Source organism: Taurulus bubalis, assembly GCF_910589615.1.
Source record: "Taurulus bubalis genome assembly, chromosome: 19".
NCBI classification, from domain to species: Eukaryota; Metazoa; Chordata; class Actinopteri; order Perciformes; family Cottidae; genus Taurulus; species Taurulus bubalis.
This window is the reverse complement of record NC_136607.1, coordinates 12,747,931-12,820,019: the sequence shown is the minus strand read 5'-3', so window position 1 is coordinate 12,820,019 and position 72,089 is coordinate 12,747,931. Positions and strand designations below refer to the sequence as shown.

At 41.0% G+C, this 72,089-nt stretch overlaps 2 protein-coding genes across 2 annotated transcripts; both read left to right on the top strand.

Moving 5' to 3' along the window:
* The first annotated feature begins 26,061 nt into the window (after positions 1-26,061).
* Positions 26,062-34,402, top strand: tbx3a (T-box transcription factor 3a). The gene is made up of 7 exons (XM_079235426.1): positions 26,062-26,620; positions 27,861-28,128; positions 28,650-28,796; positions 29,777-29,853; positions 30,379-30,536; positions 30,943-31,580; positions 32,546-34,402. The coding sequence occupies exons 1-7, from the start codon at positions 26,232-26,234 to the stop codon at positions 32,984-32,986; spliced, it is 2,118 nt and encodes a 705-aa protein (XP_079091552.1). The 5' UTR covers positions 26,062-26,231; the 3' UTR covers positions 32,987-34,402.
* A 20,083-nt stretch (positions 34,403-54,485) lies between these two features.
* On the top strand, positions 54,486-69,983 carry tbx5a (T-box transcription factor 5a; the record flags this gene model as incomplete). The annotated part of the gene is made up of 8 exons (XM_079235439.1): positions 54,486-54,629; positions 55,405-55,499; positions 56,889-57,008; positions 57,907-58,054; positions 63,689-63,841; positions 67,021-67,112; positions 68,580-68,812; positions 69,391-69,983. The coding sequence occupies 8 exons, from the start codon at positions 54,486-54,488 to the stop codon at positions 69,981-69,983; spliced, it is 1,578 nt and encodes a 525-aa protein (XP_079091565.1).
* Positions 69,984-72,089: the final 2,106 nt, after the last annotated feature.

Genomic DNA, 72,089 nt, shown 5'->3' with positions numbered 1-72,089 from the left:
GGTGGTTCCTGAAAATGCAACAGTGATTTAGAGTCATATCTTCTTACATAGCAGTGGACCTGAGCTTCAGGGATATGTAACTGAAACTCTGTTGGGTTGGCAAAATGTGCACACCCAATCTCTGCTGGGTGCGCATGCACCCATACACATGTCAGGGAATGATTACAGAAGGCACAACAGAATACAAAGAAATCTCAACTCAAACCTTATGCTGTATACTGTTCAGGTACCTACAACCCATTCTCCATTAGCATTTGTGGCAATAAGCACAGCAACATATCCAATATGCATGTTCATTTTTCTCTCTCTAATCAAATAGAAAGCCTGTGAAGTAAATATCTATTTTCTTACAGCCTAGCTGTTTACAACATGTGGGAGCGGCTATATAAACAGTGTGTGGCGAATGAAGAATTTATTTTAACGTATCGGCCTGACCAGCATATGCTAGATATAGGAAACCCATAGCGTCAGTGGCTCCATATTGGCTGCAGAGGTCAAAGGCTAGAGAAGGTCAAAGTGTCATCCTCCTTTCTCATCATGAAGTGCATTAACATCTTCTCCCCGTCCCGTCTTATCCAGATGGCTGACCAGGCCACAGGACAGATGCCCCATTTTAAAATATCTCAGGGATCCAAAATGCACCATCGAGAATAAATATGGCTCCATCTTCAGGACATCATATTTCAAAGGAATATGGATATGGATACGGGTGGATGTAGGGCGCAGAAGTAAAGGCTGTTTTAAGCATGCCTTAATTGATTCTTGGTCCGATTGTGACAGCTTGCTCCATTCAGTTTGTGTTTTAACCAATAAATTCAAAATCATTCACTGAAAGTATTAGGAAAAAACATGCTAAGTGTTTTGTGTTGATTCGAGAGGATGTGTAATCATTAGTTGATTACGTGGATACCTAGTCAAACATACTAAACATCTCACATTTTACAAACAAGTCAGAAATAAATGTGACATGTATTTTTTTCAAAGAATAAACCAAAAATAAACCTCCAAGAACATAACATTAAAGATCATTACATTGTGAGCAAATGCTGATACTGCCCCCCTGTTGAAATCTGCAGACTAATTAGGCCATGTTGTTGCTATTGGCAGTAGACCATGATCCCTGTTCAGAAAAAGGCAGGGACCTTACCTGGAGGAAGTGACCTCACTTGTGTATCTAAGTAATTCAATCGCAGGGTCTTGGAGTGCTGCATGCATGGCATTCTTCCACTTTTTGCATGAGTGTGTCCTATGATTACCAAACCCTCATGAGTATTGTTGTAGAGAAGTTGACCAATTGGCAGCTTTACAAACTGCAAGAAAATAAATATCGAGATATCTAAAAGCAAGTCCATCATCAAAAACTCATCACTCAGTGTCCCTCTTCAACCAATGAGCACGGCTTATGAAGAGATGACCCCACCTCTCAGAGCCGTTATTCTAACAGCACCAAAACTCTTCCAGGCATGCTCGCTGTCAAATGAATGAAGTCTCTCCAAGCCAAATAGATCAAGGCACCCTGCCTGGAGCTTTGGGTTAGCCCTCATGCGGCTTCTTAGACATTCACACACGTTTATGTTTGCAGAGAGCAACAGTGACTCATACACACATCCAAGCACACACACAAACATGTACTGCACACTAGCCTGCCCGGAGACCTCTGACTTGAACCTGCTGCTCTCACTCAGCAATACATAAATCACCGGCCTCTCAGCAGCACTGCTGGCCCTCAGTGCCATGCTGAACTTGACTCCACGGGAATAAAAGTCTGTAACTGGATACAAAACTAATCCAGGCAGAGACAATTGCTGGCATACAGAGGTCCTAGAGGTGCTGATACACCCCCCCACCACCCTGTGACGATATGCCATCTCTGTTATGAGACCTCTGACCTTCTGCACTCCGGCTCGCTAGGTGCTACTGGTCAGAGAACAGAGAGGCAGTGAGAATGAGTGAAGACATGAGGGAATGGCGGTGATGAAAACGTAACCTGTCAAGTCAGCCTCATGTTTGCTCCACCATCTGTTTCTCTAAATATGCTTCCACCCAACCCTCACTCAGTCAGGTATAATGGATAAGTTACAGAGCTAAAATTCACTCTTCGTAGCTCTTTTTCTCTCTCTCGCTCTCTTTCATATCCTTGAGTATTTTATGCTACTTTGTACCTCTCCTCTGCTACATTTTAGAGACAGACATTCTACTTTTTACTACTATTTATTTTCTATATATGATCATCTTCTAACATATGCAACATGTTCTCATTACAACTCGTCACATATACTGTGGAAACACTTTCTAACGCACTGGGTAGCACACTGCGCGCGAGTAAACTTCTGATTCACTTTGTGAATTTACACAAAAACAAAACTGTTTAGTTAGGTTTAGGAAAAAGATCATAGTTGGGCTTATAATAACTATGTAAAGTAAAACGTAGACAATGTAAGTATATAAAACATGTGCCAAACACCACAAACAAAATGTCTAAATATGAAAAACAGTCTTAAACTAGTGAAAGGTTCTGTATTTGTTTGACCCATCCACCACTCTCCCTCTATCCCGCCCGTTTATTTGTTCATTATACAACGTCATCACACTCCTGGTGCCTTTTCTCTGAGCGTCTAATAATGACGGACACAAAGAGTTGATATTTGAAGCCCTGGGATTTAAAACGACACATGATAATGTTGTATATTAAACTACCTAAGCAGTCCATCAGTTGTTACGATTATTACAGGAAAACTCATAAATAACTGCTGCATATGCACCTGGTATTGAAAATGGCAACTTCAGTGCATTGTTCGTTCTGGTGAGATTTGTGAAAGAGGAGTTTCTGGGACACTGAAATACACAGTTGAGCATTCTGGTGGCGTTGCCTAATGTGTTCATCAAATGTGTCCATTTGATAAACGCAGTTTCTTAGTATCCCATTGTTGCCCTGTTAGTCTAGTTAAGCTGTTAACAAGCCAGCACAGCAAAGCCCTAATAACACCCTGCTGTAAATAATTCAACAGCATTTCCTGTAAGTGGCCACCTCCCACACCACTCCCTAACTGTCTAAATGCGCTCCTGCAGCACGAGCAGGACTCCATCCAAGCCCCCAGTCACAGCTACAGGCCTGCCACCAGCTCCTAGTAATACAGGAATGCCTCTGTACTCTTCTCTCCTGATAGAGTGGCCACTGTGATAACATCAGGCACCAGTGCCTGCACAGCCACAGGGCTCCGAGACACACTTTTATGGCTTAAGTATCTGGGACTGATATCTGCAGCCATCAGCTCAGTACACCCTCATCACATACTACCGCAGACATTCTCCCTCTGTCTCACAGACACACACAAACACATGCCTGCGAACGTGCATGTGTACACACAACCTCACGCTACATACCTCCCATCATTCATTGCACACACACACACACACACACACACACACACAACTTCTATATTCTGTGGACCAAATGTAATCTTCAGTCAACTCATAGTCAATTAAGCACAAACTGCGAGTTTAGCGCATTAGTTAAACTTAACCACTCAGACATAACTTAAATGTAATAATAAACTTGACGCTAACTAATGCCTGTCATACTAAACCAAATGCTAAATAAACCCAGTAACCCTAAACCTAACTCAAAGATAGCTTTATGAAAAAATAAAACAAAACATTTGGCCCTCACATAACGTATAAAAGCAGGCACAAGATGATCAGTCTAAATAAAGCAGACTTCAAACGGAGTGCCGTATCACTGGGAGACAGAGGAAGACAGCAGGGTTCCTCCTGATAACGCCGACTGCTTAACAATGTCCACCTGATTGGGAGTCATGCTTACTGACAGTCATATAATGAAGTTTTTCTTTCACTATTACTGTCATGTTTGAACAACGTTTATCTCAAGTAGCACAACCAGTACCATTGTGTTTGAATTCCATTGCAGTAATAATTCATTCAAAAGTACCTGTGTGGATCTATTCAACGTTAAGTTTATTAAGAAGGATTCGGCTGTATCACAAAGTACTTTTGGGGGGATATTTGTTTTCAGACATTCTGAACTCACATTCTTCTTACTATCTTTTTCAAGATCTTCAGTCAGTGTCTGCCATGGTCTTCAACAAACAACACACAATAACACAATACAACAGTGCAGTGGTGAGGAGATGATGAAAACAATGCATTACCCCAATGTCAGAGCCTTTTTTAGGTACACACACACACACACACACACACACACACACACACACACACACACACACACACACACACACACTTGGTTAATGTTGCACACATGATGGGATTTCCAGATGCATCCAAAAGGGGCCAAAGATTTAGGTCAGAATCTGGAGATTGATAGCTTGATTTGGGGGGAAACTGACTTCATACAAACAGCTGCCATAAGACAAGTCTCAGTTGCGAATACTTCTCCTCAAGTTCTGACAAGTTTCTTGCATGAACGTAATTTTTAAACAAGCTTGGCATTTCGCAACATAGATAATAATAAATAAGATCAAAAACAACAAACAATAACACGTTCTTCATCATAAACTAAGCGTCAGCTACTACAACTTGTCTTATAAAACTGATGCATCAAGTTAATGTAAAATGGCGCCTAAAGCAGCACCCTCAAGCTGTCAGTATGGAGCGACACCGCAGATACCCTTTACTCCTCTTTGACCTAAAAAAAAAGGCAGTGTGTGCCTATTTGACGGACAGCACCACTTCACTCTTTCACATTGATGGTCAGTCACACAAACAAAAAGACGGATGAGATGAGTTTCTCAGGGGAGTGAGGATAATAAAATCAGGGTGTCTGTGTGTCCTGAGTGGGGGCCATATTTGATGCTCTAACAGAATGAAGGTCTTTGCGGCCCGGCCTTACAGTCTTTTAGCTAAAGCAAGCAGATTTCTTTGAAGCCTGGCCACCTTGGCTGAAGAGCCATTACTCCCGTGGTTTTCTATACATTAACCATGCTAGAGCAGCACAAGTGCATTACAGGCTGCCGCCCCAGAAGGGCCCAATTGTACTTCCCCTTGTTAAATATTGCCCCAACAGAGCTTTTGATTTTATTGTCATTTTTTTTTCTTCCCATAGCGCTTATCCTCCTCTCCTCCCCCGATCAGATTAGGATCGATTGCTTCATGGCAGAGCTGGCCCAGACATGAGGACCAGAACAACGCTACAGCGCGATTGTGCTCCTCAGGCCCCGCCTTGGAGACTATTCAGGCGACTAAATAGAATGATTTGCCCTTAGATGTCAAATTTCCTCCGAGACAAGGATGTCAATACCAATTAGATTGTCTGCAGTTGCCTTAGTTACGCCAGCCTGCCCCCCGCCGCCACCACCGCCACCCAAGCCTCTTTTCCTCTAAAGATACACTTGCTCTCTTTTAACATCTCACTCACATCTCTCTTTTTTTGTAGGCAGAGTGGTGGTCTCGGCACCAAGCCTTTAGCCTCAAATCAGTTTTATGGCTGGCGCTGTGCAGACATTAGGCTAACTCCATTAGCCTCTCTGAAGGAGATGGCCTGAGGGGATACTAAGGGGCCAAGATGTGACTGGGCAGGGGTGTGTGTGCGTCTGTGTGTCTGTGTGTGTGTATGTCCATGCTGAAAGGGTGAAGGGGTAGCATTGTCTTACAGAGTCTTTTGGCATCTCCTTAAAGGTCACTGTCTGCTGGTCTGAGGAGGCAGAAGCCCACTGGAGCACGAACATAAACAAGAAAGAGAAGTGGGCAGAAAATGGATTAATGAACAAATGTAATTAGGAGAAAGGGAATATGGAGAGAGTGGGAGAGAGGACTCTGTCTCCACTTAGTATCGTGGCTCCTGCAGGCGCTTAAGTGCTAACATGACAAACAGATGTGGCCACGGCTGGCCAGACATAGGGCTGCACACACAAACACACCTACACATACACAAATGCACATATTGTCGTGTCGTTTCTTTCTCAGCTTCCTAAAAATGGACTTCAAGATCACTGTGCACAAAATGCAAAAAGAAAATTGGCTTATATAACTCAAAATGATGGAGACAAGCTCAAACCCAACAAGACAACAATGTGTACGCAAGAAATTCAGCAGCAGATGAAAGGTTAATGAAGCCATAACTGCTACAGAGGAGAAAACACACATTCCTTACAGATACGTTTAGGAACTAACTTTCTGTTTTGGGAAAAAAAAAACACAGCCTCATCTTTGTGAGCTTATAACAGGAATAAGTAAGCAGTCAGAGCAACAAGTTGCTATAAGTGTTCAAGGTAAAAAAAAAGAACTGTCAGAAATTATGAAAGGACAATCACCAATAGATTCAGAAACAGATGCTTTACACTATAATATACTGCTATACACCTGAACCTGTGACCTCATATTTTTCAGCCTTTGATCCATCACGTCCCTCCAGTGATCAGAGCTCTGTGCTCTTTACTCAGCTGTCCACCACTTATAGCGTATGTGTCACCTTGTCTGGACTTCAACATTAAACTGCTGTCGGTGTGAAGAGTATAAAGGGCATATTGCTTCAACTGACATTCATTCAGAGGAAAGTTTTCTCACAGCGATACTTAGAATAAATATTTGTGTTATAGGCCACAGTGTATAACTTCCGTCTGTATATTTTACAGCATTATTACAGGAACATGAAACCTTATACTTTCTTTGACAGGTTTCAATTACTACCTAAAAGACACCATTAACTACTGCAATTGACGAAATCAATACCTTCCCAGAAAGCATCAAAATCAGCATAAGATGTAATCAGGTCGGTTTTCAGTTCTCTGCCGGTATAGTTAACCATAAACACAAGGGGAATTTCCTGAGAGCATCATATTTTACAATGATTTGAAAATGAAATCCTATTATAAGGTTTCAGGCAATATACTTCAACTTAAAGCACTAGTTGAAATATTTGAAATAAAGGCACAAAAAAAAGACCATTTGTAATGCAACCCAGTGCAACGCACATTCTTTCCCTCCGTTTCATGTCAAAGGCCCACTGTGCACAACAGCAGACACTAATGTGAGCCATGACCAGGGCTGCGAAGTTCCTTCTCTCAAACCCGTTTCCCCTCCTCTTTTCTCGGGCGCACAACTCTACAAAAACCAATTCAGCAGTGCGGAATGGAAACAGGACTTGCATTTTGAAGTTGGTTTAACCTTGCAGTGACACCTATTGCAGATGCTTTGAAATGGTTGAGAAGAATAGTTTCCGCATGGTGGGATCTGTAATTAGGCGGCACATCTGCACCAGCAGCAGCACCCCAGCATCCCCTCAACCTCCAAATCTGGCATGCTCTGAGCCCGCCGCTGGTTGGCAGCCAACACAAACAGTTCCCACTGCATAAATGTGAATAATTTTGTTAGATGAATTTTAACTGAGCAATTAGATGGATTTCAACTGAATATTTCAAGAGCGCTGCGCATTTGACTTCCCGATTGATAAGGACAGATCAAGGGAGACGCAGAAACAAGCGGTAGTACACGGTGAGCGAAGAGCAGAGACAAAGAAGGATAAACAGAGAGAACGATGAAAGAAGGGGAGGAGAGATAGTGACAGCCATGAGACAGAAATTTACAACCAGATCATCAATTAACCACTCCAATCACAATGGATCAAGCCATTAAATGTGCATTTCTTCTAAACGACCTCCTGGCTGACAACGACGACAGATCATGAGCTAGTATTGATGGCTGTTGGAACACTGTGCAGTCCCAAAGTCTGAGAAGTTCACTGTTTGTCAGTTAATTCGGCACATGCGGTCAGGAACAAAACAAATGTCTGCCCTCTCAACTTACGTCTCATTAAATGCAATCCAGTTATTTCAAGCTACAAGACTAATGTCTTGTGCTCTCAGGTTGGCATGTTTACCTTGCCCTCGTTTTTCTTGTGCTGAATAACCACAGAATGTGACCATTAAATATATTGCTGATGGAGAGACAAGGGGATGGAGACATCAATATTAAAGTGAACTGGGGTTACTGCCGGCTGTTAGGTTATCCCTGAGTGACGTCATCTGCAAGTTGGATGAAGAATATATCATGAATTTAAACACACGCTTTAAGTTATGACTTTTTTCTCTGATTTAATGTTTACTTGAATATCAGAATTCCACTAATGCTATGTGAGATCAAATGTTGTGATTTTAATTGTTCAACATAATAAAAAGTTCTTCCGCAGTATCATTGCAAAGAGCCTCTGTCTAGTGAAAAAAAGCATGTTGAACAAAAGGGCCCGGGGACATGGCATACTCTATAAAATCCTACTTTCAGCACCTCTGAAATTAGACCTAAAGTCGCCCCAGAGGGGCTGTTGGACGCCACTGACCAGATTCTGCCCTCCGCTTGCTCATGAATGACGTCCCCACCTCTTTGAAGTCCCTCGCCACAACAACACCAGCACCACTTCCTATCCTAGAAAGACCAAGTGTGAGTTTCCCCTAGTAGGACACCAGAAAAAAAGCAGGTTTGAGGGAGGAAAGGGGACCCACAACACTCAAAATAATCCAGATGTTTGCATGCCATGTTAACATGTGGAGACATGCGCTTGCCGTGGCCCTGCATTAATGACGGTATAGATCCATCTGGGGGGGGGAGCCTGATAGGCAACGGGGAAGTTGTGACAGGCCGTGGCACATACACACACTCACCCGGTCACATGTGCTAGCAATAAGTTAGCCTCGCTGCCACTCCGGTCTGCGCTGAGGCTCTGTTGCCGAGACTGGAATCATTCTCATTATAGCAAGAAAAAGAAGAAAACGTCTGAGAAAGAACTTGTATGCTGCTGTTTTGGTTATATCGAGGAACTTCTGGCAAATCATTCAGCAACAGAGATTTTTTTAATTCTGGTTAAATAAAAAGATATTAAACTTAAACACATTTATAGGTTGCAGATGAAATGTTGTAGCTGGTGTGAGACACATTTTATAGTATGCATATGTTTACTTACACAATCCAGCATTGATAGTTTCAAGGAGAAAAAACACTACTTGAACCAGAGGATTACACTAACTATCTTCTTAAAGTCTGTTGATTATGTTTTTAATAATTCATGGTATTGTTTAATACATTCATGTTTTCATTCCAGGGGCAACATTTGAATAAAATACTAATACTATATTAATACTAATTAATTAATTACAATTCTAACTTCTTTTGACAATAACAATTTTTAAAATAGAATTACATTTTGTTTTTAAACCTTGTTGTAGAATAGCTACAGCATGAACATTGTACAGTTGTTAATGTATCCTAATATTATTCAGAGACACATTTCATTGGTACTGTGTGCTATCAAGTATTATTACCACGATGTTCATGATTGACAATCGTATTCATTTTTTTCTAGTGAAGTACTTACAGGTTAATATTTAACTCACTCATATATCTTTAAAATGCTCTGCCTATTAAATCATAATGCAATTTCTATGGACTTTTATTATGCTATTTAAAATGTATTATTCTATTTGACCAAAAGGTGCGTACAAAGGAATTATTAAATATTTAGCAACCAATTAAAGAGTTGTTTGTCAACTAACAACTGACTTTCTAGGTGGCATAAATAAATACTTTCCCACCTTCAAGCTTGCCTGTTTGTCTGTCTGACTCATTCTCTTCTTTGTTAGACTTCTTATGTTAAGCGTTAAGAAGAGGATTAGCCACTCTGGTTTTCCATTGGCTGAACGCGTTTGTGTGTTTGTATGTGTTTGTATGTGTTTGTATGTGTTTTGATTATATCATAGTGTAGACCACAGGACATTTCAAAGACACTAAAGAGTAACCAGGAATCCGTTTACAGAAGATACAGTACGTACGGGTGTTGTGTGACTCACAACACATATATGGAAATATCGCTCCTTGGCATTTAGCAAAGCAGAATACATATACTGTAAAGCCGTCTACAATTTGAACTGAAAAGTGAATTTTGTCAGCAGTGAAGTAGTAACCTTTCTAAGATATTAGCATTTCAAAAGGAGAGAAGAAAGAAGCGTGCGATAAGCGAGGAAGCGAAGAGAGAGGGGGGGTAAATGTAAAGATTGCATGGAATGCTCTTGCATGAACTGCAAATGAACCCCTAAACCTCACTATCCACCTGACAAAATCTGTTCTTTGCACTGACACACAACCGCAGAGAGCTTACAGCCCGCATGCAGGAATGCAATGTTAAGATCACAATTGCCTCTCTGTAGTCCTGAGAAATTAATATTTTCATCCCAGGAGAGGCTGCGGAAATATTAGACAATCCAATAATTGAGTATCTTTAAACACTCAATATCCTATATCATCTTGCTTTCTATGATTGTTTTGGGGCACAGCGGGATTAGTTGCAACCATGATACCTAAAACGTTCACTAAGGTCTCAGAGGGGACATGTTTGAGATGAGGGGTTCTTACTTTAGAAAAAAAAATATGACTCATTAGGGAGATAAAAATGACTGACAATTACATGGTTTTTTTTTCCCCATTCCTCGTTTAATGATCCGGACACACCGCCTTAAAATACCTTTTGGGAGAGTCATGAAGTGTAACACCTCTCTGGTATGCAACACTACTGGCTTTCCGATCTCTCCTCAGCTGTCATCAGTGACACACTTCGCATTGAAACTGTTACTGAACTGACGTAACGATAACCACAGTTGCATGGTTAGAATGGTATTTAAGCAGCCTAATGCCCTGTTTGTTTTCCAATGTGCTCTCCCAGTGGTGCTCTCAATCCACTGAGGGTGTGTTGAGTGCTGTGATTGGTGTGTTTTTGTCTGTGTGTGTTCAGAGACACTCCCTCTCCTCAGCTGGGCAGGTCTTTTTCGGTGTGTGTGTGTGTGTGTGCGTGTGTGTGTGTGTGTGTGTGGTGTGTGTGTGGTGTGTGTGTGCGTGCGCGCGCGCGTGTGTGTCTCCCTCCTTCATTCAGTCACTCACTTTCCCTCACTCGTTCTTTTCTTTCCCCTTTTACTTCCCCTCATAATGTCTGCTTGTTTCCTCCTCCTTTCTTCTCCCTCTCTCCTCCCACAGGGGCTGTATGCATTCCTGCCAGGAGGGGCGGAGGTGTCTGTGATCTGGGCTCGATAAGGACCAGGCCTCCCCTCCACGCTGTACCCTCCCTCGTGTTCACCCTCACCCTCACCCTCACCCCCTCCCTGGGAAAATGGATGCACCCTCCTCCCTGGCAGGGCACCGGCTCCCCTTTGAGTGTGCTGCCAGCCGTGGTAGCAGAGACTTAACATGATTTGTTTGTCTGCTGCTGCGTGTTTGCACCAAACTTCAGCGCCAACCCCCATTACTTCTGCCGTAGATCCAGGGGGCTGGTTAGCTGGTACAAATCTGGCGTGAGGCTCCTGGAGGCCGGGGGCGGCGGGTTAAAGGGGTGTTAAAGAGGGTGAGGTAGGAAAGGTGGGGGATGTAGGGAGAGATCAGGGTCAAAATGAGTTTGGAATATGATCCACGGGCTGGAAACATTCAACATTTCTTAAAAATAGGCTGCAGTTGGGCTGAACGTAGCATATGTGAGAGATAACAGGAAAACATTCGCATACACACACACACACACACACACACACACACACACACACACACACACACACACACAAAACTATTTCACTAATCACTCAGTTCCCATTCTTCCTTTTTTTCCTGGTATTTTGTAATTGGCTTGCTTCCTGGTGCAGTGGCGGACAGCAGGCACAGCAGCGGCTGCCCAGTCGGCCCATTGATCTTTCATCAGCCCATAGAGTTAAAGCTGAAGGCATGAGGGAGAGGCTTGAGAGGCAGCCCCTCTTTTTATGGCAGCCCGCTGGAGCCTGCCTCGGATTGTTCCCTGTTTCCTCAGATTGTTTTTCATTTAGGGTGCAGCGCTGTGCCGCTCTGAGGAGGTGAGGTTAAGTGTGGCACACGTTTAGGAGAGCACACAGCGGCTACGAGCTAGATAGCTGGATACAGTGGTATAGCAGGGCTAGTTTGCTAAAAACATTGTAGTTTCTCTGGGTGAGTGTTTTGGTTTTTGGCTTTATGGGTTTATGGGGTATATCTGTATATTTCTCCCTGTTCCAAAGCACGGATTAAATGGCTTATAGAAAGGCAGCTGATCTGGAGCCTAAGAAGTAATTAGTCTAAACACATATGAATGTGTATTTTAGAGTGGGAGGAATAAGAATTTCTTGCCTAAAACACTGGCAGGGAACTCGGATGACAAACAGGAGCAGCACTAATTTAGTGGAGGAGATATACATTTAACTGTTGCACTTGATAATATTTCTCCATAGACTCTCAGCCTATTAATCAAAACCATTTTACATTAAGAAGAAAGTAGCAAGAGCTCTTAACGCAAATCAAATTTCACTTAAGGGGCTAAAATTACCTTCATCAATTTGCATGAAAGCCATGGCAGTGGTCAAGACATCCATGTGATATCCAATCAGAGGGTCTGATCAGTGTGTGGGTGTGGTCCGTTGTATCCCCAACAGTATTCCATTGATCTGAGCTCCGGCGCTGAGCTGAAGCAGTCAAGCAGCAGGCCCTGAACTTGGTCATCTAACTGATATATGATATTAGGATCCTTCTTCGAGGCAGCTCCACGGGGATCTGGTCAGAGAGAGAGAGAGAGCAGAAACAGACTTCAGATCAGCAGATCAATTTTCACTGGACCTTGAATATTTCATGTGGGGAGCCTTGCAACATACACACAGATGGGCTAAATAAACTGGCCGACAACCATGTCCAGTCACCAACACACACACACACACACACACACACACACACACACACACACACACACACACACACACACACACACACATGATCATACACTTGATTGTGCTTGCTAACAAACACACACACACACACACACACACACACACACACACACACACACACACACACACACATGAAGCCTGATCACACTGGAAATTGTAGAAAATGGAGTAGACAACGTTGGCTCTTTACTGCTCAAATTTAGCGTCATCGTGTGGCCTTAACATTATGGGAAAATACAAATGTATTGTTATGCTACAAAAATATTTTGCAGTGTATGACAAGTACATTTCTGTGAGAAGATGTCGCAGAGGCACACACACACACACACACACACACACACACACACACACACACACACACACACACACACACACACACATTTCACCGTGAGGAACGGGTTAGGAGAATCATGTCTGGATCATGTTTCTAGTCCCAGCGAACATGTGGTCGATATGAGGCTGTGATACTAACTCAGCTCTGGTCCGAGCAGTGGACACCGAGGACAACACGCTCAAACAGACAGCTTATACGCACACTAGAGATATACTTTTGCTCATATGTGAAATTATTTGTAATTTGCATATTTTATGCATCCTTCTGATCATTGATCTTTTGACATTTAATTCCCACTAAATGGGGCAAGATCGTAAAATGTTGGAACATAAATATCAGATTATTTCAAAGAAAAACTTAAATTACGCCGTGTGTAAAATGGACAGTAAATCTAAGCAGAGTATCAGCGGCAACAGTGCAACGGGACCTCGCTCTCGCAGCAATAACCCACACCTGACCCCTAAACCTTCACCCACAGAAAGGATGTTGTTTCACCGACTGTCTTCAAATACTTTCCTCTCGGAAAGACATCAGTGAAACCAGAGCTTGTCAGGCCCTGTATTTGTTTATTAAGTACGCTCTTGGACTGGCTTACTCCCAAGATGGCTGTAACTGAGAGATTTGTTCATGTAGACATTAGGGCTGGCTATCAGTGGTGAATTATTTATTGAAAAAAATCTTCTCTTCCTTGACGGATGAGGGAATATGTAGGGCTGCTCACAGACTCCACGGTACATTAGAGGAATGATGAAAACACTAGTAGGTGTCCACTGAATTCATGTATTTAGAAAACAATTGACAAAATCTCTATTTCTGGAAAATAATTTAAGAATATTGATAGTATTTCTATAGTCACACTTTCATAGCCTCGAGGAAAAACTGCCAATACGTCTGCCACAGCACACCAGCTTAGCATTTGAATAGGCAAAATAATCAGATTTAAAACAATTTTCATGGCTAATATATTGAAATTAAGTTCACTCTTTATAGGTCCCGTGCTGTGCCTTTCCAAACAGCTCGTAATTCCGTAACTCTTCCAAAGCTGTGTCCGCCTGTCAGTGTCCCCTCAAATGTCTGAATGGTGTATTTTTATAAATGCTATCTTCTAGAAGAAATACGATAAACTTCAGTGAACATATTCCCACTGACAGGAACGGCAGGGACTCAAGCAGTGGTTGCAAAATATGTGCAGATACCACAGGACCCCCCAACCCCAACCCCGGTTTTGGGACAATGATAAAATAAAATACAACAAACAAAAGGACACAAGTCACACTAAATCGGACAACTACAAATTCAGTTACCATGGACAATTTTCCTGCCAGATTTAAATCACAAAGATTTGTTCTCATCATAATAAATCACATTCAGTCTTTCCCTCTGCCCGCTTTATTATGTTAGTTTTTGTAGTCTGCAGCAATGAAAGAAAGAGAGACAAGCAGAGGGGCCTGGCTATTGTCATTCAATAGCCGGGCCATTTTGGAAATCACCGCTCTTGATTTGCTCCCTCTATGTATTCCCTTATGGCCGCACTAGATGGAAGGCTTCCTTTTATAATTTTCCAAGTTGCACATTCGCTACAGACCCCCCTCCCCATCCTTCTCAGAATAACATACACATGTCAAAGACTGAGTTGAATGTTTGAATGAGCCGATGATAGAAGTAAAAAAAAAATGATGAGGGACCGTTAACTTTCAATAGAATCTGCAACAACAGGATGCAGCTATATTGATAAAACTATTCAACCCTCATTCCAAATTTCACAACAAAACACTAGTTGGGCTCTCTGTGTAATTTACCGCTAGAGACGTCTATATATTGGTTAAAGATAAAAGCTGCTCCATTACCAGAGGGGACTAATAATTGTGATCTATGCCTGCTCACTCAGCAAATAATCAATCATGCTTATTTAGTGCGTTTAAACTGGGATTTTGCTTTAAACAAACCAATGTCATACATATTGAGGGGAACCTTTTAAGCCAATATTATATCATACATAATGTTCGGGTGATAAATAAACTATTTTGTGGGATTAAATGTTATAATGGCAACATATGGGAGCTTTTAAACTTCAGACCTAATTTGAATGAACTCACTCTGTGACCCATGCAGGCTCATCTAAACACTCTCACATTGTCTCACAAAGAGCCAGTAAAACGGTGCCCATGACCCATTTTTTGTCTTGGCCCATATTTCAAGAATATAGTATTAGGCACAAGTTCCTGCTATCAGTGAGTCAGTGATAACTCACTGCCAAAAACACCAAAGATCAGAGAGGAAAAAAGAGTGCAGCGCACAGCAGTCGAACAGATTGGCAACACAAGACAACAAGGAAAACTGAATCCAGGATACATTCATGGAGGAGCTCAGATGCTGACAGCCGGAAGACTTGAGTAATTGAAGAGCTGATTTAGAACAACAAGCATGTTCAGACTTTAATTTGCAGAAATCAGGCAGGATCTCCACGCCGCCGCAACCACACCAAGGGTGATTATTCTAATCAATATGGCATGAAATTCACTCTCAGAGCGAGAGAGAGAGAGAGAGAGAGAGAGAGAGAGAGAGAGAGAGAGAGAGAGAGAGAGCTGTGTGCATGTGCCTGTGAGATAAAAAAAAAAAAGATGTTAAGATGTTTTTCTCATTGGTGTCCTGCTGATTATTTATCCACACATTTTTTCTTCATTTCAACACTTGAATGAAAGTGTATTATCTGGCATAACACATGTGTTAATATGTAGAAAAAGAAGGAGGAACTAAAGTGTAACCTGTGGAAATCTAGCCTTCAATAACAGTTGTTACCTGCATGTGAACAACCAGCAGGTGACTTGACACACGTGACAAAGGAGAAAGTAAAGACATATCAATCTTGTGACCCAGAATGCTGGAGGACGGGGCTGAAAATTGAGTTCTTCAGGCTGATTACCAAAGGTCTAATGCACTCATGACACTGCATGTGCTCTAATGTGATGAATGGATTTCAAAAGGTCTGAGAGGTTGTGGAGCAGAACTGTACAAGCGCCTTACTTCAGGAAAGAGTATTTGTAGGTTATTTCGACATTTTGTAACACTCACATGTCTAGTTATGAGAAAGAACACTGCAACAGGTAAAACAGGGGTCAAAAAAAGTTGGTATAGTCCTTGTGTGTATTTATGATGTCGGTCATGAAGAGGGATCACATTTATGTGACATGTTAGATATTTCCAATTAAGATCCTGAAAACATCAGAGCTCAAGCTGCATCCTTAAATAGATTAAGATAGATTAAACAAGCTGTCATGTTGAATCTTCTGAGGGGAGCTCTGTGGAGACTCTTCATCTTGGGACAAACGTCCCCGAAGCAGCCTCCCAAGAGGCCACGACATCAAACGCTCGCAAGTATTTACCGGGAAGCGTCCAGAGAAGTGTGCGTAAATGGCTGGAAAAAAAAAAGGATGACCAAGCAGCTTCGCCCTAGCTTGCTTGCAACACGTGGCTGCTGGACGCGTCTTGCCTTTAGCGTGCCGGGTTCGTGCGCCAGGCGCCGAGCAGAGTAATCTGTTTACAGTGTGCGCGTTGATGGTCATTTTTTATGATGTTGTTTAATCCACGGTGGGAGAGAGGAAGAGAGGAGGGGTGGGTGTCTAGCAGAGCTCCAGACAAGCTGGCTCCACTGGCCATCTCTGTAGGCTATAGGCTTCTCTATTTGAGCAGAGAGACAGGTGTAAATCTTTGCTGCGATCTTTACTCTGCACTCTCCGCGACACTCACCTGAAGGTAAATAAATGGTTTATGGCCGAGTAAATGAACCACTTCTCTGGTTGTGTGTGCTTTGTGCACTGAAAGAGAGAAAACAACCCCCGGGCCTGCAGTTGTCATTGTCATGCGCTGGGAAAAGACAGTATAGAGTTGTGAATGAAATAAGAAATGATTATCTGAGAAATGAGAATATTAAAAGAACATGCGTAATAATGAGGGAATTGATTCGTAGGTTGAGTTTAATGAAAATGTGCACGTATGAGCTTATCTCCAGAATTAAAAAAATAGAGACGGTTTCATTTAAAAAACTTGTTTTGCACTTTTGTGGGTTTTATGCACTCATATGTATATATACAGCCGAGAGTTTAATTGAATATAATTTATAATACGATCAATGTGTTAATTAAAGAGATGAGGCATTTAGAATTTAAATAATTGCCTATACCTGACGGAGGTGTTTGAATATGTGAATACTTGCGCGTGCAATTAATGTAAATGTTTTTTTGACATGGTCATGCGGCACCACAAGTCACGCAAAGTGTGTCCATGTGAGTGCGCAAGTGTGTGTTTTTGCAGAGAGAGAGCGAGAGAGAGAGTTGCGGCTATTATACCAAAGTTCTGCAAAGTAGGTCTGTGCCACTTTTGATTAGGGGCTGTTCCCAAAAGATGGTTGCAGACATGAGATAATGAGGTCCTGTGATAACGCGGGTCTCCTTTAAGTTTTCCCATGAATCGAGACTGTCGCCAGTCCACAAAACGACACTGTGCATCGGCACCACGCTACTCACTTCTCATTTGTCGAGCACAAAAGCTGATCCACCCCAAATCCGCACTAACAAACCAGGGGCCGGGAGCAAATCATATAATGTTCAGTCGTATTCACTTCTCCACTAATTAACTGGAATCCCACCTTATTCTTAAATACAGTGACCAATTAAACCGCCATGTATGCCAAAGGTCTCAGGGGCCACCGCCGGTCGCCAGGAGCATTTGTGAAGGTCTGCGGCTTCACTATAGGCAATGGATCTTATTAGGTGGGTGACCTCGGCGAGGAAAGGTCACAGACTTTTTCACTGCCCTCGGTTGGAAAACTAAGATGTTTCCTAATCGGATTTTAATTGGTCGGTTGGGTGGTTGGTGCTTGTGTGCTCACGGTGAGCGCAGTGGGATGTTTGTATTTCTACGCGGATCCACAGAAATTAAAACAGGCTGAAAGACGGAGTGATTATATCTAAATACAATCTGAACGTTTTTATAAATAGTTGTATCAATATGAGTGGCTTGATATACGAAATCAAATCAACAGGTGTTGACGTCTATCGTGTTTTCTTCACTTTGCTAGATCAACATTTTTTTTAGGCTACTTCATATGTCCAGGAAACCCTCTTTTTTGGGATAGCCTCTTTGTTTTAGTTTCCCTTGTTACAACAGGCTGAAATAACTTCAGTTCAACACTCACATATTTCATGTAGGCTACTTTTTTACAAACGTTGCACAGATTCCGCCTCTCCCGTGTTTATTCGAGGTTACTGTAGAATCCTATATATAAGTTAAGCCAACCAGGTCCAGCTTACGTTCAAATACTCCCCCTCATTACCCCAAAAAACGTCTTTATGCAAAACATATGTACGGACTTCAATAAATGAAAGCACAGCTCCTAACCGCATCCTACTTATTTTGATTTTCATGTGGTTTTCGTGTATTGTCCAACTTAGTAAATACGGCCAGTTTCATATTTCAAATGTCACAAGTCTCTGGCGACTTGCAATTTGAACATGAAAAAGAAGCCGAGGCAAACAGCTAGTAAAAGAAAGAGACAAAAAGGTGGCTCCGAAACGGCCTGACTTGGTTCACATTAAACTCATAATAGATCAAAAGAAAGAAAAGGCTGTTTTACTCCACGTCGGCGGATATAGCTCCATGCAGACTATAAGATGGTGAACTATAGTATTTTAGACCATTAGGTGAACTTCATTCATTTTAAGCTTTTCAATTCTCATATCCAATACAAGCTGCAGTACACGCTCGCATTCAGTGTGGACGCAGCAGATAAACCTGTTGACGCTCAACATCTTATATACACCAAAAAGCAACGAGACAACTTGGTAAACAAATATAGGTTTAATCATGATTAAAATCACTGGAGGAATTAGATCCGAAAATGTTTTATTCCAGAGTAGCAAATTAAAACGTAAATAGTTGCACTTCGCATATAACAAAACGTTCGCTATAAACAATTTTACGCCGAAGAAATACAGCATTTCTTAACATGAATATATAAGTATGTCATGAATATATATATATATACATATATATATATATATATATATATATATATATATATACATATACATATATATATATTAATCATATTGTAATGTTCTGATTTAGTGAAGAATTATCTGATAAAGAAAAAGACAACAGATCTGAGCGCCATAATCAGAGGAGTTTTACGCAAACATTTGACGAGGCATTATGGCTTCAACGCTGAACAGAGGGATCCATCCAGCGCACAGAGAAGCATGTGGGAGATTCAATTGACCGCACTCAACTTTGCCGCCGCTTGAGCCTGCCGCACAGACTTCAAATTGTTGTTCTCGCTACTGACAAAACCGTTAATTCACCCAGAAACGGGAGGTCAAGTTTCAGCAGGAGCAGGGGGGGGGAGAAGGGTTTGTGTCAGACCGCAACGCTGTGTCCTCACAAAGAGCCACAATCTCTCCTGCAAGGTATCAGAAACATTTAACACCTGTTGCTTTATTTTTATCAGTGTCCTTGAAATAGTTGCCGAGTCAAACGCAACAGGTAAGTTAGACATTTCCAAATGCAACAATTCCTTCAAAAACGTGTCGAACAGAAGTAGTTCAACTGTGAGGAATCTGACAACAAATTCCACAATTGCCATTTTGGAAGAGCCTATATTTTTGACTGAAATATAAAACATGCTTACTTGTATTTAAGAGTGCAAACCTAAATTCTAAACTGGATTTTTCATTAAATGAAACGTGATAACAGATGTTCTCTACATGGAAAGTGGGGTTCTCTGAGAACTGTCTGAAATTATTGCTTACCTCTTACTAAACTTTCATTTATGTTTTACCACTTAATTGCAAGGTGACAAAACATGCTGCATGGTTACATGTATGTTGTTTCAATTCGTTAGCTGCTGCTTCACCTGAACAGGGTAAAACAAACAAGTGGGCTCGAGGTGCAGCAAAATCCACACTGAAAAGGTTGGATTATGGGCTCAGGCCTGCACACAGCACCTGTGGGGAGTGGCTGGAGAATCTTTCCCAAAATAACCCAGAAAACTCCTCCGAGCAGGTTTGCAACAAGGTTGAACAGGAAAAAAAAAAGAGGACAGACCACCTGAGGCCCGAACCCAGGAAGACTTGCCTTACCTTGAGGGGAACTGACACCTATGTGGGTTTTTACAAGGTCATTTAGAGATGGGATACTGCAGTTTATGTAGCATAACTGTGCAGCAAAATTCCTTAACTGCTTTTAAGGAGCTCCCTTGAAGCCCCAGTCCCAGCGTTGGTGCATCTGTGAGCACAAGCACAATGCCTAAAAACCCTCCTCATTTCCTATTGAAGGTCTATCATAGTACTTAACAGGGATTTACTTAAAAGATTGGTATTGCACTTGATCCATTTACCTCAATCACCATGCTCGTAACAAAATGTCTGATTGTGGGGCAGAAAGACATAAAAGACATGTACTCAACCGTCCCGTCAGTGGAAATCAGTGCTGGTTTCTTTTACCCGGCCTTTCAGACTGCATGGCACTTGCTTTTCCGCCTATGGTTTTCCATTTCAAAGCCCCATGTATCCATGTAAATACCAAAACACAGTAATCCAATCTGACCCCATTGCAAATTTTCCAGAAACTATTGGGGGGTTGTGGGGTTGACATGAGCCACACACTTATCCCACTTAACCTCCAGAGGGAAGCCACCCTAACCCCTCATAGCCCAAGATTCCCTTGGCGGAGGAATGCTCTGCTTTATACCACTCTCCTCTTAAAAGCACTGGGTCGTGAGGTTGGTCTCGATGGTGAAACCTTACAACTTCGTGAGACTGTAAAGCCAAAGCAGCACAAAGCCGATGCCGATGGTGGGGAAGCTAAATGGACCGCAGATATCCACATTGGGGCACCTCCCTGCCCACCGCACGGCACAAAACCAAATCCTTTTGGATTCAAACCCAAAAATTGTCCCGAACCGATGCCTCTCGTGAACATAGCAGGGACACACTTACACCGCGCTAACGTGATGACAAATAACCTGAGAATGTTTCTGTTTCCCATTTGCCATTGTTTGCATCAATGCATGCAAAACCGGTTTCGGGTATGGTTCTCAGAACATAAAGTGAACGATGCTTATCTTCCATGTTGGCGAGTGGCACGTAAAGGCAAGCTAAGGACTTTTTGACACATGGTCCACATCTGAGGCATTTATACCACGAGCGTCGTGATCACACAGCTTGTAGCTGCAGAGAAAGCCTGACGGCTGTTTATGGGGTTGAGCAGACAAATCTCCTGCATTATGCTCTACAGGTGGTGCATGCCACTGGACTGGTTTGCAGTAACAGTGCCGCATACAATGTAACTCGCAGCTGCTCAGTCCATTCTCTATTCTACAGCTCCAGGTGATAATGAGCTCGTTTTACGTGAATACGAACCATTAAGCAAGCGTTTAGTGGGCTTCTGGTCAGACAATGTCATGCAAACTTCTTTATGAACCAAACACATCAGCCACGTGATTTGTGACCCAAATATAATTTTATAGTACACCTCAATGCATGTAGTCTTTATATTAAGAATGAGCAGAAGCTTGTTAGTTATAAAGTCATTCATGCATGTTGTGCATCATTTCTAAATATCTTCTGAACTGTGATGCATAGAACTTGGTGTCAATCAATGTGCGAAAAAATTCAATAGTTATTTACTACTATATACTACTCTGTGAGGTCTTTCAGTTGTTAAAGTAGATTAAGATGGACTTTTTACCATCTATATTGCCGTATAATGGGTCCAACAAAAGTGAAAAATGTAATTTTTGACCTTTCACGTGCCTCTCCTATAGTCTTAATGGGAAAGTTATGAGCCGGAGTCACTGATGATGAACAATCTCAACCATTGAGCAAATGTCTCCCCAGCACATTGCCATTTCCCTTGTCAATATGTAGTCAATGTGCTGCCATCAATAAGCACATCCCCTAATTAACTAAAATTGTATACCGAGCAAAGCCGGCATATGAATGAGAGCAAGGGCTGGCTTTACTAAAATTGCCTGACAGGGACGATTCATCAACAGGTAAAGGGTGTGTCATGCCTCTTGCCAGTTGATCAAACTGTGTGGGAGATTCTGGAAATACATTTTACAATCCGCGCCCTTTTCGGGCAATACGGCCGCAATGGATCAATTTTAGCCCCACATAAATGTTGGAGGTAAATGGTTTGCATTTAGAAAGTCATTACGCTGTCAATTGAACGTCTCCCCCTCCATTTTGTGTCGGGATGTCTATAATGAAGTTTGGAGTCATTATAGTAGTTGAATATACTAATCTTGTGATGTTTCCTTTCCCTATCATGTTGTGTTAGGGCTGACGACTCTCACCAGACAATCTCCTCCATTCAGGAGCGGTGCCACCAAGTCTGTCCTTGCTTATCATTAACAATCTGCAAATAAACAGGACAGCATACATTACATCACTTGCAGCTCCATGATCAATTCCAAGAATGCCTTTGAAGCTTTGCTTAATGAACCTACACAGTATAGCTGTTGTGTGTAGTCGGGGCAGCGAGGCTTCATAACCCATGACCCTAATGGGCAGTTTTTCTTCATTGATATTATTGGGAGGTTAGCAAAGGGGGTAAATAGTAATAAGAATATTAAATAAATGGAGTTGAAATGAACTGCACTGAATCACGTGAAAGGAGCTGCTTTTCCACTTAAACGCTGACATCTTAGAGCACATTCTTTGAGAATAACTAATAGTGTGGACAATACTGCATGATGCTTTTACATCAGACAAAACACAAGCTGTACTGCCAGAAATCACGACCCACGTGGAAGGACAGATTTCAGAGCCTTTCCATTCAAATTTACTGCGCCTTTTGATTTTGATATGCATAATCTCTGTAGATGTATAAAAAGGGAAGCGCTGACAAAGTTGGCTTCATCAATCAGTAGTGTCAGCTCAGACCTTTTTATGGCCTCTTGGAGTCCCTGAGAGCCCTAACCCTGTAAAAGTTTATATAGTGTATTGACCATTCTCTACTTGCTTAGCTAATGAAGCCAGCTTGGCCACAGACACTGAAAGGCGGCCGCCGTGTCAACACTGCTTCCTATTTGATGACACCTGCCACTAAATTGAAATGTGCTGCTAATGGGGGTGAGTGTTTAAAGAAGAATAAGCCTCAGTAATTGACACAGGCCTGACCTCACGCACACAAAGAAAAAGTTGGAAGGCCTCCACGTATAGGCTGAGGAAAAGCAGTATACCTTCGCACCATGTAAAGGTTTATCCACCATGGCTTTCGCTCGACTGTTAGATGTCTATTCAGTCGGATGCTGCTGTGACTTATCAACAGCTATCGTATTTGTTTTCGTCCAGCAAATCAATAACACGCAACACATAAGCCGAATATCCTTGTGCATCTCCCCTGGGCAATATGCATGCAGACCACTCCAATTTACACACATGCACACACACACACACACACACACACACACACACACACACACACACACACACACACACACACACACACACACACACACACACACACACACACATATAGGTGTTCTATAGACAACACATTCTAGCTAAATCTATTATGAAGAGAGCCCTGTGCCAGGTAAACCTCTGCTCCAGTGACCAAAACAAGCATTAAGACTTGCATGCATGAGCAGTGCTGAATGGAGTTGACGTTAATGCCGTCAGAGGCTCCCAATATGAGACGTTTACTGACCATTACAAGCTCCCAACTTCACAACAATAGATAAAAGCTTCCATTTCTAACAACCAGGGTGCAAGTGGCCTTAATTGTACCTTTTTTTATGTTTAAAATATCTTTTAGAATAGATAGATTTTTCACCACTTTGCAGATGCATTGATATTTGTGGATGAGTAACGGGGCACGACGTCAGGCCCGCAGCGTCTCGTGTGAGGATTCGCTCCGCATGGTCCCCTTCAAGGACTGTGAAATCCCCCACCGCTCTGGTTCCCCGCCTGGATTCATGGAGACAGACAATTGACTGAGAATTGATGGTCAATGTTTGTCCAAGGCGGCTGACTGGCCACAGCATTCTAGTTTACTTGTGAATGTGTGGTTAAATGGCATTTTAGGGAGCACTATAGCGTGGCTTGGTCTAGCATGCGCATCTAGACGCCTGGCAGTGAACCACTTTTAGTGCACACAATAGTGAGTCAAAGCAGGTAATATTCATACCATTCATAATTATGGCACTGGTTGAATTGTTGGGTGTGAGATAAAAGAGCATGCCAACTGTATTTTACTTCACAGAGCCTAGAGTGTTTGCTCAGATATAATTGCGAATTGTATTACCGATGACACGTGCAGAAGCCTGAGAAAGTATTGAGATAGAGACTCAAATTTAATTGTTTCCGAGACACAGTAGTGCTGGGAACATGTGCTATATTTAACATAATAATTGATTGGTGTGACTCAGAAACAGAGACGTTTTTGATACAAGAAGTTATGAAACACCAGCACCAGTGAACACATCCTCGTTGCGGGATGTGGGATAGTGCTCTTCTTATAAATTATTATAGAACACCACTTCAAAGTCAAAATGAAAATATCAGCTAAAGGCAAGTCGACACTCACCCAAGAGGCTTCATGAGCTCCTCGTGTTTCGTCGATATTAAGAAGCTAAATTCATTTGTATTTTAAAATACGCAGATTCATAACTGACTTCACTCACATGGACTCAAATGCAAAATTGAGAAAGAAAAGTTGAAATGTGGAGCTAATAGTCTTGATATCAAAGATGACAATATACTATAAATAATAAATAAACGTTACATATATATATGAAGTTGAACAAAGAAAAATAAACCAGGAAAAATATCATAACAACGACTGGTCGTTTTAGCGGCAGCATAACCTTCTTCTTATAAACATTATCATTCCGTCGCCCGCTCATATTTTCCTGATTTCAAAGGAGGATGTTGCAGGAAATGCTGGCTGCTCGGCGGGGTTTCGGCGCGGTTAAATCTCTGGAAACGCTCCAGACCGCGAGTTAAATCATGTTTAAATCTGAATAAATATATGTATAAATGAATGCAATCGTGCTCGCGATATTCAAAGCACAAGAACGCCACTGTGTCGCGGGACAAGAGGAGGAAGTCGACCGCCCCGAACAGAGCGTCACATCTCGCCGACACAGCGAGTCGGTTTCCCGGGCTTGGCTCGGCGGCTCTCTCGCCCCTCTGCTGGGTCTCACAGAGCCGACCGATAGCGCAACTTCTGTAACGATGTTGACATATTCACACAACACCGACTGGGGCAGCAGGGTGGTGTTTCACGGCAAAGCCCTTTTGAGTTTCCAAACACCTTTTTATAAGTCCGAAGTCTGTCCCCTCCACCCGAGCTGTTAAAACCACGCCCATGCTGCCACACAATTGGTCCGAAAGCGTCAAAGAGCCAATCAAACGCCGCGCTGCTCCTCGTAACATGCAACACATCCATACAGTATGAAGCCCAATGGGCCACAGAGGCGCTAGGAAAATCACGGAGCTGGGACCTTACCACCTCTCTCTCTCTCTCTCTCTGACCGTCAGCGGACTCCTTTCTCTGCACACGTCTTTCTCTTGAAATGTGTGTGTGCGTGAAAGAGAGAGGAGGAATAAAGTGTGTGTGTGCGCGTGAGGGTGCATGTCCGGAGCAAGTAAAGGCAGGGGGATTATTCGGCGCTATCGAAATATTTCAACACGTCGCCCTCGCTGCAGGACTGAAGCCAATAAGAAGGAACGCATTTTAACAGGAATGCCGATATTGTAAACAGCAGCAGAAGAGAAAGAATGCACTGCAGTCAATTAAGTGACTCACCCAAGTTGATTTAATTCGCCTAATGTCCGCGAGCCAGCGAGACACAGAGAGGTGTCCGATGCGCGTCAACCTCTGAAGAAAATCGGTCTCGCAGCACTTTTTTTCAGAATTATGGAGAACATTTTTACATTTCTCTCTCCAGACTTTTGATCACCACGCAGAAAAAGACTATAGAGACTCCCCGGCAATTCGCGAAACAAAAACAAGTGGGTGCTTATTTCTGCAGAGCTGAAGCAGGAGTTTCCAACGCTTTCCAACTTCAGATTAATTTTTTTATTTTGACATTGAGCGCAGGCTTCAAACAAACAAATTGCCTCACATCAAACCAGTCGACTACAGTTGTTGCCTGCACTTGGATGAACTTCCTGATGAGAGATCCAGTCATACAGGGATCAAGTATGGCATATCATCCGTTTTTATCTCACCGGGGTCCGGAATTTGCCATGAGCGCAATGCTGGGCCACCAGCCTCCTTTCTTCCCGACTATGGCTCTCCCTCACGGCGGCCTCTCTCTGCCGGGCGGCCTGGGGAAGCCGATCATGGACCAGCTGATGGGAGCCGCGGAGTCCGGGCTCCACTTCTCCTCGCTGGGGCACCAGGCTGCTGCCGCACACCTCAGGCCGATGAAGACTCTGGAGCCCGAGGAAGAGGTGGAAGACGACCCTAAAGTTCACCTGGAAGCCAAGGAGCTGTGGGAACTCTTCCACAAGAGAGGCACCGAGATGGTGATCACAAAATCCGGAAGGTGAAACAGATTTTCTTTTTTGTATGTGTGTGTGTGTGTGTGTGTGTGTGTGTGTGTGTGTGTGTGTGTGTGTGTGTGTGTGTGTGTGTGTGTGTGTGTGTGTGTGTGTTATCCCCCAAAAGTAATAATTATCTGATATGCAGACACCTGTTGTGTTTATTGATAACTCACAATGGAGGGATTTGTTATTTTACATTGATACATTAATAGATTTATAGACAATTATACCATATGGAGTATATCTCTCCAGTTCCTTTGCATATTTCATGCAAAGCTCCCAAGCCTTAGTCTAATGTGTATCAATTATACTTGACTGTCTCACAATATCTCTTATTACACGATCATGTGTTTGCACTAAACACATTCTATAATAACATGACGCAAAATAACCCATGCATACATATTCATTTTAGTTTGACAGAAATACGAAGACAAATCTGCCAGATCCTGTGTGTGTGTGTGTGTGTGTGTGTGTGTGTGTGTGTGTGTGTGTGTGTGTGTGTGTGTGTGTGTGTGTGTGTGTGTGTGTGTGTGTGTTTGTATCCTGTGTGTGTGTGTGTGTGTGTGTGTGTGTGTGTTAACATACACAGGTATCTGCTCAACAGAACGTGTGTACAAACATGTATATAATGGTGGCAAATCAGATGTTAGCTGTAAAATTATTTTGTAAAATAAAAAAGGGCCTGTAGTTGCTGTATAATCAACATTAGGTCTTCAATAGCTTCCATTTGCACTGATCTTTACTGATTCCCTTACATAAACATTTGGATTGCTTATAATCCTATTGTTAATTTTTAAAGTCCAAAACTTTACAGTGGCCGGTTGTTCCACTGAAATGTGGAGCTCTGTCTGAATTAGAATCGTCATCATCACAGTGACAGTATACAAAGATGGCTGCTGCACAGACGGTGTGTCTGTAGGCCTTTCGAGACATTAAAAATCAAGACACCATTCAAACAGCGTTGGCGTGCTCATCAGAAATATAGTAGAAGAAGAATAGTTTGATTAGTCGACTTCTTCTACTCGCGGGACACTTTTTCGGCTGATTTATCTGAAGCAGATAAATTAAAAACAGGCTGCATCACGAAACTTTTTTAACTTGATGCAACACACTTTTAAAGATTAAATGGTATATTATGGCAATAAATATATATGTATATTAATTACATCGTTGAATATTTTATATATTTCCATATTTGCCACTACACGAGTGCTTATCGTTTGTTCTCCTTCGTCACAGGCGGATGTTCCCCCCGTTCAAAGTGAGGTGCACTGGTCTGGACAAAAAGGCCAAATATATTCTCCTCATGGATATTGTTGCAGCTGACGACTGTAGATACAAATTTCATAACTCCCGTTGGATGGTGGCAGGGAAGGCCGACCCCGAAATGCCAAAGAGGATGTACATTCACCCGGACAGTCCGGCGACTGGCGAACAGTGGATGTCAAAAGTCGTCAATTTTCACAAACTCAAGTTGACTAATAACATCTCCGACAAGCACGGATTTGTAAGTTCAACTAATGTATGTCAATTTTCCTATTTTCCAACTTACCCTTTTAGTAACAAAATGTATAATTGTTTGAATTTGTAATTATGTTATATTTGAAGCAAGTCATACGTTTGCGGAGTATTCTTTTGTGGAAGATAAGATCAAGATAGCACATCTTTACAAAAAATTCGACAACATTTAGAGAAAATTGCTACATCATTATCTTGAGATAATCTTATTTTTATTATCTTTAAAATTATTGCAAAATACAATTAAGTCTATATGCTTGACACCCCTGCATATTTTACTAGCTTCATTCAACTGATTAAACATTACACCGTACATCATTTATATATATTTTTTTTAAGTATTTGCAATTTTTTAAATCACAGTATTATTTTCACAATTGAATTCCTCTAAATGATATGACTTCTGATTCCAAATAAGAGCATTTTGACAAAGTGATGTAATGTGAATATATTCTGTACAGCGATAATAATGCTAGAGTAACTCCAACAGTGCGTTTTTTTGTGTTGCAGACCATTCTTAACTCGATGCACAAATATCAGCCTCGATTTCACATCGTGAGGGCCAACGATATTCTTAAACTCCCGTACAGTACCTTCAGGACTTACGTTTTCCCCGAAACGGATTTCATTGCCGTGACTGCTTATCAAAATGACAAGGTAAGCGCAATTATTGCTCACAGGCTTATGGTTGTACCTGAATATTTACTCAAATGCAGCGTCTGTGTCAGCCGCGCTTTCCTCCCATGTCTTTCATGCACCATTTTGTTGTCATGAAATATGAAAGACGTCATATCTGTTCGAGCCTGTGAGAGTGGAGTATCACAGTGGGGGTGATGTTGCGGGTATAAGTGCCATATTCACCAGCCTGTGGTGGGAAGGTAATACTTCTGAGGAATGTTACAGTTCTTCCTTTTATTTAATCACGTGGAAGGGATTTGGCATAGACCCATACATGCTCTTTCGCTCTCTCGCTCTCTCTCATTCTCTCTCTCTATTTCTCTCTCTCTCTACGTGCGTGCGAGCGTGTGCGTGTGTGTGTAACACTAAAAGGGTTGGGGGTTGAGAAAGGAGAAAAGAAGAGGGGCAACACTGTGCGGTTGATTGGAGAAAAAGAAAGGAAGGGGCGCATTTTGGTTGTGTCAGACTGTGCTGCATGGTGACATTTTATTCTCTGGGAGACATACAAATAATGAAAATCATCTCCCCCCCCCCCCCCCCCCCCCCTCCTCCCCCCCCCCCCCCCCCCCCCCCCCCCCCGCGCTCCCCCACCCCACCCCCCTTCTCCCGTGTGCAGTGGTAACAGTGCCGGAAGTACTGTGGTTGTAAACTTTTTCAATACACACAAAAATCAGCATGTTTCACTCATGGAAAAACGTGCCAATGTGAGAACTCGTGTGGTCTTAGTACATGCTGCTGTACTTGCTGTATTTGCATTTTGTTTTTTATGTGTGTTTTATGTGTAAAATCTAAAATAATATCCATGTGTTGCAAACTAGCAGGGACTTGAAAAAAGCCATGACCTGCAATTGTAAAAAAAAAAAAAAAAAAAATTAAACAAGACTCATTTCCTGAGATTACTATAAGGAGCCTAAACTCCAATCGCTAATATTTACTCATATTGTTTTGATTATTTCCAGATAACCCAGCTGAAAATTGACCATAATCCATTTGCTAAGGGATTCCGTGACACGGGTAATGGAAGACGGGAAAAGAGGTAAGAAAAGTGCATTGCAGAGGAAGTAAAAAAAAAAACCCCTAAACACTTCAAATGTCTTTAGACAGGCAGTGATCTCGGGGGATTAAGCTCGCGTCAAAGCTTCCTTATTAACCCGCAGGGAGTGTGGCTCTTCACACTTTCTAATCAAATAGTTTAATAGGATAGTGCACGATAATTCATATGGCATACATATTTATAATACATATTTGTATAGAAACTTGACTAGGGTTGTGTTAGATGCAGTTGCTTTCATTACTTCTTCATAATAATTATTGTTTCAATTATAAACACAATCAGATTGTGCTCGCAATGAAATTGGGAAGAGTGACCAGATCAATAGATATATTAGCTCAGTTACTATAGCAATCACACTGTAATGGATCTCATACACCTCTGCGTAGGTGAGTCAGTCTCACAGTCAGAAGGTGTTCGGTTTGAACACGCTCCCACACACCACTCACCGTGTTGCTGATATGCTTTCTGACCTGAGAGATGGAATAACCTGGAGATACTTGTGCACAGGAAACAGCTGGCTCTGCAATCCATGCGTTCATACGAGGAGCAGCAGAAGAAGGAGAACGGGGCTTCAGACGACTCCTCTGGAGAGCAGGCTTCCTTTAAGTGCTTCGGCCAGGCCTCGTCCCCTGCCGTGTCTACCGCGGGCCCCCCACACATGAAAGGTGAGCTGACAGACCCCACAAGCCATGCAGTCACAGCTCCAGTCACAAGTGCTGTGCAAAGTCGTAAAAATTCGATTGTGGCGAGTATTTTTTATTATTTTTTTACAAGGTAATGTGTTGAAGAAGAGTCAACTTTGAGGAGTAAAACACGCTGCATTGACTGTTTTATTGAGATTAAGAGAGTGTGAATATTCTCACTAATTGATGCGACCATTATGTGTCAAGCAAGATGTTAAAAATCAGTTGGAAATAGTATTGGAAACAAAGGAACTTTCCTATAGATGTGTAGTTAAAAAATGTATAATAATACTATTTGGGGTATAACTTATTCCACCTGTGGGAGCCAGATACAACATGGCTGATAATGGCAGAAACAGGCAACTGATTCTTTCTCCTCCTTTGGCAGATTTCTGCGACAGCGACGAGGACAGTGATGATGAGAGCAAAGATGGACACGTCAAAGATGGTCCGGACTCCAGCAAGATTTCCACGACTACCAAGGAGGGGAAGGAGCACGAGGCCAGCCCAGCTAAGGGGCACCACAGCGACTCCAGCAGCAGGACCCGCGACAGCGGTCCCAGGACGGAGAAGAGCCAGGCGGACTCCCGACAGAGCCCCATCACCGTCATCTCCAGCACCACGCGCTCTGGGGAAGACCTCCGGAGCCCGAGTCGGGATCAACCCAAAACGGACGAGTGCAGAGGGTCAATAAGCAAAGACAGTTTCATGCCTTTGACTGTTCAGACTGACAGCCCGCACATAGGCCACGGACACATGCCTAATTTTGGATTTCCATCAGGCCTAACAGGACAACAGTTTTTCAATCACCTTGGGAATGCGCATCCGTTTCTCTTGCACCCCAGTCAGTTCAACATGGGCGGTGCGTTCTCAAACATGGCTGCGGGCATGGGGCCACTATTGGCAGCCGTGTCCGCGGGTGGGGTGAGCGCCATGGACACGACGGGCATGGCATCACCCTCGCAGAGTTTGACGGGCGCGCCAGGCCTGCCCTTTCATCTGCAGCAACATGTCTTGGCATCACAGGTAAAACCTGTTTTCTTGGGCCTCGGCCGTTTCTGCACCTCGAGTGTATCACATGTTGTAATGCACGACTGGCGTTTCAATATGCCGGATATTTAAATATATGTATTGCCCTCGTCTTCATGCGTTTTTAATCACTGTGTGAGAGAGAGAGAGAGAGAGAGAGAGAGAGAGAGAGAGAGAGAGAGAGAGAGAGAGAGAGAGAGAGAGAGTAGACGTGCGTGTGTGTTTATTTTAGTTTCACTGCCAAATGGGCTCATATTCAAAGTGAGGCAACTGCAATAGGTGGCTAATCTATGAGAAACCCACCTTTATGTTTTCTCTTGGCATTGTTGTTATTGATATCAACCAGTAAAAAAAAATGATTTGAAAGACAGAGAGCACATTGCATCAACTAGAAGTGTTAGGCAATCCTCTTTCAATGATCTCATTAAAGCCAAGTATTAAAAAAGAGAATCATGATACGTTAACAGACAACCATTTTTCCTTTTATCGTCTGCGTGTTATAGGTGCAACTCCTGGTACTTGATTTCCGCAACAGACAATAGGATACATTTGTATTTGTATAGACATTCTTGAGCACCAAAGCTGTTTACATGCTGGGCGTTGAAGCTTTGCTGCACAACATTTGTGTTATGACTATAAGTGTGAAAGCCTGTGTGAACAAGGCATTGAAAACAGACGGATTTATAGACTAACTCAAGTTATGCCGTTCATAAACTAGGTGTCAGACAGCGTCATTAGCAGTGTAATAATCCAATACCAACCAGGAGGGCAGCGAAAGTAAAGCCGGTCACTTTAAATCAACATTTGTTCCACGACATTAATCCAGAACATGCAGAAAAACGTTTATCATCATACATTTCCTCTGGTGTATGTTTTGTATGTATGCCTATCTTTATTTGTGTTTTGGTGGCCTACATGTTGCAGCCCTGTTGCTCACTCTCAGCCTCTCCGTCTCTCCACAGGGCCTCGCCATGTCTCCGTTCGGCAGCCTGTTCCCGTACCCGTACACGTACATGGCGGCTGCAGCAGCGGCCTCCTCCGCCGCCGCCGCCGCCTCCTCCGCGGTGCACCGGCACCCCTTCCTGAACGCGGTGCGGCCCCGGCTCCGGTACAGCCCGTACTCGCTCCCCATGACGGTGCCGGACAGCAGCACCTTGCTCACCACCGCGATGGCCCCCATGACCGGCAGCGGGGCCGAGCTGAAGGGAGACGTGTCCGGCGGTGTCACCCTGGATTCCACATCGGAGGTGACCAGCCACTCGTCCGCCATGTCATCCGGCTCGGTTCCCTTGTCCCCAAAAACTTGCACGGAGAAAGACGCCGCCAGCGAGCTGCAGAGCATCCAGCGGCTGGTCAGCGGGCTCGACTCGAATCAGGACAGGCCACGGAGCGGGTCCCCTTAGGGTTCTTCTTCTTTCTTTTTTCTTTTTTGTTTAAACACACCACCTGCTTCTCGTCTCATTGTTGTCATGAAAAGTGGAGAAAAAAAAGCGTTGACGGTGATGAAGACATTAACAGACACCCCTCGTAGATTCGTGCAGGTTTTAAAAAACAAAAACTTAAAAAAAACACGAACTGTTGGACGTTTTAGTTTCTGAAATGCACTTTGGTTAACACGCATCTGATATGTATATTTTTTTCTTCTTTTATTTTTTTTTCGTTTTTCTTAAATTAAATAACACTTTTATCCTGTCAATTGAATACCGTACAAGTATTGAAACTGAAAAGTTGGCATGGGTGTGACTTGCAGATTTAGGAGAAGTTGCTGCTGTGTCCTGTCTCTTAACTTTATTGTACACGAGGAGAAATGTGTTTTGATATGCACTCTGAATTGATTACTTATTTGAATTCACTACCGTTTAACCTACCTTATAAAGACTGCTGTATTTTGTTGTACACTATTAATTAATCGATTGGCCAAATGTTGCATGCCCCCTAAATCCCCAAATGAATGTTATTTTAACACTAAAAATTGAAAGGAAAGTATGAAAAATATTCTGTTTTGAATATTATTAACACTCCAATTAACACACTCCCTTTGCTTATTTTTTTTTTCTTGATTGGGTTATCAATTTTAATACAATATATTTTTCTTCACGCCTTTTTTTAAATCAGAACTGGCCTATTGACATGACTGGTGCTCCATGATAAGCTGTGGCCCAAGCATGCGGAATTTAGCCCAAATGTCCAACAGGCAAAGGGAAGCAGAAATTGAAATATAAAACAATAAAGGTAGTATTGATTAAAAAGGTGTACATAGGGATATATAAAATATTTATGTAATTATTTCATATTGTTATTGCGTGTAAATACAACGGAGTAGTTTGTTTCTAGGGATCTGTTTTTAATTTATTGTCGATATACCTGTGTAAAGATAGTTTGTGGGCTATTATCTCTTTGTTGCCATCTGCATTTATACCCCTCTTAAAATATGGACTTTACTCCTCCCCAAATATCCATTGAGGTAGTTATTCACACTAATGTGCCATTGTATTTTCATTTGTTGTCCCCGTGTGTGAAGTGCTACTGTTTAAAAACGGATGAAAACGACAACGCACTGCATCAATGGCTTGGAAAAAAAAAAATCTATTCTTAAAAAAAAAAAAGAAAAGCGTCGTTGAAGTGTGATAAAAGTGGACAATTTTTTTTTTCTGTTATTACAATACTTTGCGAACCTGATCGTACAAGTGCCGCATAATCGAAAATATGAAGGTTTCTTTTGTGTTTCTCAATGGGTTATGTTGTATTAGAGTTATGTCTAGTTTACAACATCGACATCGTGTTCTTGAAAGTTTCAATAAAATATTGAAATGCCCTTTCTTAGTGTGTGTGTGTGTGTGTCCCTCGCTTTAATTTATCTCAGATGAGAATCACAGAAATGTTCACCTTTGCAAATCTAAAAGCAGCTCATTAAGGCGAACACTGTACGAGACATCCTTACGTCTCGTAATATGTTTTATTAAATGCTGTCACCATGTTTCTTCTCGGTTTTGGGAGGCCTGCTTCCTCCACTTCAGTGAACTTAATGTTAAAAAAGTCCAGATAAGAAGCAAAGACCCTCAGCTCCATGATCATACCTGGGATTCCTACCTGGACAAGGGGCCGCGCACTATAATTTACTGGATGTTAATGGTCTCCTTGCAGGGCATTGCAGTTACAGTACATGCATCGTGGTGATTGAAAGGGATACATTTAAAATGTAGGCCTATTTGGAATGTGTCCCTAAAAATAAATTACATTCAAAAAGCAATTTGGCCAAGGTGAGTTGTTTGGTGAATGAGGTTTATCGTTAGTACCCCTCGTTCCCTGAATGCATCAGTTATGCGGATTTAAATGTCCTGTAGTGTGACGTCATGCGATGAATCTGACATGTGTGATGGGCCTGCGTCGACGTGCTGTGGGCCCGAGTGAAAGACTATGCAATCCCTTGATGACCCTCTATATTGCACCTCGTGTCATGAGTTTATCAACACCATATCTGTATTTGTATATCGTCTGGTTAATGTGTAGCTCACCTGGCGCTAGTAAATGGGTGCAAACGTGACACAAACTGTCTCAATTGGTCTGTCTTATTGCTCACCTGGCGCCCTGGATGAGCGTATCTTCCATTTTATTGCACGGAAGGCGACAATGCGTCTGTAATCAACCCAAGACACGACGCCCCCAAGCGGCTATAAGCGCGCTGTGTTGACCCGCGCAGCACAACATGAAGGACGGATCCTGGGTGAGAACTCACCGAGAGGTCACTGATAAAGGCTATCTGACCACCTGCATGCAGCTATTGCAAATTCATTTTATTAATGTGCGGTAAATAAATAAAATTAAAAGGTGCGCAATTATCTGTTCCATACAACTTGAGGCTCAACAACTCCAGAGCTGTTAAATATTTAAACATAACACACATTAAGTCCAGAAACATATTTTATGTAAAATGAGTGTGTGGCTGGTTGACATCTCTGGGTCCAATCCGCCAGATATTAGTGTAAGAAGTTAAGTTAAGTTATAAGAGACAGAAACTCATTCAGTCATTCAAAACTAAATATATAGCCTTCGGCTCGTGGGTCCCAAACATGTTCATTTATCTTTTTATTGTGGCAACTGTCCCAACATAAGACCATACACTGTTTAAAGGTAAAACCTGAAGGCCTTTACATAGTTGGATCTGCACCTTCACTGTGTGTAATTGGCCTTTTGATATCAGGTATTTTGTTGAATATTTGCTGCTTCACAGATTTGACCCTGTTCCCCCTCCAGCTGTGTGCAACTGAATATGATTTATATAACACGCATGGTGATGGAAGAAAGTGTCTCCGGCGCCGGACTTTACTCAAGAGGCTCGATGTTTAATGTTGGACCAACAGGTTGCTATGACTCACATCGCGGGTCATTAGCGCCATCTCGCGACAACATCAAGGCAATTCAACGAGCTTCAGATAAAACCATTAAAACATCAAAACATCATGTAACAATAAAAACAAGAATTAAAAACAATTAAGAACATTCATTAAAACATTAAAGAGTAAAAAGAATGAAAAGTATACTGCAGTATTTCTCTTCTAAACTTCTCAATCCATAGTATGACCGGTTTCAGTTATTTAAAAGGAATTACTCCATTTATTTATCATGAAAATTTATACATTTTGCTGATTTACTAAATCTATCATTTCAAAATGGTTGTGTGTAAATAAAGGGGATTTCACACACCACAAATACTCTGTCTAAATGCAGGTCACCGATTCTCCAAACATATTCAGTGTTTTATACCAACATAGGAAGCTGTCGTATGCATATAAAGCTTTGGCTAAATCAATAAACAAATATATAGTTCAACACATGATGAAAAAAGAAAGAATGACAATATGACGCTTAAAAAAGGAAAGAAAAGAAGATACATGCAACTTTGAGAATAAACCCTAAATTAGAAACACCTGTTTAAAATGTAAATCAACTTTAAAAATAGTTCACCCAGCCGTAAAGTCAATAACCCTGATTAAGTTATTAACTCTAATCTCTGCCTTGATGGCAGGTACGTGGGCAGACGTGACAATCTTTCATAAATCTATACTGAAATAACTTGATGACACGAACAAACAGAATGTTGAACCGAGTGAAGCCGACTAGTGTTTCGTGGTAAAATGTGCATCTTGTTAATAGATGTTTTCTGCATTATCAAGTTGCATTCCATGAATGTGTTTCAACATGATCTCTGATTTGAGATGCTGCTGAGTGGATCATAAATTACATACGGGGTCGTAGGTGTGTCTATACGTTGGAATGGGAGACTCTTTGCTCGTGATATGAGTTGTAGATGAGCATTTTGATTATTGTGATATCAGATCTTTTCATTGTGTCTCAGCTTTCACAATTAATTCATTCCATTTTTAAGGTTTTAAAGACAAAGATTGTCAAATCCCCTGAAACCATTTCAGATCAAAACCCTTAAAACATCCTGGAGACAAAAGTCTGATGTGCTTTTGAACTGCCAAGAATGTCTCGAGGTTTCTTTATTTACAGTGACTTTCACCAGACACATACAGTTATTGTAACACTTTGAAATATTCAGTACGATGAATTTGTACCATAAAAGTTTATAACTTCACCAACAGTAAACACTTATACATTAAAAAAGCTGGTAAACTGAAGTTAAGTGCATTCACCAAAGTTGTATTCAAAGCAGTTGAAGAGTGAGTGCATCTATAAACTGGCATAACAAAAGGAGCATACAGCGTAACTGCTGGCTTATACGGTCGAGAGCCATAACAGTTTATAGCTTTTACATCTTTCCATTGTTTGATGGCAATTACAGATAGCATTATGTTTTTATATGTTATGAATAAAAACTTTGTAGGAGCAGTCTTTGTGGTGTTAAGAGCAATCTGTTAGCAATGTATTGTTCTCAATATAATTCATGTTGGCCAGCAGGAAAGGACATGTTTATAATATCCCTGCTAGATTATTTATACAAAAGTAAAGATAACCTTGCACATGTGTTTATGTGCTCATGATTGAAAGTGACTGAAAGCACATATTTGAATTTTGATTGTTTTTGATGTGCCGTCATTTCACAGAATAATTAAACTGGTCCCAGTGAGCCTTTACTGGGATGATCAAACTGGTGTATTATAAACAATCAGCGCAGGATGCACTGAGGGATACTTTGACTGTGCTAAGAAACATTGTCCAAAATCAGCAATCACAATCCACAGGAGGGGGGGAAAAGCAAATATGTCATTTTTCCTGTGATATGATGATCATCAAAAGAGTAAGAAGAAGAAAAACATAGTTTTCATTAATATGTCATCATCAATGGGTTTTCTATTTCAGAGTGCTTTGTCTGTTGGTTGAGGCTAACGTGAATTCCTTTCATTGCCACAGCAGCTCACTCTTATCTGAAGCAACAGCGCCCTCTAGTGTCCAATGAATATTATGACATAAACGCGTTTTTTTCGGAGCTTGTTATTATCTGGCAACAAGGTTATAGATGATAAATGGTCTGTGTGACAGGAGGAGTGGGTGTATTGGGGCCTAATTTATCTTCTTTTTTTTTAGGCTACAACTTTGAAAAAACAGGATCACTTTACAAAGGAAGCTCGAGAGTTTAAAGTTCAGTTACATGTTGGGGCTCCAACATGTAGACACATTTTAAGAGTTGATGTTATAGAACATAATAATACAATGACTACACAACACTCCCTCATGATTAATGATATGCATGCACGCACTCTCAAGATATTCTATATTAAACAGCAACGGTTTTACTATTGTGAAAAGTTCACATTTCTGCTACTGTTTTGATGTCAACAACATTTTGACATCTACTTTTTGTAAGTATACATATATATAATAGATATTATGATTCTGATGATTATTATTGTGAGTGTTGTCAATGTCTCTGAACTTTCATTTCACTTCATTTGAAACGATAGATATACTTTATTCATCCCCAGGGGGAAATGTGTTTTGTAGCAGCAGCAAGCAAAGTTACAGAGTAAATGTAAAAGTATTAAGTATGGAAAATACTCAATATATACAATACAATAAAATAGCAGTGCATAACATATTAAATTTAAGAAACTTAATTAATAACGAAAATGCAAAAATGCTAAGTATATACAGTGTATATAAAGTGTAAAGTGTATACAGTTACAGGTATATAAAGTGAAATATAAGTATACACAGTGAAATAGAATACGAAGGTTCAGTACATAGTTTAACTAACATGTCATAAATATTTTCTAAGAGATGTATTTCATTTCTGGAATGCCCAAAACTTGAAAAAGTGGAAAACTACAACAGAAGCATCGAAGATGTGCAGGATGTGTCCGTGTTATGTAAGGTGTCGCCTGAAGAAAAGAGTAGAAGCCAGGTTGTCAGGACTAAAACATCAAACAGAAAGGTGATAATGAGGCTTAAGGGTTTCAAAGACATTGTGGAATGAAACTATGATTTCTCTATGTGTGATTGTTTGTTGTACAGCAACAAGCCCAGGAGGAAGAAACCATACTTCTGTAGAGTGAGAAGGTGCAGCTCAGAGTATCACTTCCGAGGATAAAGTTACATTGTTCAGAGGCATTTGCAGCTCACCGACATGCCTACCTGTCAGTCAGTGAATTTCTCCATTTCTGTTTTCTGTCAGCTCTAATTCTACTCAGTCATAAAGCCTAACCCCGGAGCTGTCGAGGTGTGTTATGGCTTGCTCAAGGACATGATAGTGCAAGAGTCTGCTGTTGAATCTGCTTTTCACATCATATTATAAAATGTAGTGGGAACTTGTTCTTATCTTTAACAATACCAGCAGATGTGACCCATCAAAAAAATCTAAATTGGAATTAGATGCAACGTTTTCTGTCTATAGTTTGTCCACGGATTCACTTCCACTAATTCACTTCCACGGATTCACTTCATGCTTTGAAACTTTCATGATGCACTTCACGGGTTTCATGAAGCTCTCTCCGATTCACTGAAAACTGTTTTCTGATGTTGCATTTCCCAGCAATCTAAGGATTAATAATACATCATTTAAATTACAAATTAAGATAATAATTCAGTTTATCAGAAAATGTTTAATTCAAAATCACCAAATTTGGATATGCATGGTTTTTCACAAACCATGTATGAAAAACTGTAAGTAAGTGAGACGAAGCGGAGGAAAATAGTATGTAAGTTTGTGTCCGGGATCTAGTGGATGTATAAAGTTGCATACAATTGAAAAAAGTACCAAAACTTTGTACTTGAGTAAATGTACAATTCCACCACTGCTCACAGTAACGTAAAAACACTAAGTCCTCTCAAGAAGTACTGCTTTGGAATGCCAAATATATAGAACGATTCAGCAAAAGCCTGAGAATAAATACAGCCAGCTTGTCTTTATAAGCAATATGGCCACTTACTGTGAATATACAAAATGGCCATGTATTGTTATTGTGTGCAAGTTATAAAATGTGAACACATATACATGTGTACCGACAAACAGACACTGTTAGCTAATGAAATCTGAACAAACTCATAGCTACAAAAAGTGTGACATAGTATGGTGATATGAGAAGATGCATTTTTATATAATCATGGGAGCTTTCTAAACCCCAAACCGTTCTCTGTTCACTTCAGTGACTTTAGTGCAATTTGATACATAACCAAATTGAGATGGTGTAATAAAATAGGCAATACCACAAGACAATAAGACATACAATTAAAATAAATGTATGGATGTTTTAATAGTTTTTGTTAATTCACCATTTACAGAGAGTGTGCACTAAAAGCACTGAACCAGTGGAGATCAAAGCACCTCACACGGTGGTTACCGCTGATAACGCCCTCCTGACCCATAGCGGCGGAACCGCGTTATCCCGGAAGTGCAACGCCCACCGTCCGGTTGGCCCTCAGGTCAGCACTGTTAGCACGTTAGCTGCTAACCAAAGGCTGAACCATCTGCATGTTGAGAGCTCTGTGTGTGTGCAGATAATCAAAGATAGGCTCTGAATGTCTAATGTTTTACCTTTGAGAATGCCAAATTCTACTTATTAATTTCAATAACCTTTTCAACAATGTAGTATATAGCGTACCTGACATTTGCAAACCCTAAAATATAACCAGATGTATAAGGAAAGCAGGCCACATGTGTGGTATATCGTGTGAGTCATGATGCATTGTTTGCAGATTCAAACCCACTGCTTCTCCGTTGTCTTCTACTAAATGGGTTCTTTACATGCTCTTCACTCATTCAAGTTTCTTAAATAGCAGCCCAATTCTAGCCGCAGAATCCCTCCTTCTAAGAGAGGACGTTTAATCTCTACCATCAGCTGGAAGTTTAAATGAGCTGTGGGGAATAGGAGAAGACAGCCATCTTTCTCTTCACAGACCTAATAGTCTCCACCATCAGCAGCACTTCATACACAACCACTGGCTGGCAGATTAGAAGGACGGCTCACCACAAACACAGACAGACGCACGCACCAGCACGCTAGTGAATTCAAGTCATATGCATGTGCTTTTATTTAAAGTATATTTGTGGAAATACACAAATTGTTATATATACAAATGCATTCACACATGATGACCTTCTTGGGGCAATGCAGCAATCCACCCACACGCACGCAAACACACTTCTTTTGAGTTGGGATGTATGACAGCAGCTTTGGTCGCACCACAGCCACTCTGTTTGTAACTTGATATCACTTTTCCAGGTCCTCCTTTTTCCTCAAAGAGCTTTCTGGTTGCTTTATACACATCCGTCATCCATGAACAGCACCAAGTCGAGGGCATGGTAAAGGTCCACATCCTCTTCAAGCAGCAAAATCAAAACGTATGTGGAGTAACACTTGTTAGAGCACAGGTGGAGCCCTCTATGGGATCTCGTCTGTCAGTGCAGCAGTGCAGTGAATCTGGAGAGACAATCCTGGACCCACACACTCACTGGTTGTGTGTATGTGCCAAGCAACAAACCAAGCAACCATGGAGGCAGAGTGGCTCACTAGTCATACAACCAGGCACCCCTCAACCATGATGGGCCAAACTTTTGCCAGAGATGAGCAGGAAGAGCTGAGGGGGTTCGGGCATCAATTTTGGATGCCTCCTGGACGCCTCCCATTAGAGGTTTTCCGGGCACGTCCAACTGGTAGGAGTCCCAGGGGAAGACCCAGGACACGCTGGAGGGATTATCTCTCCCAGCTGGTCGGGGAACGCCTCTGGATCCCCCAGAATGAGCTGGAAAATGTTGCGGGTGAGAGGAAAGCCTGGGTCGGCCTGCTTGGCCTGCTGCCACCGCGACCCGACCCCGGATAAGCGACTGATAATGGATGGATGAATGGATGGATGACCAGGAAGAGGTTTCTGATCATTCCACTAGAGAGAAAAAAAATCATCCAGACACCTACTGAGACTATTACTGCTTGGTCTACAACAGTCTTCAATTTATCGGTGTGGAATGGAAAGAGCAGAACAGTAATACTAATCAAAGCCAGTATAAACATAAATATGCACTCAAAACAAAAACAAAGAGATGAAAATTACCACAAAGAAATACAAAATGGCCACAGAGGGATGCAAAATTACCACAGAGAGATATAAAATGACAGATGCAGTATGACCACAAAGAGATGCAAAACATCTACAACAAGATGCAAAATGACCACATAGAGACACAGAACCTCAAAGAGATGCATATGAACTTAGAAACCACAACAAAAAGAGGCGAACAACTCTAACATCTGTTTGTCTTGCTCCTATGCAGCAGAGGTAGTGGGGGCTTTTGCACATCTGTACCCAGGGGCCCATTGTCAAGTAATCTGCCCATGAGTGCTTTGGTGAGTTTGAGAACCAGCAGTCTCACCCCATGACATGTAGAGATGAAGTGTAAACCACTGTTACCTCACACTATGCGAGTACTGTGTGACCAAGGATGGCTGCAGGGCTTAACGACACTGAAACCTACTTTGCAGGGAAATATCTCATATAACTGTATATAACTTAACAACATGCAAGAGCACAGCTGAAGCAAAACAGTGCAGTTACTTGCATACTGAATATACAAAACGTGTTAAAACCTAATGACTAAAAGACCAAAAGCAGAAAAAAGATAACCCCAATTCTACCCCCAATTTAAACCATAATAGCTTTCGAATGTAGAAGAAGAAGAAGGTGCACTGAAGATTTGGCTAAATTAACAAATATTGCAAAATGTTGCATCTTTACTGAATAATTCATCCACGCTCACTATTTGTCTCAAGAGATTCTAAGTAAAACACCTCCTCTGAATGACAAAACTCTTTATTTGTCCAAACAGATCAGACAGCACTTGTTGCAGCACGTAACTATTTTGCCCTTAGCCCTTAGCCTTGAAGTTCTTTTGAATGGTCCCTGTGTGTGTTTACATGTTAACCAAAATGAGCTGAAACCAAGCTGTGAGCCATCAGTGCAAATAGGGATACGTTGATTGGACATACACATGGCCAAGCTCCCCACCCAGCTCAAGTAAAGCAGCATTGTGAGATGTGGGTCAACCCCACATGAGGTCCAATCATACACATTATATGTTGCAGCCCGAGTTCCTGATGCCACAACACCATTAAAACACAATACTCCTCATGTCCAATTCAAGCCAGCTGCTCCTCCAAAAATCACACAATTGTCTGTATTGTGTATGATGCAGATGTTTTAAGCAGAGCAGTGTCTTCACTTAGATACAGAATTTGTACATATTTGGCAACTAAAAGTGCAGAAAACAACTATGAAGGTAATAAGGAAGAACAACTTGGAGCAAAGCTTGTCATGAAACATGCAACAATAGCCATCAGGAAGAAGACTCTGTGTCCCAAAGTGCAAAACCAACTACTTGAAGCTCATGTTTGTTCAAACCTCCATCAAGCTGCTGCACTCTGATGCATCTGAGAGCAATGTGCAATAAATACACAAGCACTTTAGCACTTTACTCCGCCGTGTTGTCAATGTCAAATGTCTCTTGCTGTATGTTTGACCCTTGACTCCATGTCTAGCACATGTCTTTGTGTGCTTGATGGCAGCATCCCTGCACAACAGTCTCTCTGTGTGCAGACCGGCTGCCTTTACAACTTCCTTGGTTTGGTCTTCTGAGAAAAACCTTTTGGCCAATTTCCAGGAGAGAAATACTCAAATGTGCTAGTAGTTTCCATTCAGCACTCATTCTTGCGTTAAAAAATAATATCTGGCTGGCATGTTAAACATATTGAGAGAACTCTCCTCAAAGTGGTAAGTAATAGCTAATATCTTTTGGAAACAATAATTCACTATCGTCTCCTGTTGGCCCACAATCAGACGCAGGCATTCACTGTCAAAGCTGACTCAACTTTTTAGTAAAAGAAAATAGTCCCTCCATACTTATTCTGTTATCTGTGTTCAATTTATGTGATATTTTCCAAAAGATTACTAGCATCAGTGTATGGTTGGTCAGGCAGTGAATATACAGTAGTCTTCTTAAAATAAAACACTTCATGTGACAACCACTCCAGAATCAGAATCAGAACCATTTATTTGCCAGGTATGTTACATATACGAGGAATTTGTCTTATGCATGTCTTACATATTAGACAAACAACAACAATCAACACAATAGAAACACATTACATTTACAATAGAATATAAAATATAAAATAAAGTGCACAGACAAACAGATAACAGTACAACAAACAAGTGTACTGTAGGTGCATGTGAAAATGTAATGTTAAAGTGACGTGTATTTAAATATGAGGTATGAAGGGCTGTCCAGCTTCTATCAGCACTGTATAGTCCAGACATTTGAAAAAAAAGACGCCAAACAACTAGTAAAACCCATAGCTCCTCCCTCTAGGAAACATCACTTGTTAAATCAAATAAGTCACAAAAGTTCCAATGAACATAAATACTGTATCATGATTTCACAGCAAACAAATCTCAGTAAACATGTCAAACAGATTAAATGATCACAGCACAAACCAGAGCAGCTCCTTACAAGGAAGCCACATTGTCTCATTCTGTTTGTCAGTTCTTGTGTCTGAAACTGGAAGTGAGCTCTACAAACTGATTAAATGAAGATGTTTAAATCCAAATCTGTGTCATATGTTCAGAATAAGACGCAATACAAAATGTGTGTGATGTTTTGCTAACAATACCTGATCAACTCTAATTTACCCCAAAAGTATCAGTTATGCGTCTTCCCACCGAACAGATACTTGGATGTTGGCTAGAGATGAGTTGAGAGTGTGTATTTGTACATCGTACTTCATTGTTGATGGCTAAACTATCATACCTGACGAACAACAGCTCCCACTCCAAGCAGGACACATTCATCCTCGGTGTGTGAAGGAGAGGTACCGCAAGTCCTTCCTACCTGCTGCTGCCAGGCTGCACAACCAGCTGAGCTCCCAGTAGAACACAAAAAAAAATCACTTTAATCACTTCAACCTGTGCAATATAAATACATGTTCAGTCTGCCTGTATATATGTACATTCTTTACTGTTTTTGCTACTGTTTTAATGTTAATATATATTACTTGAATTTGTTTATTTGACTATGACTATTTTGCAGCGCTTGTCTGCTGCTGTAATCCTGCAAATTTCCCCACTGATGGAATAATAAAGAAGTATCTAATCTAAACAGGGTTCCACATTCCAGAGATCTGTTTAAGGACGCAGGTTTCTTGGGAAGTTGTGGGTTTCCATCTTGTATACTGAATTTTGAACATCTTCTTCTTTGAGGTTGTATGGCAGCTGGCATCCATCTAGCTGCATGACTGCCATCTTGTGGGGATATTCCCCTTCAGTGTTCTGCCCTGCCCAGTAACTCCACACTCCAGAGCAGCATACTTCTCATTCTTTCAGTCACAATGGCTCTGTCCAATTCATTGGGACTCTGTGATCTCGTCCGGTTTCCAGTAGTAAAACACACTCTTTATATTGCTGTGTCCAATGTTTACCTGCTCTGAAATGCCTTCCCCTTGTGTCTTGCTACTCTTGATTAATTCCCTTCAATGTTTTTTCTCTTGTATCTTTAAATGTAATGTTCACGTCCACATTGTTTCTCAGCTTTCTCATTTTCCATAATGCCTTCAGGATTATATCATTGTCTCGCCTGTTAATTGTGGCAGGCAACAGCTATCAAGCTTCAGGTATGAGGTCAAGAAGTTGCAATACTACAAAACATATTGGGGAATGCATCACAAGAAACTGATTTTCTCAGTTTTCAGGAAAGTATCTCAAGGTTTTGGATTGAGATGCTTAACACATTCAGAAAAAGGATTATTTCCTGTCAAATTACATGTATAACTGTGTACAATACTATTGGATAGTTTACTTGGATTGTTTATTTGTATTGTATAACCTCTGTTTAATTAATAAACTATATGTCTCACTGTAGAAGAGACTGGGATCATTATTTTAAAATAAATACATACATATAAATATACTAAATTATTATTGATTTAAATAATGGTATCAGACTAATATTCAACATCAGTATTAGTATCGGTGCATCCCTAGGTTTTGTGTGTCTTCAGTCTAATCCAGCTGCAAACAAATGTACCTGTAAGGGATAATAAAGACACATTAAACTATTGCATTATGTTTTTAAATATAATACAAAACAGTATTGTATTGTATAGGACCAGGTGTGGAACATTTCTCCACCCAGGTGTAAAATAGACAGATGCCCAGTTACCTCTCAGTTTCAGATTGTAATCTCACAGAGTTTATCAGCGCTTGGCTTTTATCTTCAGTGTGTTTCATCACTTTTATGAACCTGAAAGTAACTGTCTGGGATTCAGGGCTGTTCCTGGACATACTAAAGACTCCAGTGAGGTAAAGGAAATACCTAATTCATAATTTCTGGATTTGACAGAGCCATAATTTGTGCATTCGAACATGTCAGAGTTGAAGGTGCTTTGACCTCACTGAAGTGAGACATGATGGCCCGCAGGCCCCCGGGGTCTGTGAATGTGGCCATGGCTGGAGAAGACCACACCTCATGATTCCCATAGTTATTACCTCAGCTTGGTAGGTGGCTGGCCGTCTGCGTCTGTGCTTGAGTCAGTGTCAGTGTGTCTGTATGTTTGTGCTCTGCGAGATTATGATATTCCTTCTCTTTTATGGATATATATATATATATATATATATATATATATATATATATATATATAACATCAAACAAGGTGTATTTTTTGATTGCATGGTATGTAGGATTAATGCAGTATATATTACACATCACGTTTGAGGATTTAGTTACACCTATACAGCCACGTCACAGGATCTGCCTTTGTACTTTTTTATTCATTTATTTGGATTGCCATTAGATGTTAAACCCCAATATTCCTGGGGCAAACAGGGAATAAAGTACAATGTCACGTGATTATGTAAATTAAACAAAAGAGAAAATAATATTACGTACATAATGCACATGAACATACATCAAAACACATAAAACATGTAATTAATTACATTAATACAAAATGCAATACTAGTCTGTAATATAATCAGCACTCCTGCAGCATAAACATACCCTATTGTGCAACTTTAATTAATGTGCATGCAATTTATTTTTTGTTATACTTAGAGTGAACATCTCTGATGGGACACATTTAATGAAAAGTATCACTAGAGGGCAGCAGAGGACATGCTATGCAGTATAATGCACAGCCTTACACATGAGCTACACTTAACTGAACTAGATCCAGATGTGCTAGAAGTGCATTCATTTATAACAGCTTTATTCGACAATATTCCAAAATATTAACTAGTGGTATTTCTCTAATATCACTGTCATTTTCATGAATAATGAATCCTGATACCTCTGTTCCTCTAAACCCACCACTTTACAGCCCCATGCCTGCACAGCTCCACCAAGACCTGTTGGGAGAGGAGGACGACTGTGAGGTAGGAAACTGGGTGGGGAGGTATGGGGGGGTGTTCATCAGGAAGTTGGAATGTGGGTCCCTGTGTGTGATGTGATTGTTAGCAGAAACGTGTCAGACCCAAGCCCACCGCCACCAACCCACCACCACCACCAACCCGGAGCCCGCAGCCCTGCTCAGGTTGTGAAAGTAGAGCTCTGTACGTCTACACGCATGCGTGTGTGTGTGTGTGTGTGTGTGTGTGTGTGTGTGTGTGTGTGTGTGTGTGTGTGTGTGTGTGTGTGTGTCTGCATACACGCGATATACCTCTTAGCCCTGCACTGCTATGGAGGCCCAGATACCTTATCATTGCCTTTTCTAGTGGAACAAGGGTAAACTCACTCACGAGGTCGAGGGTGAGGGGGGGCGGGTAAAAAGACTCAGGGGGCAGACCACAGGCCCATGTGTGGCCATGCAGGGTGAAACTCTACGGGATTAGGAGCGAGTTTATAACTCTCCATCTTTTATGTTTATGGTTGTGGCAGAGTGGGAGTGTTCATGCTGCTCACCAACAAGTGAAGTATCAATCAGTGTATGACGTTCCAGTCATCACAGCAACCTAACCTGCAGTTGTACCATTGTTTCTTAGCTTTTTGTCACAATGCTCACTTTTGTGCCTCTGGTCGTTGAGGTTAAACTGTGTTTCCAATACAAAACTATATGCCAATTTTGGATTTTGTGGAAATTGGCTGGCAGTTTGGATACATTTTAGATCGAGGGGGTGGACTTTAAAGATGCAGTCTGTTGAGCTGAGAATGAATGAGCTGCATAAGACTGGCTCACAATATTCCTTTGCTTATGTTTGAGAAATTGGTTGTAAAATCCATTCTGTTTAAGCCTTTAATACTGTAGGGTGTGAATGAAAATGTATTTTAAGCAGGAATGAATGTGTTTATCCATCTTTTGAATGAAGAGATATCAAATTCATACTTATTCTGTCAAATTAGGTGACTCCTTAGTGCCACCTGGAAAAAATCTAGAGCCTGAAAAATGCATCTCTGCAGCTTTTGTTTTCCTTTTCTCCCTCTTTCGTCTTCTCTGGTTCAAGACCCTGAGAGCCAAACTGTGGATGGGTTTTCAGCCACAAACCCCACAGCTGGTCTTTGGTGCAGAGCATCTGGGCAAGCTCCCCTCCCTGATCCAGGATCCTGGCTGGACTGGTGGTTAGCCACACTAGCGCTTTCACCTGCCTGTCTGCTGAAGCCTCACCAGACTTTAAGCCGCTCTAAACAAGCGGTAACATCAGACCACACACTCAATAGTACTGGACAGCCAGGAGGTAGGGAGTATTATGTATTTAACCCCTCTGTGTGTGTGTGTGTGTGTGTGTGTGTGCGTGCGTGTGTGTGTGTGTGTGTGTGTGTGTGTGTGTGTGTGCGTGTGTGTGCGTGTGTGCGTGTGTGCGTGTGCATGTTTGTTGCACACATTTTTCCAGCATAAAATTCATTAGAAAACTGCTCCCATGGTTGTTTTCTTGTAATTCTGCGTTCGGCTTTTTATTCATATTCACTTTTCACCTGATGCTTCAACCTTACATAGCACCCCATTTCACACTATGTTCTGGCACCTTGTCATTTGCACCTGGATGAGTGGGATTTGTAGTTCTTCAAGAGGAACGCTTCATGCCACACAGTGTGCTTTTATTAAGATATGACTTTTAATGGGCTTTAGACACTGTTTGCATAGGATTTGTAATGCTGCAGAATTAGAGCCAGAGCAGCGGTGAGACTGTTTAGATGCACCGGTCAGCATTCGGTTGCTTTCTGACTTCTGTGGTTGATGCATTGTATGTCTTCCAGGCTACAATTAGATTTTATGTTTCTGAGTAAATACTAATTAGAAAGCATGGTCACGCAACCTTTTTTTTTTTTTAAGTGAGGGCAGGTTTTATGTACTTTACAGTGTACATAAAAAAGGTTATGTGAGAGGCTAACTACATTATAGAAAGGATTTATTTATTTTAGTTTTTTTTTAAGTAGAGAAAGTTATCCACTGATACAGGTTTCCTCTCGCCAACATTGTCACCACTTTTTTCATTTTGCTGTACAATGCAGTTAAACTTATTTTCACAAAATCATTTGTTTTTTACTGAACTTAAGCTGCAAAATATTTTTGCCCCCATAAGCTGCTTTGTCATGCAGACTTAGTGATAAAACCAATACAATTGCATGAACTGCAATTGCATTTGTTTTTATCTCAGTCAGTGTATTTGTGTAACATTCTCACAGTTCGTGAGTGGGCTGTAAAAGAGGATATAACGCTGGAATGATTAAATGTGAGGAGTGTGTGCAGTATTTAAATAGTGTACGTCGACATACTTTTATTTTCCATATGACGCATGGACCTCTTTGTGGAGCAATTGTTTATTCTTCTTTTGTAATTGTATTTTACGTCGGTGTGATTATATTTACACGTATTGTATTAGGTAACATTACAGCTCATTTGTTTAGTTATTTTTCAAAGTCTCAAATTGTCTCTCGCTTTTCTCCTTTTATCAATTAATTTCGATTGTTTAATTGATAATCAATGTGTTTATGTGTTTTAAAGAGAATGATGTCAAAAGGCTATTTAGTTTTAAACTAGTTTGGGATTTTTAAAAACATGTTAGTTGCACAACATATACATTTGTATCATGTTAATAATGTGCCTTTCTTTTGAAATAAAGTTTGCATGTCGTTACTGGCGCAGGACAGCTGCACTTTATTAACATCTACATCTATGAGGCCGAACCTTTTCAAACCGATTGTGTAATTTAGTTATTGATCTTTATTTATTTTTTATTTTGTCGCTGGATGCAACTCAGTGTGCTATTACATTTCCAAAGGAAGCCATTTTACGTTTGTTTTTTTTTCATGCAATTTACATAATACAATATCGGTTTATGGCCAGAAATTGTTTTCACCAAACGTTTCATACATCATACATTGACCTATACGTGTCTTTGGTAAGAGACTATTAAACTCTCTAAATGTGTTGGTTTTAGTGGACAAAATTATTACATGAATGAACTTTTTTTTCCTTATACTGTCTTTTGCTGTTCTGTTTTGTGTGTGTTTTATTTAGATTCCATTAGTGTGATGCATCATTAACGCGTCTCTTGTTGAGGCTGTTAGTTAATCACACTGTGACGCTTTCAAGCTGCACCTCTAGTCCACGTCATCTGTTTGTGAGGGTTGCCGTTGACTCTTTAAAATGATCAAAACGTTGCGTTTAGAGTTGTAAAACCATTGTTTTTTCCCCTTTAACTTGCTCATTATGCCTTCAATCAATTCCCACGTCGTCCTTTTCTCTTAAATGATGAGTTTCACAATTAAATCTCTTCACAGTTTTTTTATGAAAGCCAGTGAGCAGCACTTTTTTTTGTATTTGGCACTTCCAACTAAACCTCGTGTTTATATCTCTGCTACATCAGTTGGCATGCCAGTGAGGCGACATGGCTCAAACGGGACCATGAAAACATCTGTTTACATACAGAGCGAATATCGATGTGCAGCCTCTGGGCTATACATATTTATATCAGTACTTGGTATTTAAAATCAATTTGGATTCATCGTAAGATGTTATGAACTTTTTAGAAAAGGTTTCAACGATTAACTTGACTTTTCAACACTTGACAAAGGTTTCAGGTCCTGACACGTGAGCCTAGTATCTCATTTACATTTAAATATTGACAAAAACTGTATGCCCTTTTTTAATTGTTGGTGTGCCAGCAAATTTCTTTCGCTCCTTTGTTTTTATAGTTCATATAAATGCAGTTCTTCCATCTGTACTAAATAAATGACCAAAACATGTTTTTTTTCTTGGCAATTTGCATGCAATAAGGCTGAAATGTAAAATAAATTGAAGCAACAATCTTGGGCCAATTTGTTGGGATTTCTTTGTCATATTTGCACTCAAAAACAGTTAGTGCAATATGAGCAGTTTTGCAAAGCCTACGTTAATTTTGTTGATAGAGTAATAGAGAAGCATGCATTCAGAAGTGCTTCAGAGCTCTGTGTGGAGCTGCGTGTGTGTGTGTGTGTGTGTGTGTGTGTGTGTGTGTGTGTGTGTGTGTGTGTGTGTGTGTGTGTGTGTGTGTGTGTGTGTGTGTGTGTGTGTGCGTGTGTGTGTGTGTGTGTGTGTGTGTGTGTGTGTGTGTGTGTGTGTGTGTGTGTGTGTGTGTGTGTGTGTGTGTGTGTGTGTGTGTGTGCGTAAAAGAGAGAAAGATATAAAAGTGTACCTATTACAAACTCAGCAAAACATGTAAAATGTTACGTGAGACAGATTCCAGAGCCTCTAACTTCGTCTTCTTTCAGCCCCTTCACTTAATGTGTTTTTGACAAGAGGTTTCAACATTTGTCAGAGATTAAAACTTCAGAGGGAATTTTCCAGATATCAAATTTGAGGTATTTGTTGTGTTAAAATGAAGTTTTTCTCGCTTTTCCAGGAGCATATTGTTGGACAAAGGATACGACATATTCAGAGGTTGCATCCTCAGTATCTGAAAGATATGTCTTCTAATAATATTTACACGAGAAAAAAAGTATTCTAACTACTTTTACCCCTTGCTTTCAACACCAGGCTCACTTGAGCGACATCATTAATCCGCGTTTCAGTCCGAACCGTCTGCAGAAGTGTGTTGCTATTGACAGCTCGCTGATGGACAAACATCCCCCTCATGCTGCGTCTCTATATCACACAGAATGATTGGGAAATGGACTCTAATGGACGCGTGCGTAATGAGATAACAACCTAAAATGCAAATGAGACATTTTCCGCGCACACTGCAAGAAATGTCAACTTTAGCCATGTTGTCATCCTGCTCCTGTCTTTCTCTGAACATATGGCGCGTATTGGCTGTGGTGTTGTTTCAGAGAGACATAATTAAGCTCCATACATTACATACACAAGTTACAGTTCAATAACAACACATATACAAATGTACTTGGGATGGTAAAATGACTAACTACCCAGGCTGATGTCTTATTCTACTTTTTTGTTGAAATCTGACTATGTTTTGCAGTGCATGGTTTAGTATATATTTGCACTAAATACGCGTCTATTGGCTGTCAATGCAAAACTGTTTCCACACGTTTTGTTTTGTGAATTTTGCATGTCAGAACTCCTGTGTGCAGACTAAATCTGTGTGAACCCACAGGCCTAAAATATAACCTACACCGACTGCCCCATGCGCGTGTGTGTTTTTTTCTCTTTCCTGTATGACAAATATATCCAATTCCAATCTATTTGTGTCTTTACTCTCGTGGGAGCTTTTCTGTGCGGGAAAATGGCAATACATATATTTGTCCTATAGGCAGGCTTATTCATAACATTCAGAAACAAACTACTAGAGCAAACGTCAATTGGTATTGTTAATTACACACACCGATATAATGATGGAAAACGTATGGCTGATTAATCAATTAATCGTTAATGATTTATCCGGGCATAAACGGAGACAACTTGTTGTCCTACAATATCCTGATGATGCATCTGTCAAATTTAGATACGCTTAATAAACCACATCGTCTGGAGGCGGTGGCAGAAGAAGAGGAGGTTGCGCGTAATGGCGCATGAGGAGCAGATATCAAATAGATTCCTTCTACCAGACTGTGATTATGTGGAGGTTTAGAAGAGAGACTGGGGTGAGGGCCCGGGAGGAATTATAATTTGGTGTATAAACCAATGCTATTGCTGCGCAGCCCCCATCACCCTCCACCCCCCTTGAACTACGTCGCGGACTGCGCTTCCGCTTCGCACGGTTGGTCAGTGATGCGCAGTGGAGGGTTGGAGAGGCAGCGCGCACGAGAGAGAGAGAGAGAGAGAGAGAGAGAGAGAGAGAGAGAGAGAGAGAGAGAGAAGGGGGGGGGGAGACTTAGAATTGACAAGGCAGAGGCTGGGAGAGAGAGAGAAGGGGAGAAGGAGGTGACGGACCTGCTCCTCTGGGACTCGGCGACAGCGTACCGCTAGGTGCTACCACCGGGCTCGGCTCACTAAACGGTCCTCAGCTGTAAAATGCACAATTAGGCGCCGAGCAGCCGCCGTATAGCTGTCAGCGAGCGCCGCGAGGATCTCCACGGCCACCGCTCCACTTGTAGGAAAATCTGGACTAACTGAGAGAGGAGGGAGGAGAGAAAAAAAGAAGGATTCATGGAGATTCTGTGCAGTTTTACCGAGCAAAACGCCTGGATTATCTGATTTGGGACGCAGAAAATAGCAAAGACGAAGACTGATTCTCTGCTGTGCCTCCGCCGTGTCCGACTGTAGCCCGCGACGTGTTTGGTTTTAGGTAAGCTGATCCCGCTCTGATCCGGCTCCGTGTGTTCATTGTTGTGGCGGATAGGATAGACTACTCTATTCTCTTGGCAGAAGTGACACCGTCTGAGTGTTTTTATCGGCTTGGTTGTGTTCCGGACACCACTGTGTGGATACAGCAATAAGGCGCAGGTCTTTTGTTTGAGGAACATGAATAGGAAATAGTGCTTCCTAAAGGAGAGGAGGTCCTGGGGATACTTCAATGTGCAACCGTATTCTCCCCCAAATAAGTCAGCCATCACAGGTTCAATGTAAGGGATCATATAGGTTGTGGACTTCTATATTATTATTGATTGTGTAAATAATATCTTTACTTGCCCAAATTATTTGTGACAAGCATCTTGATTTAGAAATTCCAAACCTTCAGCTTAATTAAAAATGCGATAAAGGTTCAATTAACTTGCTTTTGCTCTGAGTAAACTGTAGTTCAGTTTTAAATCAAGTTTTTATGTTAATTAATGTGTTGTGTTTCCCTTCCTTTTAAGTCTATGCTGGTTTTTAATGCTGTAGTTATTAGCTGTGCAGCACACGGCACTTTTGAAAATGACTAACTTTATGGTCACATACAGAGACATATAAAAGTTTATCATTGTCTGTCTGTGAATATAAACGTATTTGAATCACTTTCACAATGTTAACATGAGATCCAGTCCCACACACTGACAGCTCTGGTTGGGTCTTACAGCTGGGACAGCAGTTTTTGGAGCTCCCGGTCATGGCGGACCAAGAGGAGACTTTTGCCCTTGAAAACTCTCCTGGTGGTTCGGATTCAAGGGAATTACAGTCCGAAAATAAATCAGAGAAACCGAACGGGACCTCAACCAAATCCCCATCATCTCAGACAACTTACATTCAGCAGGTCAGTGTCCGTCAGTCCGCAGGCCTCATGCTCACTGCCTCAGGCTGCTTCCACTCACGCTCACTGTACAATAATAAATTATAATAATGTATGTACCTAGGCGTCGGAACTATTACTATATGTGTAGTTGTGGGTGTTAAAATATACATGAAATGTTCAAGAAATGTTCTATTATTGGGATGGATTAATTTGACATTCTAAGAATTTGTAATTTTGTATGTGGTCTGTCTTATACTCGTTATCTCACTGTGTTGCTCAGAGAAACTGATGGTAGAACATTTATTAGAGGAGTGAAACATCAGAAAAAATTCAAAATAATTTGGTTTGTTTTTAGACAAGATTTTATGATTAAAATGAGACTACACTAATACATTCTGCAGGAGAATGCGTTAATCGTCAGGCACTATAACTCTGGCCTTAGTATACTGTGTAGTTTAGATGTGCATGCTAAAGGCCCAACAGGTTTAAGACTACAGAATATAAGAATCTCAAACTACTTAGAAGTTACACAAGGGTTACATTGTCACTGCTACATTATATATTTTGTTTTGACTTAAATGCAATGCAGTTTTTGCAAGTTTCTAAAATTGTAAAATGTATATTTTACTAGCATTAAGAATTTAGCCATTGGCAACAGCAAACATATGTTTTTGAAAACATGCTATTTGACCAACTCAGAAGGCCTCAAACCATGTTAGACACCTCTGCGTGACATTGAAGTCGGTCTGTTACAGAAATGATCACATAAAGGACACTAACATGCTTTATTTTGAAGGGAATGGAGGGGATAAAAGTCTACCTGCACGAGAGGGAACTCTGGGTAAAGTTTGACGAGGTGGGGACGGAGATGATCATCACCAAAGCTGGACGGTAAGAGAACAATATACAAATATGTATCATTATTATGACACACTAATGACAAAGTGGAGGGAGGAGGGTATTGACTGTGTGATGATAATTCTACACACGTAATTATGTTGTATGAATATAGGCCTGGAATTTACCTCCTTTATCCGGTATCCGGCATGGACGGAATTTTTCTTGCGTGGGGAGATTGGAAATATACACTGTGAGGAACCACAGAGAAAACACCGAGCATCTGGTGGACGCTTTAGCGCTCTGCGACACCGCCATACATTTTAGTCTGGGTGGCCCTGCGGGGGAATAGCAATATATCGACCAATCCGACTGAGAGCGCAACCGGACAAAAGTGTCCACGAAATAAATTCCTGCTCAGTCTGATGTTTTTAATTGCAGTCAAATAAACGAATTCGGAGCCCATTCTTGCAACACTTTCCCTGTATTTGTATCTGTGTGTGTGTGTGTGTGTGTGTGTGTGTGTGTGTGTGTGTGTGTGTGTGTGTGTGTGTGTGTGTGTGTGTGTGTGTGTGTGTGTGTGTGTGTGTGTGTGTGTGCAGACCATTCTTGCGTGACAACAGCATGTTCCGCAGATTGTACATGTGGCTCGCAGTTGCCCTCAGAAAGCATCCAGTGGAAATCTCCCTGAGTGTAAACGTGCATATATGTATGATGGCCGCTGGTGTCTGCTCCTGTCAAAGTGCCCGCTGGCTCACATGGGTGTAGCTATTATAAATGATGAATATTTATAGAGAAACACAGCTACATTTCATTGTGCTCTCCAGGTCGGGCAGAAGAGAGTTGTTTTCACAGAGCTGCATAAAGTCTCCATTATATTCCCGTCAGTCATTTCTCTCGTGTTTTTGGCGTGAAACGATATTACGCAGCAGCTGCCCTTCGTCCCCAGCCCTTCCCTTTGACTCTTGAGACTGCCCAGGCTTACTCGCGTTATGTGTTTTTCTACAATATGACAGCTACCAAATATCCAGTTGATTTACTAAACGGATCTAAACAGAAAAAAAGAATAAATCTGGCCCACAGTGAAACGCTTTTTTTTATAACGGGCAGGTCCTTCTCAGACCCTGAAAGGAGTTGTTACCTCTCCAAACCAAATGTGGGCATTTAATTGACTTTTCAAACCATCTCGCGTCAGCTGACTGTATGTATTATAATTTAATTTGCAAATTGTAATAATAAAAAATGTCATAACCTTTATTCTGAAAACACAAGTTTCTGATGCGTGCATGTCTTCGCCAATTTTTGGAAAATGTCGCAATTTTTTTTCCTTTATCGTGAAAACACAGCACGGTCTATTTCTGACTGCATGTTGTCTTCTTTTTTCACTGTTTGGCAGAATGTTTCTTCCATATCGCGCCATAAACCGTGGTTTGTCCTTTACAGGCGAATGTTCCCCAGCTTCAAAGTGAAGGTCACAGGATTAAACCCCAAAACTAAATATATTCTCCTGATGGATGTTGTTCCTGCAGACGACCATCGGTACAAATTCGCCGACAACAAATGGTATGTAAAGTATCACTTTATTTTATTTTTTGGTTGTATTTTTTTTTTTTGGGGGGGGGGGGGGGGGGGGGGGGGGGGGTTGCAGCTTCTCTGGAGTTTATTCCAACAGAAAAAGTTATATTGTTTTCCTGATGAATGAGAATCGGAAGTGAACATATTAATTTCCTGAGAATTATGAATTGTGTATTTTTCTAATGCTTGCCAAAAAGCAGAGAGAAATGTTGAATGAATGTTGATGACTTTTTGTTGCTGCTATACCTGCCCATGTGCACTGAGGCACGGCTGTATTTCCCAGTGGGACATCGGCAGGGTTATTTGTTTAGATCCATGTCGATCTCTCCAACCTTGGCCAGGAATGCCTTGTTTGGATCAGCGCCTTTTTAACGAGGGGATCCTTATAAGCACATGCCAATACTGCCGATAATGACCTGTCCAAACTCCTCTTGATCTGGCGATGTTTTAAAACATTGTGTGCCAGCTCTAATTTGACCTCTGGCCATCCATAACTAACTTATCTATTACTTAAGTCAAGTATCATATTCTAATATAATTTTGATGAGTAAAAATTGAGTAATTTGCTATGAATGCAATGTTTTGACCAGGAGGTAAACGGTTCCCTCGGCGTTTAAGGCATGCGTACTTTACGTGAAGCAACTTTCTGCCTTAGAGGTTAACAATGTCCTACTAATTGGTCGTTTTTGTTTCTTATTTTTAGTTTTGATTCTATTTCAAATACAATTCGCATATCCTTCGGCATAATGTCAGCATTTTGATCGTGAAATAATGGCATACCAATGATGGGGAGACTATAATGTTACACTAAAGACCACTTGTACTTCAGCGCCTGCTTGTGCTGCCAGTCCGAGTTGTGACGGTGTGACGTGTTGCTTTGGTGCAGGTCTGTGACCGGGAAGGCAGAGCCCGCCATGCCCGGCAGGCTCTACGTCCACCCGGACTCTCCCGCCACGGGGGCGCACTGGATGAGGCAGCTCGTCTCCTTCCAGAAGCTGAAGCTCACCAACAACCACCTGGACCCGTTCGGACACGTAGGTGCCTATCATACGTACTATTTAACCGCAGGGATGTGAACGCTACCATCTCCTGCTGCTGCTGGTCAAAGTGCTGTGTTGCCCAGTGGCACTTCAGCAGGAAGGAGTGGCACTAAAACATCCATACTCCTCTTTTTCACCTTTTACTGTTGCATCAAGGACTGGTTTCCACTGCTGAACATCAAGTTATTGTTGTTTTCCTTGTTTAATTAAAAACCCTTCGCTATATGCATTTGTATGAAGAGCTGAAGAGTGTCTAAATAGGACAAAATGTTAGTGTGCAAAAAATATTATTACTACAACTATTATTACTATAACTATAACTATTATTAAAAGTAATATATATATTCATGTTAATATTTATATTTATATTAATAATATTTTAGATCATTATTTTGAAGTCGTACGCTTTAGTTTTTTGGTTTGAAGTGTTCAGGTGTTTTTCTTGAGAATTTAAATACTCTTTATAAATCGAACAGACCCAAGTCACTCCAGCACCATGCAGACTCTATAAAGTCACTGACGTGGATCTGGGTTTTTTTCCTACTTTTTTGTACATTTTTCTCTCTTTCTTTCTTTAACTTTTTCTTTGACTTTTTGATCTTTCAAATGTTCATTTTTCAAACCTCCTCTATCCTTAAAATAATTCTGTCTTCGAGATGCACATGGCCAAAGATAGAAGGTAGACGTTTGCTCACAATGTAACCACAGAGAAATTTGCTTGAGTTTCTTTGAAATAAGTTTGCAAAGTAAACGAAAAAAAAAGTCAGGGAAAATTATACATTTTAAAATAACAGAAAAACTATTGACTGACAGTCTATATATTTTATAAATGAACAGTGTATTATTGTGCTTAATTCTTCATTTAAAACACAATTAAGTTGAGTTAAAACAACAATACAAGAGATCAGCTGCAAGAACAACTAAAACAAATGTTTGATTACATTTCAAAAACTATAAATATATAACTTTATTCTTTTAAAGTAATTCACTGGTACACATAATGAATGAGTCTGTTTGAGAGAAAACAGAAATTTCTGAGCTTGATCCTCAACTTATGCTCCCAATGCTGAACAGCATTTGACTTTAGACTATTTGTTGATAACATATTTGGTTCCAGAGTCCTCTTATACTTTTCATTGCCTAGGTCTACTATAGCACCCCCACGAAGCATTAAAGTTATTGACCTCCTTGCAGTCATCTTTAGTAGAGGGGATCAGTTTGGCATTTTTTTAGGGAAAAGGAAAGAGGCAATGGCACCGCCTCCCTCACCCCACCAGTTAGGGACTGTATGGTACCCATTTCCTAACTTAAACTCCTCATTATTCTGCACTCGCTATCCAGCCCCAGGCCTTTGAGATTCTGTCTTGAACAAACATCACTTACTTAATCAACAAATGGGCCGGTTGGCGTCAGGTTTTCATAAAATGCTCAGTTGATGGGCACACTGAGGCCAATTTAGATGTCTTGTTGTAGAAACGGAAAAGTCACACAATTAGCTTTGTTACTAATAGGCCCAGTCCTAAAGGGAAAAAAAACACTTATGAGGTTGGCGAAAGGTACATCAATAGCTATTCTGTTTTTTGGGAAGTTGGTTAAATTATGTGGAAAAATACAAGAAATGAAATCAAGTTAAAAAAAATATTAGAAGTGTTAATCTTGATAAGAATTGTTAAACAGAATATGTTTCAAATCTGTAGAGGCAAAGGTGCATTCATGTTGCTTTTCATAAATATGACATGAAGAGTCAACACTGTAGTCTTATGTTAGAGTGATAATGTTGAATTTATTCCAATCACCTGAGATTGACAGTTATTTACATCGCTACAGGTACTATCAGGTTGATGATTCATCTAAAAGGAGACTGCATATGTATTTCTACACACACACAGGCCACTATCTATCCACATGGCACCTAAAGTGGTCGTTGCCTTGCCAAAGCCCAGCTGGTGAAATGAAATTGGAGCTCAGTTGGAATGTAAGCAGTGTTGTGCATTTTGGGTTAAAGTGCATTTTTGATTGGCTGCAGTGATTCCTGGCTCACCTTCTTTCGTGGTGGGAGACAGCACCCTGGGATTCATAAATGAAACGCTGGTGGCTGGCCAGAAATATATTCCATCGGCTTGTTGGTCCAGCTGCTTGAAATAACTTGTAGATGATTTATAATTACTAGCAGTAAGGCATAGGAGCAAAACATCTCTGAGGTAGAATGGACCAATTTAGGATGGGCCAGAAGCAGTTTTTTCTTTTTTTCTCTGTCTGGTAATTAGAAGCACCTCAGCTGACTGAGCTCACTGTTGTGAAGGAGGCTCATAGAAAACAAGGGAGGCCTGCGTGTTTGTACACAGTTCATGGCTTTATTTCTTACTCAAATGTTCCATATGTCAACTTGTCCCCAAAATTCTTTCATCTAACTTCAACAGCAGCTTTATATTTATTGTCATGTTGATGCAGAACAGTCGGTTGTTCAATGACATACGTCATGAGTTAGAAAACAATGGACACAAATTGACAATTGTCTTTTTTATTAAGTATTTTAGATATTGATCATCAGTTAAAGGTGCATTTCTCTTTTCAGTTTATATAATTGACAATTGAAGTCTAGTTTAAGAAAATGCATTTTGAAAATGGTGTGAAAAATGGTTATATTTACCATTACATCCTAAAACACTACTACAATTTTGGAGAGTAATAATACAATTTAGAGCTATTTGTACTTGTGTTTAGGGTTTAAGCCATTTTATTACACCATTACATTTCCTTAGGAAATGTGTGTTTTTAAGCACTAGATTTATTTGACAGCTACAGTGTATTAGTAGTGACTTCTGCAGCGCAAAAAGTAGTTCAAATGAGCTTCACCTTGACCATTTGTAACAGAATAATCCATTGGTGTTGTACTGGATATAACAATACAGCACCTGAAGGGGTCATTCTGCACAATAAGTACATTTGCTGTTAACAAGTTAAAACGTTAAATGCAGTACTTTGCCTTGTATAAAAGTATCTTTATACATGTTGTATATAGGTCTTTATCCACTGCACTACAGTGCTACCCTTTTTCTGTATTTGAATTCCTAAAAATCCTTTGTTTTTGTCTCAGATTTCATAGCAAGCTGCAGTTTTTGCTTTGATCTCCCTGTCAACTCCTGGAATATTTCTCAGTGTTATTTATCTCCCTCCTCAATTTGCTCCTGCACTCGTCTCCCTGTCTTCCCACACATGTTTTGGCCAGGAGGGTGGAGTGTGAGGATCGCACTGTTTATATTTGAATGGCAGTGTGCGATGAGCAATAGATGATGGTGTACAAAGCCGGCTGATCCCAAGGCTTGGGGAAACTCTCTGATGTGGTGGAACTTGAAAGCAAAGGGCAGCGGCTCGAGACCCGAAGTGATCCCTCACGATCATTAAATACTATCATCCAGAGGCGGGGGGAACAGAGATACAGGGACTCAGGCAGGGCAGCGGCTGGGCCGAGGAGACGGGCGTGCGCTGGGGCCCCAGTGGGTGGTCCTCAGCTACCCCACCACAACCCCCCTACTAACACACATACTGGACTTTGGGAACCCACATTCAGTGGACCATGCAATGTCCCAGGGTTAAATGTGCACTGAGATATTTCCATGCAACTTTCTAATGTGTCTCAGTAGCAGACAGTTTCGCTCCTAAAACCAAAGCAGTGTGGTGAACTGCATGTTTGCATTGATTGTTGTGGTTTCGTCTAATCTTGGACTTATCTCTGCAGACCTCAAGTAAGCGCTTAATGAATGCATGCATGGGAAATGTTTTGTTTAACCTACTTTTCCTCGTTTGGAAAATCTCTTTTCACTGAACGTTATGGCCTCATTTACAAATCCAATAGTGCGGCTTGATAGCTGGACATTTGCACAGTGCCAGATCTTCACAATGCAGGAATCAATACAATCCCTCACTCAAATATGGAAACCAAAACAGAGCTGCAAATACAGCAGGGAGATTTCATTTCTCTCAGCCTGAGACTCAGTTCTGGTAAAACTATTCTCCCCTCAGAGCAGAGTATGTGGCCCTAAAACCCCTTTCCTGCAAATAGTTGTATTTATGGTAGATTGTAAAATTTGCAAATGCTGAGTTTCCATCTGCAAGTCATTCATCCACTGCGCAACCAAAGTGCTACAATCAGCTGATATTGTCTGCAAAGGGTCAGTAACTTCCATTAAATCATCCTGCATCTACAAGGGGCATTGCGGGCAGTTTCTGCCCATTACAAAAACCTATTGCACCATGAAATAAGATCAAGTTCAGCTGAAAATTGATAATGGATGACTATTGTATCGTCTATATGCTTCTATGGTTGGCTTGGCTCTGAGAAAGGACTTGGGGCTTATGTCTGTTTAATGCTATAGGATGCACAGGTGGAGGTCAGGACGATGCCTTGTCTCCTCATGTTGGCAGTGAAAGGCAGGTACAAAAACAAGCTTTAAGATAACAGATAGGAGGAATGCCTATGGGACAGAAAGGTGGAGGAGGAGGGGAGTTAAGAAGGGGGGGGAGGGGGGGAAAAGCCACTTTTTCAATCTTGAAATGTAAAGTGGATCTGATGAAAATAAAAACCATTAGATTTACTCGAGGCTGAAGACCATGACTCCCTGGTCTGTCAAAACAATTAGACTTAAAACCCACGGATGAGAGGGCCTCAAAAGAGAAGTTCAAGGCTCAAGTTCAGCTGTGCGGACCGCGTCTTAATGTCGCCAAGCTAGCCACGGGTAGTAGTCATCACTTAGCATAAACTAGGTTAGTCAGGTTAGAGGGCAACCAGAGAGAAGATCACTGTCTATAACTCTCCTGAACTGATCATCTACTGACAGTATACTGTAATAGTTGTAATATGGTGAATATTATCCATAAACATACAGTCATGAGTTTGGAGTTAGAACCTTTGTTTGAGTTTTGGCTGCATGGGATAGAACTTGTCAGAAGAAAAGTTTGCATCTACAAAAAACAAATAAGAATGCATGTGGCCCAGTTTAGTTTGAATCATTTATGAAAGCAATAAAACTGCATTACAAAAGTTTGACCTTTTAGTCAAACAAGTTATTTGTCCAAAAAAGTTAAGTTGTGCAGTTTTTAACTGAGAAACTTCATCTTAATGTAATCTATTGGGCCTCTGTGAGATTGATAAAGTATGTTGCCTTGACGGACAAGGTTTGTTTTTTCCCTCTAAATGTCTAAATTCATACACAAATTATGCCAATAAAAGTTCTCACTTTTCTGCATTGAATGACCCCTTTTTGTCATGAAGCTCACCCATATCTGTTCATGCTGCATGTGTTTGCGTTTCATTTTGGGACATGTTATAATGATACAGTGCTGAAAGTGAGCCCTGAAATGTGTTGCAACACGGTTAGAATTCTCATAGACTTTGTATCAAATGTAGAAAACGTTGGAACACACGAGCAGAAAAAAACCTTCACCTCAAAAGTATCAAAAATAAAGTTTGGATGGAAAACTGCTCCACAACGTTGCCACAAAAAAATCTTAGACTCTGTCTCTTTTTCTGTCTCTTCCGCGAGGTTTATTTTTAGAAAGGGCGTCTCGCTGTGATGACACGTAATCAATAATCTAACACTGGGCTCCGCTTTTCCTTTTTTTTTCTAGATCATCCTAAATTCGATGCACAAGTATCAGCCGAGGATCCACATCGTGAAGGCGGATGAAAACAACGGCTTTGGCTCCAAAAACACGGCCTTCTGCACGCACGTCTTCCCCGAGACAGCCTTCATCGCGGTGACGTCCTACCAGAACCACAAGGTGAGTCCTCACACGGATACTTTGAGTGTAGTGTTGGGCCTTCATTGCAGTCTGGGACGGATAATAACAACTTTAAATCCACGGTGTATTTTATGTGGGGATTTAATTGTTACAATGTTTTGAACATGGCAAACAGGGGGAAATAAACAGAACTACAAATACAAACAGAACGATATATTGTTTATTAAAAAAAATGGTCAAACTGCAGACTTATGTAAAGTCCTAAATTCCCATTCAAACTACTACTACAAATAATAATAATAATATAGTGTTAGGATCATGCTCATGATGATCATTATCGTCATTATTATTTTTAGTAATATTGCAGTTGTTATTATTTATTTCATTCATGCAAGAGTTCAATTCAGTTTTGCCCATTTTTACGGAATTTTGACGCAAACTGGATCTGCTGATTGCTGCAGAGAAAATGAAAGGCGCTGTTAGAGTAAGCTGTCAGTGTCCGCTGAAGGTCTCTGCTATCACATCGAGTCAATGACAGACGAGAGAAGACTTCAGATACCCGACTAGACGACGTCTGACCTTAAGATACTTTTTCCCCAACAGGCTTTGTAGAGCGAGACAAGCTGCAGATAAACATAAACCTCATACGAACAAAAGAAACTGCACCGACGCATAATTATAATAATAATACAACTAGTTGATACAAATACATTTAGCTCGTTATTTGTGATATATGATGAATATTTGTTAGACTTGCAATCAAGCTTATTTGCGAACCTCTTTCTTTAGTAATAGTTTGTGGCAATTATTTGGTTACAATTGTATATGTTTGTTTTGAGTCTTTTTACAGTTACAGAAAAACGCAGCGGGTAATAACTTGTTTTCTATATTATCTCTGCGTTAATAGCTATATACTATATATATTTAAATAATTAGCGTGTTACAGTTGGGCAACATAAAGTTGGCCAAAAAAAGTTGACAAAAAACGGATATGTTACTTTGACAATTCTTAAATATTGAATATAAGGAACACACTGTTTAAATGTCCACCTCTATATATATAATAAATATAATAATAATATATATATTAGACGAATATATTAAACGAATATATACAGTATATATGTATATATATATTTATTAGTTAATATATTATTGTTATATATATATATATGTATTTATTAGTTTTTTCGCTGAGTTTCTATTCTGTTCTTTCAGTGAGTTGACGGTGCAATAACGTTAATAAAGAGTAAATTACAATTGTTTCGATGTTATTGCTAAGGCGTAAGCGTGTAAAAGTTGATAAGTTGGGAGATTTCCTATTCACACATCCATTGAGAAAATTATTTTAATAACGTCAAATGAAAGTGCTATTTCTTGCGGCCAGGCACCCTCAATGGGTCGTTTATCATTTAGACTTGCGGGAAAGAAGCAGAAATAAAAACTCAATATTGACCCTGCAGACATTTCTCGGGGGTAACTCTCGGGAACACAGATATGTGTAAACAGCGTCTGTTTAACATCATTTAGCCATGTCGTCCTATATGTTCTTAGTTTGGGGAATATGGGAGTGAGGGGCGAAAGCTGCGCGCAGCCAATCGGACGTCTCCGCGCTTCTGGGAACAGGAAGCGCAAATGAATGACACGCTGGAGAAACCATTCATTATTTTTTCTAAACCTGTTATTGGGGTGCTGAGACCGTAACCCCGGGCTAATTATTCGGGCTTTCCAGACCTGCAGAAAAACAAGCATTTCTGATTTGCAGGCACTTTGCCACAACTGTCTAATCAAACAGTCTCACATCTGCCAAAGCAATATGAGCTGCAGGCCTGTGTCCAATTCACCTGTTAGACTCTCAGCTAATGAAAACGGCCAACGTCTCTCGTTTCAAGTATTTCCTGTCACTGCTGCAATTAAAACATGTTTTCCAAACTGTGTTTTCTGAAATAATATGTTTTCTTCAGGAATAAAAAGTAACTCCATAGCTTATATTTAAGTTGTATTTAATACATTTTATTTTAAGTATTTCAAAGTTCTTCTATATGCTAAAATAGCCCAAAGGATCTGGAAATATGTTTATAGGCCTCCATTATTTTAATGAGCATCTTTGGACACAGTCAGTAAAACTGTTTTTTGAAGCTGTGAATGAATTGTGCCCAATTGTCTTGAGTACTCCCAAATGATTTTGAACAGTAATCATATTCTCTGCTCTGATTCTTTCCCTGCTCTGAGTCCAGGCAGTAGGAGAACGCACATGTGTTTTGCAAACTACATTATTTTCTTTTTCTGTAAACTGAACTCTGGCTATCACTTTGGAATGAGTAATTATTTGTCTAGCTGTATTTCTCCTTGGAACGCCCACAGAGGGTAAAAAGAGTGCAACGGGACTCTGAACTTTTTATTATTATTTCTGACTTTCAAAAAAGATGAAACAAATGTAAATGCTCTGCCAGGCTGCATGCATTAACAAGAAGCTCGCAGAGTGTCACACAAGAGATTTTACAGGGTTTGGTGAGAGTGTCAGCCAGCGTGCAGACAAACCTCCAGTCTTGTCAGAAAGCTGGAAGCGCACACACAAGCTGCCAACTAATTACCTGCCAGAAACCAGTGCTCACAAGAGGGATATCCCTGGATTGTGTTTAACCTCTTTGGGATTAATTCGCTATTTCGGGGGGTTTCTCTGCACATTTGATATTTACAAAGACATTTTTTACAAAAACAAGTTGTATGATAAATCACAGTATTTGCATCTTTCAAGCATGCGCCAACTATCTGTTGAGCCAGAGGCAGTTACTGTGTAACATTATAAATTATGCAATGCAAATATGTCTTATTGATGAATGATTTATTCAATTGTTTAGTTTCGGATCCCTAAAAGCATCTTAGGTTTCTGGAAATGTGATATATTGTTTAATTCTCTTGTGAATTGTGAGCTGTTAGATTCATCCAAGAACACTTCAAAACTCAGCTCTGCAAAATCACGTTATAATACTGTCATCATATGAGCCTCAAGCTGAAGGAGACCTATCTATTATGAAAGTATCGGGTCCTGAAATGTTGCATTTTCTTGGTCTAGCTCCTAATTTTTGAGTTTTGAAGCATGGGTTTGTTTTTATTTGGCCTATTCAACGTGTACAACAATACTTTTAGATCTTGTCAGTAACACATGACTTTCATTGTCTAAATATGTACCAAGTGTCAATGCTTTTTTTTTATAGATAACCCAGCTGAAGATTGAGAACAATCCATTTGCAAAAGGATTTCGTGGAAGTGATGACATGGAGTTACACCGGATGTCCAGAATGCAAAGGTAACTATATAAAACGTGATAAAGTACGTTATGTATAATATATTTATATAATTGATCCTGGGCTCTGATATGTGGAAACACTGACAAAAAAACGAAATGATGCCTAATGAGATAAATGTTTCAAGGATTACTGACATCCTGGTCACACTGTCACTTAACAAACCCAACTTTACAGTAATCCCTCAATCACCCAAATGAAAGCTAGTTATGAGTGTTATTTTCAGTGAGTGTTATTTTCAGTGACGTAAGTGTAGTTCTTGATCCTCGGCCAGTTTTCATGCTGTATACTTTTATGGCTGATCTGGCAGAACCTCTGAAACACAACTGCAACATCTCCCTTCCAGACAACTCTTTTTTTACCAGGATGTTCCAACGACTTGTGTGTGTGTGTGTGTGTGTGTGTGTGTGTGTGTGTGTGTGTGTGTGTGTGTGTGTGTGTGTGTGTGTGTGTGTGTGTGTGTGTGTGTGTGTGTGTGTGTGTGTGTGTTGAATTGGTTGTATGGCTTGGTCCTGCAGCCAAGGCAATACACGACCACATTGCTCTCTCGCTATGATTCAGTCCAGATGAGGGATGGAGCATGCGTCCGTACTGCGTGGAAAACACATTTTCAAAAGAGAATATCTGGTTTTGAAACCCCCTTCCCCTCCTTTTGGGCAGCCGGTACAAACGTGTGGATTCAAATGTAGAAATCCCAAATTATTGGGGAGGAAAAAAAAATGGAAAAGCTGTTTGGCTTTCCACAAGGTGCTAAAATCCATCCCCCTTCCCACAACCTTTATTTTGAGCCCCAGAATCAAGGTCTTCAAGCGTTTCAGATTAATGTCATGGTTTATACTGTGGAGAAAAATCCCTGGAAATCCAGGAAGAGGTTTCTGTACTTCCAAGTGCTTTCAAAAAAAATAACTTGCTTGATTGTGTCAGACACACGTTAAGTTACTTTAAGTAGGCTCATACCACAATCTAATACGATGTTTTGAGTGAAATGCATTTCACCTATCAAAACCTGCAAATATATAGAGCATGGTGAGAGTCCAAACCACGCTATCAATCTTGCATGCCATTGTCCAATCCTGCCGAGTACAGTAAGCTACGCACGTCTGCTCTTGGTTACAATGTTGAAGGGAGAGCTTATTGCAAAACCAGGTCACTGTTTCAACTGAGCAGAATCCTGAAATCAAAGAACCCAAAGCAGCAAAATGATCTATTGACGGATCCTGTGGATTAATAGGAGTGATGTACATGTTGGTGTTTTCACTGGGAAGTGTTTCCCTCTCTGTGTGTGTCCGAAGTGGATGTGATCCACTGATGGGGATGCTGATGATTGTCTTTCAAACACGATGCATCGAACTGCACAGGAATGAACTATTGATATTGTTGCTTTTTTACAACAATGTTTCAGAGGGTCAACAGATAATTACTAACAAATGTATTCGTGTGGTTGTTTGTGTGTGTGTGTTTGCACACAGTACCAAGGAGTATCCAGTAGTGCCTCGCAGTACAGTGCGCCAGAGAGTGGGCTCCAGCCAGAGCCCGTTCAGCGGGGAGATCCAGGGCATTGCCACCCCGAGCGCACTGAGCTCCCAGTACTCCCAGTGTGAGAACGGGGTCACAAGCACCTCGCAGGACTTGCTGCCTCAGTCGGGCTCCTACCCCGTGCCACATGAGCACGGCCAGGAGTACCACTGCATCAAGAGGAAAGGTAGGAGGCAGATATGGGAGATTCTAGTTCTATTGCAGTATTAGTTGCCTTTGCAAGCTGAGCCTTTTTAATGAATTGGGCAAATACACTCAGGCCATAAACCACCAGTAACAATGATTAGTAAGGGTCACAGATGTTGGAGATGGTATAAATACCATCTATGTGGACACGTACGTATGTCTATTTTCCAAGTAGATTAAGGCCACTCTCACGCAGATTCTTTTACATAATTATGCTAAAAGTGTAGCTGTGTATTACTTCAGGAACAGCACACATTAATCCAAACAAACACAATATATAAATATGCCTGATTTTACCAAAAGTGACACATTTTCATATGCAGCCCCTGACCCGGGAGTATTGGTTTAAAAAGGACAATAATCATCCAAAAAGATATTCAAACAATGTGTGTTTATTTACAAAGCAAGTAAATGTGCATTTTATAAGACCTGTATATTTATTTTACATGGTTAGCATTTAATTATGAGCAGAATGTGACTTCACAATTGTGTTCTTTATACAACTTAAAGATAACGCTTGAGTAACACTGTTCTGTAACTCTGTACTTCTGCCTGTAGTGGAGGAGGACGGTCACTCAGGTGAGCAGAGCTATAAGAAAGCCTATCTGGAGAGCTCGTCCAGTGAGGAGGACCATTACTACCGTCCTGTCGGCTACGCCCAGAGCCTCGGCCTGGCCGGCGGGCCCTACCGCAGTGAATCCAGCCAGCGGCAGGCGTGTATGTATGCCAGCGCCTCGCAGGGTGCTGAGCCAGTTCCTAGTTTGGAGGACATCAGCTGCAACACGTGGGCCAGCGTTTCACCCTATGGGAGCTGCTCCGTCACCACCATGCAGCCAATGGACCGGCTGCCCTACCAGCACTTCTCCGCTCACTTCACCTCAGGGTCTCTGGTGTCCAGACTCGGCGGGGTTGGGGGCCACGCCTCTCCGCAGCTGGGTGACGGCCACCACGCTGCCATGTACCAAAGCTCCATGACCCACCAGACTCTGGGCCGCCAGTGCAGTCCTGGAGCTGGGATCCAGTCGCCAGCCGCTGGCCTACAGGGAAACGAGTACCTCTATACACACGGCATACCACGTACACTGTCGCCACACCAGTACCACACAGTGCATAGCGTCAGCATCATGCCAGAGTGGAACGAGAATAGCTAGAGCTTTTTTTTCACACTCAATAGATACAAATATTCAAATGAAAAACAAAAAAGGACCAAAACAAGGCAGGGTTTAGATGAATTTATATTTATATTTTTAGAGGATGTGTTGCTGATCGTGTCAATGACAGCAGTGGATATTGGTAAGATTTTTGTTAGGAAAGTTAGGAAAGCAAGCATCTTATCACTTAACTTGTGACAGCATCTGCACTTATAAGCAAATGACACAAACATGAACAAAGAGGAGCTGGACCAGAACATGTGCAAAGACGGCTCAAGTGCAGAGAAGCTGAACAGTGGAAATTCAGACACTGAACCGAAGAACACAAAAACGCTTCAGTTGCTTTGCCAGCGGTCCCCAAGTTCATGCTGTTCTTGCGCGGTGGTGTTTTTTTGGATGTCAAAGTACAAAACTCTTATTTTGTATTCATGTGCAGAGTTTGTGTAAAAAAAAAAAAAAGAAAAAAAAAGACATTTGTCTTCTGTCACATTATCCAGAGTTCTCATTTTCTTTTCTTTTTTGTAGTTAACTTACTTTATAGTCAAATTTCAATAACTTAAGAATGAATAAGCAGATGGGAGCTTTTGCTGTGGCTCATGGGGGAATTTGCTTTCTCTTAATTTAATCAGTCCTGTAGCTGCCGGGTACATTAACATTATTGTCAAGAATGTAATCTTAATGCCATTATGAGAAACATGACAGTAAAGATCACAAGTAGGACAGCACTTCAATTTAATAGTTTATTCATGCACATTTTAAGCAGACACCCTTTCTCAGAGTTCAAACTGGCAACAGTTTTACAACAAAGCAGTGATGAGCTAAGAGAAGCACAACAATGTAGCCAAGGACATTACGGTGACACTAAAGAATACAGTAACAACCCATATTTTCCCTGTTTTTACCATCACATCCAAGATTTAATAAGTCACTTGTTTGCAGGGTGCAATGCATTAAAACATAATCCACTCAAACCCTGAAGAACTGATACAAGTTACTAAAATTAACTTTGGGATATTAATACAATGACGCCCATATACAGATGTTTGGTTGATTTGAGATTGATATATACAGATTTCCAACAAGCAACAACAAGATATATAATACAACACAAAATGTATTGTCTTGATCGTCTAGTATGGATGAGTATTAGACTTCAAGTCATCATATGTCCAGAAAACCAAATGAATGTAAAGGTTTTCTCTGTGTCTACTATGTGTAGTTCAGCAATGGGTTACATATTACTACTTCATAAAGGTGATCATATGTCAGGGCTGTGCGGTTGTTGCCTTGTTGTGTTCTTCTGCCTTCAAGTGTCCAAAAATAAACATGAATGCAGCTTTAAGGGGTTGCAATTATTAAATCACATCTACATAAAGACCAGCAGTTGGAATGAGACTGTCATTTGGCATAAAAGTCAGGTGTTGATCCCTGTTTAAGACTCTGGTGTCACAGGAGAGTATTGAGAACATAGAGTATAGAGTACAGCAAGAATGGAGGAACAACTGACATTAGTTATAATCCATAATGTAGTGCAGAGGGTTTATGATTGACAGTGTGCCAGCAAAAAACATGCAAAATTAGAAAACTGCTATTCTTTTTTTGTTGTTCCAATTCTACAAAAGAATGTGTAATTGCACTCAACGAATCATTAGATAAGGCAATCATATAAAGTGGAACTGTTCCAGTTGGCACCATGCCAATAGTTTAACCTTTTCAAGAAAATGCAGCTCATTCTGGCCCCATCCCACCCTGTGATGTTAGAAGTCTATTCAGAGACTGACACACCGGTAAATTGGTTGTCAAGTTTACAGTAATGGATGCTTGAATGAATTGTATAATATAACACACTATCCATTGGGGAAATAGGTGTGCCAAACTACAGCAGTGTAGTATTCATTATAATTTCAGATAGTTTGACAATGTTTTTTTGCATTTAAAACACTGGAAATATGTTTGCCCTCTTTTCTTGACATACGGTAACAACCCTGCAAAGTTTGAAAGAGATTTCTTATCTTTTTGTATAAGCTCTAGTTGTGTGTTTCATGCAGTCTCATGCTTTTCTCAGTGAATGTGTATGCTCTAAAATATGTTGTATTAATCCCCAGA

Coding starts and splice junctions, on each gene's coding strand:
- tbx3a (XM_079235426.1), top strand. CDS start 26,232: ATGAACTTCCTGATGAGAGATCCAGTCATACAGGGATCAAGTATGGCA. Junction 26,621..27,860: donor GTGATCACAAAATCCGGAAG/GTGAAACAGATT, acceptor CCTTCGTCACAG/GCGGATGTTCCCCCCGTTCA. Junction 29,854..30,378: donor AATGGAAGACGGGAAAAGAG/GTAAGAAAAGTG, acceptor ACTTGTGCACAG/GAAACAGCTGGCTCTGCAAT.